We start from the raw sequence: 72,089 nt of genomic DNA, 5'->3' as shown, positions 1-72,089 counted from the left end.
CAACAAAGATCTGACTCCACTAATCCCATTTTCCAGCGCTTGGCCCATAGCCCTGGAGGCTATGGCAACGCAAGTGAATATTTAAATACTTCTTACATGTTACAAGAGTTTCTGACTCAACCACCCTTTCAGGCAGAGTTCCAGATTCCTACCACCTTCTGGGTGGAAAAAATTCTCAACTCGCCTCTTAGCTTTCTACCTCTTACTTTAAATCTATGGCCCCTGGTTATTGACCCCTCTACTAATGGCAAAAGTGCCTTCCTATCCACCCTATCTTTGTCCCTCATAATCTTATACACCTCTATCAGGTCCCCTCTCAACCTTCACTGCTCCAAGGAAAACAACCCCAGCCTATCCAATCTTTCCTCCTAGCTCAGATCCTCCAACCCAGGCAGCATCCTGGTAAATCTCCTCTGCACTCTCTTCAGTGCAATCACATTCTTCCTATAATGTGGTGACCAGAACTGCACACAGTACTCCAGTTGTGGCCTAACCAGTGTTTTATACAGTTCCAGCATAACCTCCCTGCTCTTGTATTCTATGCCTCAGCTAATAAAGGCAAGTATCCCATATGCCTTCTTAACCACCTCATCTACCTGCCCTGCTACCTTCAGGGATCTATGGATATGTACACCAAGGTCCCTCTGATCTTCAGTACTTTCCAGGGTCCTACCATTCATAGTGTAATCCCTTCCTTGTTTGCCCTCCCCAAGTGGATTACCTCATACTTTTCCGAGTTTAATTCCATTTGTCACTGCTCTGCCCACCTGACCAGTCCATTGATATCCTCCTGCGGCTTATGGCTATCCTGCTCACTATTTACCACCCTACCAATTTTCGTGTCATCTGCGAACTTCTTGATCATACCCCCTACATTTAAATCCAAATCATTTATGTACACCACAAACAGCAAGGACCCCAGCACCGAGCCCTGCGGAACCCCACTGGAAACAGACTTCCAGTCACAGAAACATCCTTCTACCATCATCCTCTGCTTCCTGCCTCTCAGCCAATTTTGGATCCAACATGCCACTTTGCCTTGGATCCCATAGGGTCTTACTTTCTTGACCAGTCTGCCATGAGGGACCTTGTCAAAAGCTTTGCTAAAGTCCATGTGGACCACATCAAATGCATTACCCTCATCAATACTCCTGGTTCTGTCCTCGAAATTATTTAATCAAATTTGTCAAACACGACCTTCCCTTAACAAATCCATGCTGACTATCCCTGATCTCTCCAAGTGCAGATATATCCTGTCCCTCAGAATTCTTTCTCGTAACTTCCACACCACCGAGGTTAGACTGACTGGCCTGTAATTTCCTGGTCTATCCCTTCCTCCCTTTTTTAATCATGCGACAATGTTACAGTCCTTCAGGCCTCTGGCACCTCACCTGTGGCCAGAGAGGATTTGAAAATTACTAGCAGGGCCCCTTATATCTCCTCCCTTGCCTCCCTCAACAACCTGGGATACAAATCATCTGGACCTGTGAATTTATCCACTTTTAAGGCCGCTAAACCTGCAAGTATCTCCTCTCTCTGTTAATTTCCTCTAATATTTCACAGTCCTCCACCCTGATGTCTATATCTACATCGTCCTTTTCCATTGTGAAGGCTGATGCAAAGTATTCATTGAGGACTGTACCCATGTCTTCCGGGTCCACACACAGATTACCTCTATGGTCCCTAATTGGACTGACTCTAGTTATTCTCTTGCTCTTTATATATTTTTTAAAATGCCTTTGGGTTTTCCTTTATTCTACCCACCAATGCTTTCTCATGCACTCTCTTAGCTTTCCTAATTTCCTTTTTAAGTTCCCCTCTGCACTTTTTATACCTCTCTAAGGACTCTGCCATTTTCAGCCATAAGCTTCTCTTTTTTTCTTAATCCTAACCTTTATGTCCCTTAACATCCAGGGTTCCCTGCACTTGTTCCCTCCTTTGTTTTTACAGGAATATATTTGTCCTGTACTCTCGCTATTTCCTCTTTGAATGCCTCCCACTGCTCTGACACAGTTTTATCTGCAAGTAGCTGCTCCCAGTCCACTTCAGCCAAATTGCATCTCATCTTAATAAAATTTGCCTTTCCCCAGTTTAGAACTTTTATTCCCGGCCCAACCTTATCCTTTTTCATAACAATCCTAAATCTAACTGAGTTATGGTCACTATCTCCAAAATGCTCCCCTACTGATACGCCTTCCACCTTCCCGGGCTCATTTCCGAATATTAGGTCTAGAACTGCCCCCTCCCTTGTTGGGCTTTCTACGTACTGGCTAAAAAAGTTCTCCTGGATGCAATTTAAGAATTTTGCTCCCTCCTTACCTTGCACACTAAAACTATCCCAGTTAATATTTGGGTAGTTAAAATCTGCTACTATTACTGCCCTATTATTCTTACACTTCTCTGAAATTTGATTACATATTTGATCTTCTATCTCTCCCTGACTGTTTGGGGGCCTATAGTACACACCCAACAGTGTGTTTGCCCCTTTGTGTTTTTTACTTCTACCCATATGGCTTCATTTGATGATCCTTCCAAGATATCATCCTTCCTCACTGCAATAATTGATTCCTTGATCGATATTGCAACCCCCCCTCCTCTTCTCTCCCCCTCTCGATCTCATCTGAATGCTCTATAACCAGGAATGTTGAGCCACCAATCCTGTCCTTTTAACCAAGTCTCAGTCATAGCTATGTCATATTCCCACATGCCTATCTGTGCCCTCAAGCTCCTTGCATTAAAATATATTCCATTTAGCCTTGCTAAACTCACTTCTTTCTTATCCAGCCTATGTTTCCTCTGCCTTCCAGACTCACTTACTAGCATTTTAACTTCTAATTCCATCTCAGCTTCTCTCCCCTCTGAACTCCTTTTCAGGATCCCGTCCCCCTGCCAATTTAATTTAAATCTGCCCCAACAGCATTAGCAAACTTCCCCACGAGAATGTTGGTCCCGTTCCTGTTCAGATGTAACCCGTCCAACTTGTACAGGTCCCAACTCCCCCAGAAATGGTCCCAATGCCCCAGAATCTAAAGCCCTCCCTCCTGCACCATTTCTCCAGCCACGCATTCATTTGCTCTATCCTGTTCCTATAAGCTACCTTTGAAGTTCCACTTTTCAATTTCCTACCTAACTCCCTAAAGTCTGCTTGCAGGACCTCATTTCTCTTTCGTCCTATGTCATTGGTCCCAACATGGTCCACGACCTCTGGCGGTTCACCCTCCCCGTTCAGAATGTCCTGCAGCTGTTCCGTAACATCCTTGATCCTGGCACCCGGGAGGCAACAAACCATCCTGGAGTCATGTCTACGGCCGCAGCTGTGCCTGTCTACTCCCCTCACTAACGAACCCCCTACCACTATTGCCTTTCCACACTTCTTCCTCCCTGAAATAAAGATTAATACAGGTGTCAGAGAATTCAAATGGAAAACACAACATTAATTCTGGAAAAGACCATAAAAGCATCTTCCTTAATAGTGTTTCCGATTGTCAAAAGGAAAAAGCCAGAAAGCCCATACTATTGGAGAAGAGCTGATACTCCCAGTTGTTTAGCAATGTGCAAAGTGTTGGTGAGTAAAGACACGGCACAAATGTTGAAGATCATCCCACTTTCAGATGACACAGCTTGTGAAAGAATCGAGAAACTTTCAAGAGATATAAAATGCCAATTACCGTAAAGGCTTTGTGAATGTGAACAGTTTGCAATTCAGCTCAATAAGACAGCTGACGTTGGTAGTAAAGCACAATCTTTCGTTTACCGTCGCCATGTTTGGCTGGGGGCGTTTTTAGAAGATTTCTTTTTGTCAGGTGTGATCAGAACAAACACCTGGTGCAGAAATATTCCAGTTACTGGATAATTTAATGGAAAGAGAATCGCTTGAGGGGGAGAACAATGTTTCTGTTCTCAAGACAGTGCTGTCGTTATGGCAGACAATAGGTGTGGTACTGTTGCAAACATAAGAGGTATAAGCCCAAAGGTAATTATGACACATTTTAAAGAACTTGTTGATGATAATATAAACAATGGAACCTGAATTGTAACTATGTTAAATGTACTTGTGACAGCAGTGAATTGTATGACGTTCAGAACTGTGAATTAATACAAAAACAGAATTACCTGGAAAAACTCAGCAGGTCTGGCAGCATCGGTGGAGAAGAAATCAGTTAACGTTTCGAGTCTTCATGACCCTTCGGCAGAACTGAGTATAGTTAGGAGAAAGGAGAAATATAAACTAGTCTAAGGTGGGGGGGCGGGGGGAGAGAGAAGTTGAGGGTGTGGTGATTGTGGAGATAAGCAAGCAGTGATAGGAGCAGATAATCAAAAGATGTCACAGATGTTCTCCAAAATGCCCTCTTATCACTGTGAATTAATGCCTGTTTGTAAAGCTGCTTCAGAAGTGGATGCAGGATATGGAAAATTGTTTCAAACTGCAGTACATTGGTTATTTCATGGCAGATTCGGAGAAAGAGTTTTTGAGCTCCATAAAGAGCTGCTGGATTTTCTATCTGTGCACAATCTGCATTAGCTGAAATAAAAACAGAAAGTGCTGGAAAAACTCAACAGATCTGGCAGCATCTGTGGAGAGAGAAACAGTTAAGTTTTTGAGTCCAATGTGACTTCTTCGGAACTTGATACTGAAACCCCTTTAACCAATTACAGATAATGAAACTTGAATCTCTTGCTGACATTGTTTAACCTGTTAAATCTAAGGATACAAGGGGGCAATGCAACCATAGGCAAAGTGAGTGACAAGACCGCAACATTTAGGGGAAAACAGAGATTTGGAAATAGGGTCGCCAACTGTAATAAAATATATTCCTGGAGGTTTCATCAAATGACATGCCCCTGGGCTCCCGCCATTAATTGGCCAACACATCCATACTTGTGATGTGTGGCCTTCCTACATCAATTGGAAAGCAAAAAGACTCATTACCCAATTTAATGACTATCAGCCAAACTGCCATTTTTCCCATTTTCAATATTTTTATATCTTGTCAAGAGAAATGTTCAAAGAAAATGACAATTTTTTTTAAATGAACGTGTGATTTTTCTCCAGGGTTGCACACAGCAGTGTCCTGGAAATTGATCCTCAATTCCTGGAGACTCCAGGCCAATCCTGGAGGGTTGGTAACCCTACTTGAAAAACTAGATTGAGCAACAGAGTTTCTAGATGGAAACAGAATGACAGGTGAGTTTGTGAAAGGGTTTTTACTCATCCTACAACATTGGAAGAGTATTTCAATATCTATTTTGAAAATATATATTGAAAAGTACGTTTGGGTTCAGGATCCATTTTCAATATTTGCTGCATGATACATGAAAAAACAGAAAAGGAGCTGGTTGAGCTGGACTTGTGACCGCTCACTAAAAATTACGTTTCAGGAACAAACACCTTGCCAGTTCTGGCCATCTGTTGCTGCATAATTTCCAGAATTGGCAAAAAGACATGAAAAGTGTTGCTACCTTTCCCTACAACAACAACTTATATTTATATAGTGCTTTTAACATAATGAAACCTCCAGAGTGCTTCACAAGATCATCATAAAACAAAGTATTGGACGGAGCCACATAAGGAGATATCTGTCAAATGACCAAAAGCTTGGTGAAAGGGGTAGGTTTTAAGGAGTGTCTTAAAGAAGGAAAGAGAGGTGGTGGGTGTAGCGATGCAATTCCAGAGCTTGGGGCCTAGGCAACTGAAGGCGCAGCCAGCAATGATGGAGCAATTATAATTGGAACGCGGAAGATGCCAGAATTAGATGAATGCAGATATCTCAGAGGGTTGTGGGGTTGGAGGAGATCAGAGAGATGGGGGGAGAGGAGGTGCGAGGCTGTGGAGGGATTTGAAAACAAGGATGAGAATTTTTAATCGAGGTGTTGTTTAAGTAGGGTCTGTGTAGGTCAGCGAGCACAGGGGTGATAGGAGAACGGGACTTGCTGCAAATTGAGACACGGGCAGCAGAGTTTTGGATGACCTCAAGTTTATGGAGGGTAAAATGTTGGCAATCAGCCAGGAGTGCATTGGAATGGCCGAGTCTAGAGGTAATGAAGGCCTGGATGAGGGTTTCAGCAGCAAATGAGGGACCAAGTCTGGTGTTACAGAGGTGGAAATAGGAGGTCTTAGTGACAACACAAATATGAAGTCAGAGGCTCACCTTGGGATCAAATGTAACAGCAAGATTGCAAAGAAACTGGCTTAACCTCAGACTGTAGCCAAGGAGGAACAGAGTTCGGAGTTTGGACCCAAAAAATGACTTCATTCTTCCCAGTATTTAATTGGAGGACATTTCTGCATTTCCAGTGCTCGATTTTGGAAAAGCTGATTTTGGATAATTTAACAAAGTGGAGTCATTGAGAGAGATGGTGGTGAGGTAGAGCTGGGTGTTGTCAGAGTACATATGAAAACTAATGCTGTTCCTTCAGGTGATGTTGCCAAGGGGCAGCATGTAAATGAGAAATAGGAGAGGCCAAGGATAGATCCTTGGGGGACACCAGAGGTAACAGTGCAGGAGCAGGAAGGGAAGCCATTGTAGGTGATTCTCTGGTTATGTTTAGATGAGAATGGAACCAGGTGAGAGCGGTCCAATGGGAGGATGGTGGAGAGGCATTGGAGGAGGATGGTGTGGTCAATGTGCCAAGGCTGCAGACAGGACAAGGAGGGAAAGTTTACCTTTGTCACAGACACATAGGATGTCCTTTGTGACTTTGCTAAAAGCCATTTCAGTGATGTGGAAGCAATGGAAATGTGATTGGAGGGATTGAAACATAGCGTTCTAGGAAAGATGGGAATGGATTTTGGAAGCAATAACATTTTCAAGGACTTAGGGAAGAGGAAAGGGAGGTTGGAGATGAGACGATAGTTTGCAAAGACTGGGGTCAAGGGTTGTTTTTTTTTGAGGAAAGGAGCAATGACAGCAGATTTAAAGGAGACAGGGACAGCACCTGAACAAAGAGAACCCAACAACATACCTTTGTGAAATGTCATTTTCTGCTATGGTAGTGAAAAGACCAACTACAGGTCCTGTCTTGAAGTGGAGAATAATTAACAGGTGTCATTATCAAACATCACCCATGGATAGACAAGCTGTACAGTGAGAGGCAGGCACTCACCAATCTCTAAATAAATGCCTGTTTTCTTAAAAGCATTATCAACACACTCCTTACATGCAGTATTCTATACTTTTAGAATTTAGATGGGGAGTAGGCGGATCAGTGATTATAAATTAATTTGAAAACCAAAAAGGTTCGCGAGCCACTGCACAATTGTTTAAAATTCAGGTACCACCAAACATGAAACTACTCTTATAGCATAGAATAATTCAAGTTCTGTTATTGATTCTTTTTCGTAAAGTTAAACCAACACAAACTAGACCATTTTGACAGTGGGTATGAAAAGCTGGCATTCCTGGGCATGTCGTATTGTTTATAAGGGTATTTGTACGTGCTCCAATAGTGGACGGCACATCCACGGCATTTCTCTGGAAATTTATTTTGCATTTGCAGTGTTTATGTGCGACTATTAAGTTATAGGCTGTTAAAATATTTGCCTCACTACACTACACGACCTACTTTTTCCATCCAGGCTACTTTGCTGTGCTTCCACCCTGAGGGGAATCCAGACTCTCAATAGAAACAGCTGTGCTGAACAGGAATGCTGCGAAGTTTGCAGACTGCTTGGATTAATAGTTTCTGTTGTGACTATTCTTTATCACACATTGTCAGTTTTAATCAAAAGCAAAATATTGCAGATGCTGTATATCAAAATTTAAAACCTGACAGTTTTAATGCTCTGGCCAAGGTTAGGATGAATTTAAGTCTGGCAGAAACGCAAACTGAAGCTGCAGGGAGATGGAGCCTGGAGCTGCATTAATTGCAGAGATGTCATCATTGGAATTCATACAGTACATATTTAGCAACTTTATTGCAGACACTATAGCATAGGGAGCAAGGTTACTACAGTGATTATGCTATTGGGAGCACTATTATTCTTGTCTTTCTCTCTTCCTAGCTCTCACAATCTCTTGTGTCTCACTCATCTCTGTCCCTCTCCTCTCTCTTCTAGCTCTCTTTTCTACGTCTGTCTCTCTAGCTGTATTCTGGTTTTATCTTTCACTCTGATATTACTCTTCCTTTATTGTCTTTCTGCATTCCTACAATGTTTCCTACATTACAACAGTGACTACATTTCAAAAGTACTTCATTGCCTGTAAAGCGCTTTGGGATATCTTGAGGTTGTGAATTGTGCTGTATAAATGCAAGTCTTTATTTTTACTGTGGAGCCTTTTTAATAGAAAAACTGTGGTTATCAAACCAAACTGCCATGTTTGCATCATGGTCCAAGAAGCAGAATGGAAATAAGAACACTCCCTCAGGGCTTTGTGTTTGTGTCTGTATTTGTGTGAGTTGGCATTGTTCTAGTCCTTGGGTTGTTTAAAATGTTTATTTTTGAAATTGTTTTTCCTGATTGAACGAGAATACAGGGTGTGGATATAACTCTTCCTTAAATCTCTAGTAATGTGCTGCCAACTGGCTTTGAAGTTGTGTATGATAGCAAGCATCAGATATCAGCGTGGACTGAGTAATTTGTTCTGTCAAACAATTTTGAGCCAAAAGGGAATACAATTATAATCGAGCACCCATGTACGAGAACAGGTGAGCTGCATGGAGAGGCATCTGCCACACAACACAACCTCTGGAATGGAGCCAAGTGAGAAGTAGAATACAAGCAAACATGCTGATGGTGGTTGTGGACTTGGATATTTAGATAGTTACATAACAGCAAAGGAACAGGGGAGGAGGTGAGACACAGCAGGGCTGAGAGATGGAGGCGGAGTGGAGTGACACAAAGTGGAGGTCATTACAGCCTTGGTTCAAACATGGACAAAAGAGGTGAGGTGAGAGTGACTGCCCTTGACATCAAGGCAGCATTTGACTGAGTGTGGCATCAAGGAGCACTAGCAAAACTGGAGTCAATGAGAATCGGGGAAAATACTCCACTGGTTGGAGTCATACCTAGCACAAAGGGAAATAGCTATTGTTGTTGGTGGTCAATCGTCTCAGTCTTGGATACACAGCTTCAGGAGTTCCTCAGGGTAGTGTACTAGGCACAGCCATCTTCAGCTGCTTCATCAATGACCTTCCATCCCTCATAAGGTCAAAAGTGGGGATGTTCGCTGATGATTGCACAATGTTCAGTACTATTCACGACTCCTCAGATACTGAAGCAGTCAATGTCCAAAGGCAGCAAGACCTGGACGATATCCAAGCTTGGGCTGAAAAGTGACAAGCAACATTCGCGCCACACAAGTGCCAGGCAATGACCATCTCCAACAAGAGAGAATCTAACCATCGCCCCTTGTCATTCAATGGCATTACCATCACTTAATCCTCCACTATCAATGTCCTGGGGGATACGATTAACCAGAAACTGAACTGGAATAGCCGTATAAATACTGTGGCTACAAGAGCAGGTCAGAGGCTAGTCACCTCCTGACTGCCCAAAGCCTGTCCACCATCTACAAAGCACAAGTCAGGAGATGGAATACTCCCCAATTGCCTGGATGAGTGCAGCTCCCACAACACTGAAGAAACTTGACACCATCCAGGACAAAGCAGCCCGCTTGATTGGCACCACATCCACAAACATTCTCTCCGTCCACCACCGACGCACAGTAGCAGCAGTGTGTACCATCTACAAGATACACTGCAGGAACTCACTGAGGGTCCTTATACAGCACCTTCCAAACCCACGACCACTACCATGTAGAAGGACAAGGGCAGCAGATACATGACAACCACCTGGAAGTTCCCCTCCAAGCCACTCACCATCCTGACTTGGAAATATATCGCCATTCCTTCACTGTCGCTGGGTCAAAATCCTGGAACTCCCTCCCTAACAGCACTGTGGGTGTACCTACACCACAGGGACTACAGTGGTTCAAGAAGGCAGCTCACCATCACCTTCTCAAGGGCAATTAGGGATGGGCAATAAATGCTGGCCCAGCCAGCGAAGCCCACATCCCATGAATGAATTAAAAAAAGGCAAGATGGGAGGGTAAGACAGGAGAGAGTTTAGTGACAGGGAAGGGGGTGGGACAGGTGAGGGGTGAGAGACAGTGGGGTGAGACAGGGTGGAAGGTGAGACAAGAGGGGAGTCAGACAGGCACAACTAAAGTAAGTTGAGAAGTAAATATCAATTGTCCTACATCAAGTTGAAAATATTGTACCTCATCAAACATCCTCAATTACATTTTCTCATCCTAGAATTCCTCCCAAGAATCATACAATTTTTATGACAAGATGATAATTAGTTTATTCTGTGGCATAATGTTCCTTTTAGAATTCTACATATATACAATATCAGCACCATTGGCTTTACAATCTGTAAGACATATTCATCCATTGCCATACGGTGAGAGGATATTGCCTTCAAAGTCAAATGTAGCACAATCCCTCTGCATCTAGCGTTCACAGCTCAGAACCTTTATCGTAACAAAACTAACATGTGAAAATATACATTCAAGAGTAGGTGTACATGATTGGGTGAGAGAAAGCTTTTGACAAAATTTTGACTGAGGGGCATAGATAGGGTAGACAGGACGGAACTTTTCCCCTTGGTGGAGGGATCAATAATCAGGGGGCAGAGGTTTAAGGTAAGGAGCAGGAGGTTTAGATCGGATGTGAGGAAGAATTTTTTCACCCAGAGAGTGGTGAGAGTCTGGAACTCACTGTCTGAAAGAGTGGCAGAGGCAGAAACCCTCATAACATTGAAGAAGTATTTGGATGTGCACTTGCAATGTCATGGCATACAAGGCTATGGGTCTCGTGCTGGAAAATGGGATTAGAATAGTTAGGTACTTGTTTGACCCGTGCAGACTCGATGGGCCAAAGGGCCTTTTTCTGTGCTGTAGACCTCTATGACTGCAACTAATAAGGTAAAATTCAAAGTGATGTTAACCTTATGGTGGGAGTTAATGAGCCAGGCTAGCACTGGCAGCTGGTACTGTTGGTATGTTGAAATCAAGGGCCTCTGAATTCCACAGGGATTTTACTGGTCTCCCACTGTAACTTCAACAGACAAGCATAACTTCCAAGGGAATGGGGGTATAGGCCATACCTGGTCTCTGCCATTTCTGCAAGCTTTTTGTTTTATTCATTCACAGGATGTGGACGTCATTGGCTAGGCCAGCATTTATTGCCCATCCCTAATTGCTCTGGAGAAGGTGGTGGTGAGCTGCCTTCTTGAACCGCTGCAGTCCATGTGGTGTAGGTACACCAACAGTACTGTTAGGGAGGGAGTTCCAGGATTTTGACCCAGAGTCAGTGAAGGAACGGCGATATATATTTCCAAGTCAGGATGGTGAGTGACTTGGAGGGGAACTTCCAGGTGGTGGTATTCCCATCTATCTGCTGCCCCTTGTTCTTCTAGATGGTAGTGGTCGTGGGTTTGGAAAGTTCTGCCTAGGTATCCTTGGAGAGTTTCTGCAGTGCATCTTGTAGATGGTACACACTGCTGCTTCTGTGCGTTGGTGGCAGAGGGAGTAAATGTTTGTGTAAGGGGTGCCAATCAAGCGGGCTGCTTTGTCCTGGATGGTGTCAAGCTTCTTGAGTGTTGTGGGAGCTGCATTCATCCAGGCAAGTGGGGAGTATTACATCACATTCCTGACTTGTGCCTTGTAGATGGTGGACAGGCTTTGGGGAGTCAGGAGGTGAGTTACTCGCCACAGGATTCCCAGCCTCTGACCTACTTTTGTAGCCACAGTATTTTTATGGCTAGTCCAATTCAGTTTCTGGTCAATGTTAACCCCCAGGATGTTGATAGTGGGGGATTCAGTGATGGTAATGCCATTGAATGTCAAGGGGTGATTATAAGATTCTCTCTTGTTGGAGACTGTCATTGCCTGACACTTTTGTGGCATGAATGTTACTTGCCACTTGTCAGCCCAAGCCTGGATATTGTCCAGGTCTTTCTGCATTTGGACATGGACTGCTTCAGTATCTGAGGATTCGCAAATGGTGCTGAACATTGTGCAATCATCAGTGAACATCCCCACTTCTGACCATATGATGGAAGGAAAGTCATTGATGAAGCAGCTGAAGATGGTTGGGCTGAGGACACTACCCTGAGGAACTCCTGCAGTGATGTCCTGCAGCTGAGATGACTGACCTCCAACAACCACAACCATCTTCCTTTGTGCTAGGTATGACTCGAACCAGTGGAGAGTTTTCCCCGATTCCCATTGACTCCAGTTTTGTTAGGGCCCCTTGATGCCACACTCAGTCAAATGCTGCCTTGATGTCAAGGGCAGTCACTCTCACCTCACCTCTGGAGTTCAGCTCTTTTGTCCATGTTTGGACCAAGGCTGTAATGAGGTCAGGAGCTGAGTGGCTCTGGTAGAACCCAGACTGAGCAGCAGTCAGAGGCAAAATCTTAGTCCATCATATGCCAAGCGAAAGGCTGCAAATTCCTTGTCCTGCTGCGTCAGAGCTGGCCGGCACAACAGATGAAATGTGGGCATATAGATGCCTGGCCAATGATGCATATGGGCCTCACAAGTAGACTCCAGACTGGACCGCAAACGTGGTCTAATCAGAGCAGTGTTGGGGTCTAGGGAGTTCCCTGGGCAACCTATCCTCCCTTACAAGGGGATGGGGTAATGGAATTTCTGCTAGCAAATGGTAGCCAGTGTCCCATGGGTGAATTCTCCTGTTGGCCTCATACATGAGATACCTTCCCACTGACCCCACAACTGCTGTCAATCAGTATGCGAGGGCACTGACGGACACAGTTCCAATATAGCCACTGGAATTGATGCCCATGGAATTTCAAGGCCATGATATTATTGTGATGCTTTGACTTGGAGGCAGCAGGGGAAGAGATGACGGAATACTGTGCTGTCATTCCGGTTTTGCCTTTAGCATCAGCTATGTCCCCTTTTCCCCACTGATATACAACCTAGAATTGCCCCTGATGTATTCTGTCCCACAGTGATTGATTGTGGCTTTGTGTTAGGACACTTTTAAGAACAAATTTGCCACTTTATTGAGAGTTGGCAAATAGCATTTGCTTTGGAATAAAGGTGGTGCTGCTTTGAAATACTGCTGCACCTTGGAGTCAACAAGACAATCTCTGCTTTCACAACTTCAAGATGCATGAATATGTCTTACTGTGGAGATCTGATAGGACAATTCCGTCCCTGTATGACAGATTAGGATTACCAACCACACCACACTGAGGCCAGCAGTAACATCCTTGAAAAGTGTGAGTGCAATGGATCTCAGAGCTATGGCAGTAATCTAGTTTGCAAATACTTTATGAGTCTCCCCTAATCTATCTCTGTTTAGAAACTCTACCTTGGAGAAAAGTTACTTGCAGGGTTGGAATCAGATTTGAGGTGATGCTGAAGTATTTCACATTTTGACAGCTTCCTTTGATTGCAATGTTATCCTTTTCTTACCCAAAGAGTTACCCCTACAATTAATGTACAAAGACAGATGTCAGGTATGTCAGTAAACAGTACGTATAAATATGATGTCCACAGGATACCCAGACATTCATGACAACATCTCTGATCCCTTTATGGGTGTGTTCCACACAGAGTGTTAGGCTTAAACTCATTGTCTGTCCTGCGCAGAATCCATTTGAAAATAATTTTATGGAAGGTGTTGCGAAATTCTTGAATCTTGTAGGCATAGATGATGGGATTCCCAACAGAGTTTGCATGAGACAGAACGATGGCAGCATTCATGATACGCGAGTTCATGGTTTTGAAATATTGTGGGTGAAAATGATTAATGCAGTTGAGGATGTGAAGTGGAAGCCAGCAGAAAGCGAAGAACCCAACAATGATGGACAGTGATTTTGCAACTCTTACTTGATTCTGTAAGTACGTCCGGGAAGTGTCAGAATTTACAGAATTCAGCTCAATCTTTCGTAGCTGCTTTCGAGCAACAGTGAAGATTTTTACATAAATGCCCAACATGATCAGCAGTGGTGTCAGGACGCAGCCCAGAAAGTTGAAGTAAACCATATATTTCATATTGACCACGTTCAGAAAGAGACATATCACTGAGCAGTTCAAGGGGCCAGAGATGTTCGCCGACTGTGTGCAATTCATCAGCACCTCATCATTCCTCTGATTCCAGCCAAAAAACGGAGTCAAACCAATCACAAAGGACAGGATCCAGAAGACCGCTATAATCAGCCTGGCACGTCTCCCAGTTATCAGCCCCTTATATCTGTGTGAGCGAGAAAAAATACAGTCAGGAAACAGATAGTAACACCTATTGTCTTCAAGCAGTTCCTGTCGTTTGCCATTGGGATATGCAACGTGTTTTCCCAAGATTACTTTCTTTTTAACCTGCTATAAATGGAAATAAGTGGGAATGGGTATTGGGTAGATGAGTCACTCATCCCAAGGAGAACAAACTGATAAAATGTTTCAATTCTTGTCAAATTCTAAACACCTGAAATACAGGAATGCACAAGACCAGAACTCACCAATCAGCCCACCCACCAGTTCAAAAACAGAATAGAATTCTCTACATATCCTTCAATTGTTTTTCATGTCAAATGCCTTACTAACTGAATATTGAGTTGTTCCCGATGAGGTTCACTAGATGGTGAAATGGTACGGAGAAATAGCCAATGAAATTTATTGGTAATACCTGGAAAGTGATGAAACGTGGAAGGAACAAAAAAGACTGGAACTACAAATTAAACAATTGAAATGTCTCTTCCTGTACCTAATCAGGCCATACCTTGTTTGTGCACACTTCTCCCCCTCTTCTAGTTTTGTCTCTATCTCAACTTGCAAATCATTGATCTACAATATAGTAAAGATCCCTGTACTAATCCTTGGAGTTCTCCATTAGGCACATCCTACCTGTACACCGTGGCCCATTTGTACAGCCACCTTCTGCTCCCTTTCTGCAGACAGTTTCCAATCCTCAATAGCCGTACACCTGCACTCTTTTACTTATGTGTTAGCCTTCTATGCAGCATGGTATCAAAATCTGGCTAAAGTTGCCTCTTTCATGAGCTCTGAGTTCGGAAGTTTCATGAGTTCGGAAAGAATCCCAACGGGGTTGTCCATCTTGATCCTCTGCAATGCTAACCTGGACTGGTGACTCCATTCATAGCTCAACTCTCTACAGAACAGCCACCAACAATTCACCCAACACAGGTGTCAGGTTCACTAGTCAGGACAGCCCTTTGCCTGTTGTTTTTAAAAGATAGATCTTACTGTCTTTTCTCTTTAATCCTTTGGTACAACTCCTGATTCTAATGATTCTGTAAAGTTCCCTCCGAAATGTGGCTAATCACCTATTTCTGTAAGAACTGCAATGTGCAAACAGTGGGGTCCAGGCACTGGATCCACTTTTACTTCCTTCATTTCCATCCCTTCCCAGTAATTCCCATTTTCCTTAACAATTCCTGGAAACTCTATGCTCATGTTAGGGAGAGTTAGTGACCTTTTCCAAAGAAATTCTTCTGGCATTCTAACATTTCTAGATAGGAAGCTAGTTATTTGTCCACTAAGCACTTTGTGACATCCTGAGGTTGTGAAAGATGCTATATAAATGTAAATCTTCTTTTCTTATTTTCTTTCTATTAATGGAACTTGACCTTTAGCAAGAAGGGGCATGGTTCAAGCATGGAGACACAAGATGACCATGGATAGTGCAGGCCAGTCAGCCCACCCAAAAGAACCGAGAGTCCCCTCATTGCATCATTGTTGTTCCTCAAACAATTCCAGAGTTTCTACCTCCATTACTCAGTGAGGAAGTTCATTCCACTCTTTGTCTTAAGAAAAATTCACCAATATCAGTTTTAGGTTTACCTTCTACCAATGTGCATATATATTCCTCTCCGAGTTTCACAACTTAACTTAATACATTTGACTTTTCCACCATATTTTCTATAATATAACCCTCCATAAACTCACCCTTCAGATGCTGCAGGTTGAAAAGCTCAAGTTTCTTTACTCTTTCCAATTGTCACACCTAACATTATGGGGAGGCAATGGCGCAGTGGTATTGTCACTGGACTAGTAACCCAGAGACCCAGGGTAATGCTCAGTGTTAGAATCTGCCACAGCAGATGGTGGAATTTAAATTCAATAAAACTCTGGGATTAATGATCATGGTCATCTAACGATTGTTGTAAAAACCCATCCGGTTCACTAATGTCCTTTAGGGAGGAAAATCTGACGTCCTTATCTGGTCTGGCCTACATGTGACTCCAGATCCACGGCAATGTGGTTGACTCTGAAATGGCCTAGCAAACCAATCAGTTGTAACAAACGCTACAAAGTCTCAAAAAGGAATGAAACCAGATGGACCACCCGGCATCAACCCATGCACCGGAACAACAATGGCAATCTCAGCCCTGTCGACCTGCAAAGTCCTCCTTACTAACATCTGGAGATGTCTCACAGACTAGTCAAGCAACAGCCTGACATAGTCATCCTCACAAAATCATACCTTACAGATATCACCATCACTGTCCCACCTGCAACACAGGCCCAGCAGAGGTGGCGGCACAGTGGTATACAGTCGGGAGGGAGCTGCCCTTGGAGTCCTCAACATCGGCTCCGGACCCCATGAAGTCTCATTGCATCAGGTCAAACATGGGCAAGGAAATCTCCTGCTGATTACCACATACCGCTCTCCCTCAGCTGATGAGTCAGTGCTCCTCCATGTTGAACATCACTTGGAGGAAGCACTGAGGGTGGAAAGGGCACAAGGTGTACTCTCAGTGGGGAACTTCAATGTCCATCACCAAGAGTGACTCGGTAGTGCCACTACTGACTGAGCTGGCCGAATCCTAAATGACATAGCTGCTAGACTGGGTCTGTGGCAAGTGGTGAGGGAACCAACAAGAGGAAAAAACATACTTGACCTTACCCTCACCAACCTACCTGCCGTGAAGCATCTGCCCATGACAGTATCAGCTGGGGTGAACACCCTACAGTCCTTGTGGAGAAAAGGTTCTGTCTTCGCATTGAGGATACCCTCCATCAAGTTGTTTGGCACTACCACCATGCTAAATGGGATAGATTCGAACAGATCAAGCAACTCAAGACTCGGCATCCATGAGGCACTGTGGGCCATCAGCAGCAGCAGAATTGTACTCAAACACAATCTATAACCTCATGGCCTGGCATATCCCACACTCTACCATTACCATTAAGTCAGGGGCTCAACCCTAGTTTAATGAAGAGTGCAGGAGGGCATGCCAGGAGCAGCACCAGGCATACCTAAAAATGAGGTGTCAACTTGGTGAAGCTATAACACAGGATTACTTGTGTGCCAAACAGCATAAGCAGCAAGTGATAGACAGGGCTAATCAATCCTACAACCAACGGATCAGATCTAAGCTCTGCAGTCCTGCCACATCTAGTCGTGAATGGTGGTGGACAATTAAACAACTCACTGGAGGAGGGAGCTCCACAAATATTCCCATCCTCAATGATGGGGGAGCCCAGCACATCAGTGCAAAAGATAAGTCTGAAGCATTTGCTACAATCTTCAGCTTGAGGTGCTGACTGGATTATCCATCTTGGCCTCCTCCAGAGGTCCTCAGATTCACAGATGTCAATCTTCAGCCAATTTGATTCACTCCACGTGATACCAAGAAGCGTCTGCAGGCACTGGATGATACAGAGGCTATGGGCTCTGACAATATTCCAGCAATAGTACTGAAGACTTGTGCTCTAGAACTTGCCGCGCCCCTAGCCAAGCTGTTGCAGTACAGCTACAATGCTGGCATCTACCCGGCTATATGGAAAATTGCCCAGGTATGTCCTGTACATGAAAAGCAGGATAAATCCAAGCCTGCCAATCAGCCTACTTTCAATCATCAGTAAAGTAATGGAAAAAGTCATCGACAGTGCTATCAAGTGGCACTTGCTTAGAAATAACCTGCTCACTGATGCTCAGTTTGGGTTCCGCCAGGGCCACTCAGCTCCTGACCTCATTACAGCCTTGGTTCAACATGGACGAAAGAGCTGAACTCCCGAGGTGTGGTGAGAATGACTGCCCTTGACATCAAGGCCGCATTTAACCAAGTGTGGCATCAAGGAGCCCTAGCAAAACTGGAGTCAATGGGAATCAGGGAGAAAACTCTCCGCTGGTTGGAGTCATACCTAGCGCAAAGGAAATTGGTTGTGGTTGTTGGAGGTCAGTCACCTCACCTACAGGTCATCGCTGCAGGAGTTCCTCAGGGTAGTGTCCTAGGCCCAACCAACTTCAGCTGCTTCATCAATGGCCTCCCTTCTATCATAAGGTCAGAAATAGGGATGTTCACTGATAATTGCACAATGTTCAACACCATTTGCAACTCCTTAGATACTGAAGCAGTCCATGTCCAAATGCAGCAAGACTTGGACAATATCCAGGCTTGGGCTGACAAGTGGCAAGTAACATTCATGCCACACAAGTGTCAGGCAATGACCATCTCCAACAAGAGAGAATCCAACCATCGCCCCTTGACATTCAATGGCATTACCCTCACTGAATCCCCCACTATCAACATCCTGAGGGTTACCATTGACCAAAAACTGAACTGGACTAGCCATATAAATACTATGGTTACAAGAGCAGGTCAGAGGCTGGGAATTCTGCAATGAGTAACCCACCCCCTGACTCCTCAAAACCTGTCCATCATCTACAAGGCACAAGTCAGGAGTGTGATTGAATGCTGTCCCCTTGCCTGTATAAGTGCAGCTCCCACAACACTCAAGAAGCTTGATACCATCCAGGACAAAGCAGCCTGCTGATTGGCACCACATCCACAAACATTCACTCCCTCTACCACTGATGTACAGTGGCAGCAGTATGTACCATCTACAAGGTGCGCTGCAGGAATTCACCAAGGCTCCTTCGACAGCGTCTTCCAAACCCACGACCACTACCATTCAGAAGGACAAGGGCAGTAGATACATGGGAACACCGCCACCTGGAAGTTCTCCTCCAAGTCAATCACCATCCTGACTTGGAAATATATCACCGTTCCTTCACTTTTGCTGTGTTAAAATCTTGGAACTCCCTTCCTAACAGCACTGTGGGTGTGCTTACACCACATGAACTTCAGCAGTTCTAGAAGGCAGCTCACTACCACCTTCTCAAGAGCAATTATAGATGGGCAATAAATGCTGGCCCAGTGAGCGAAACCCACATCCCATGAATGAATAAAAAAAACCAGCCTTATGGATCTTCTCACTGTTGTCTCTTGGGCTTACTGTCTTCACTGTCTCTTGACACCAGAACTGGACACATTACATAAGGTGCTCTGTACAATTTCACTGTGGCTTCGTCGGACTCACATTCTGCTGCTTTTGCTATAAAATTGAATGTTTTTGGCATTGCTCCTGCTCCGCATTGTTTAGACTTGTTGAGCATCGAATCTACTAAGATTCCTCAGTCTGCTTCAACTTTGCCCTTAGCTATTTAGCACCAATCATGGTGGTTGTGGTTCATCCATTTTTCCTTCCTATGTGCAGCATTAAGTTTCATCCCTCATTAATCTCCTCCGATACATATTTGCCCATTCATGTTATAATTTCTAAGCTGCCTTCTTCAATTCTGCTACCCACCTCTTTGGTGTCATTTGACTAGTTTGCATTGAGTTTCTGAGTTCAAATTGTTGAAAAGCTCAAGTTTCTTCAGCCTTTCCAAGTGTTACACACCTAACATTACGTACCAGTGTTATGACCACAGCAGATATTAATTGCTGAGCAAACCAAATCCCAGAGGGAAACTTGATTTACAGGCCATACCTTTTTCTTGTATTCTGAAAACAAGAAGAAAATGCACTGATCTCAGCAGCAAGAAGTCCAGTAACAATATTGGTATTTTAAAAATTAAAAGTGATAGTTTATTATCAAGAAGAAAAGAAAACTTAAACAGACAAGGTTGCAGTTACACAGTTAAAATTAGTCTTACAAACTATCCCCTCAAAAGACTCCCTACTTGGTCAGAACCACAGGTAAACATCTTCCAGGCAACACACCCTTACAGATGTTTAACTATAAAATCCAGTAATATTACCCAAGGCATACTTTAATAAATGTAGCTTTAATAAAGGCCTACCACACGACCTCTTAAACTCTCTTCCACCCTGCTATAGAAATCCAAGACTTCAGAGCAAGACTGCTTTTTGCAGCCCAAGACTTTTCCGGCTTGACTGGATGGCTGATTCAAACTGCATCTTCTCCCAGCCTAGAGCTGCTTCCAGGAGATCTTCCTCACATAGTCAACAGCCAACCCCTAAGCTCTCCGCAATAACTATAAAATACCTTTTCCCCCTTTCATCTCAGGTCCATTATTCGCACACCTCTTTGACACTTAAACCCTTCCAAAAATAAAATCTTTTGTGTTTCTATTTTGTCTCTGCTTTGCGGTCAAAAATATGTAATGTACCCTCTTGTGTTTACCTATGGAGCTCCTACAAGATGCAAACATGTTTCTTGTTACCTCTGATTTCCAAACAAACTCTCAAGTTATCTAAAAATGCAAATGTTAGATCCAAAATATTTACTTGTACCCCAAACCCACCTTAATACCTCATTACAAATGCACACTTAATGTCTCTATCCTTTCATGTCTTAAACCTCCCAAACAACCTGTCTCTAGTAACTTTTCCCCAGCTTAATCAAATCATTTACACACACACAGACACATAGTCTTCTTCACAGAATAACACAATATTCCCCCAAAATATTTTTAAAAGCATCCATTCTCACACCAGCCTTATTGTAATAAATTAGAAACAGTGATGATTTTGAAACTTGGGAAACCCCACTCAGTGTTCCCCTACCCCTAATATAACTCCTGTATCAGGTATCCATAGTTTGGACAATTTCTGGTGAATTCTACAACTTCACATCTCTTTGTGAAAAGTTTCTCTTGCACTCTGTCCTAAATGTCTTACATTTACTCTGACATGCTCTTACTCTGTAATCTCAATCACCAGGAATAGTCTGTTTCAATCTACTCTGCCCCATCCCTTCATAATTTTAGACATCTCCATCAAGTCACACCTAATCTCCTTTGTTATAAACAAAGCAATGCCAATTTGTCAAGTCTTTTTTTTAAATTTGTGTTTGCCTCACTATCTTTCCTGTAATCTGGAGCCCAAAACTGCACATAGATTCACATTACATTTCAACTTTTACATTCTAAACCTTTTGCCATAAAACCTATTATTCCTTTCAAATTCTTTCCTTGAGAATGTGGAACTTGCAACCAATGGTGTAGCTGAGGAAATTTGTATAGATCCATTTATGAGGAAGCTTGTTAAAGAAAAAGGAATAAAAGATTATGCTGATAGGGTGGGAGGAGGCTCATGTGGAGCATAACATTGGCATAGGCCATCTGCTATAGATTCTATGTGATACCGTTAGTTTCCTTTATGGTCTTATTCACATGAGGTGCTGCTTCCAATATCTGGTGAACCCAATCCTGAATCATCTACTCTTCATATCACCCAATTTTCCTCCATTCAGCGTATAACTATTACTTTACTCATTATTGTTCCTTCCATTTATCACCTGTAAAGTTGGACACTACTCCCTCTAACCCATAGGGTTATGTGATTTATCATGTATCTCTACAACTTTGAGCTTTAACAATAGCCTATAGTGTGAAACTTTGTTGAATGCCATCTGCAGGTCTCTGTTGCTGATTATAGAGTTTCCACAGTTCACTTGGGTTGTCACTGCCTCAAAGTAGACTGGTCATGCACTTCTCCCTCATCTCAAACTATTCTGACCGTTGTTTATAGAATTACTGTTCTCAAATTTACTTTTGATAATCGATTCCATTATTTAACATAGAGGAGAGAGATGAGCAAGTCACTTAGTACCATTCCCCCACCTGTAACCCTGCACATTCTTCCTTTTCAGATAACAATCTAATTCCTTTTTGAATGCTTCAGTTGAACTTGCCTCCACCACACTCTCAGGCAGTGCATTCTAAATCCTAACCACTCGCTGTGTGAAAGTTTTTCCTCATGTTGCTTTTGCTTCCTTTACCAATTACTTATTCTACCAAATTCTATAGATTCTGGAATGGTTCCTGCAGATTGGAAGGTAGCAAATATTTAAGAAAGTGGGGGGAGAGAGAAAACAGGGAACTACAGACCTGTTAGTCTGAAAGGGATTTGAGTAAATGAGTAAGGGAGGATATACGTGCCATAGAGGGAGTGCAACGAAGGTTCACCAGACTAATCCCTGGGATGGTGGGTTTGTTCTGTGAGGAAAGGTTGAGGAGACTGGGCCTGTATTCTCTAGACTTTAGAAGAATGAGAGGTGATCTTACTGAAAATTCTTACAGGACTCGACATGGTAGATGCAGGAAGGATGTTTCCCCTGGCTAGAGGGTCTAGAACCAGGGAACACAGTCTCAGAATAAGTTGTAAACAATTTAGGACTGGGATGACGAGGAATTTCTTCACTCAGAGGGTGGTGAACCTTTGGAATTCTCTAACCCAGAGGGCTGTGGAGGCTCAGTCACTGAGTATGTTCAAAGCAGAGGCTGATAGATTTCCAGATACCAATGACATCAAGGAATACGGCGATAGTGCGGGAAGATCACGTTGACATAGAAGATCAGCCATGATCTAAATGGTGCAGCAGGCTTGAGGGGCTAAAAGGCCCACTCCTGCTCCTACGTTCCTACTTTAAATTAGTGCCCTTTCGTTCTCGATCCTTTCACGAGTGGGAGCACTTTCTCACTATCTAATCTGTCCACACTCATGATTTTGAATATCTCATTAAAATCATCTCTCAGCCTTCTTTTCTCTGTGAGGAAAACAGGCTTAACTTCTCCAATCTATCTTCATAACTATCTTCATATCTCCTTCCTCAGCCCTGGAACCACTCTCGTGAAGCTTTTCTACACGCTCTGCAGTGCCTTCACATCCTTCCTAAAGTATGGTGCCCAGAACTCAGCACAATGCTTTAGCTGAGGCTGAACTAGGCCCTATACAAGTTCAAAATACATCCTTGCTCTTATACTCTATGCCCCTATTAATAAAGTCTAGGGCCAGGATTTTCCCCTCGGCGATTTGGGGGCAGGGCCCGATTGCTGAGGGGAAAATGACGCGGGATGATGTCGGGAGGAATCCCTGTCGTCATCCCGGGCCATTTAAATTTTTAGGAAGGTGGGCGGACAGCGAAATCAGCTGTCTGCCTGCCGACCTGTCAATGGCCAATTAAGGCCATTGAGAGGCTAGTTAAGATAATTAAAGACCTGCCCATCCAAGCTTAAGGCTGGCGGGCAGGCCAGGAGCCCCAGCGGGCTCCAGATTATTCATGAAACTTCATCCACTGGCGGGATGAAGTTTCATGTCCGTGTTTTAAAAATGTAATAAATTTTATGTGTTTATTATTAACATGTCCCGTCTCGTGTGACATTGTCACATGAGGGGGACATGTTAATAATTTTAATATTTATCTATTTTTCGACTTTACTTACCTCTCACGAATCTCCCTGAGACAGGACTTTGCCTTAGGGAGCAGTGTGCTCTTTCGCGCACATGCACGAAAGAGCACACCTTGACAGATGGGGATTCCCTCCACCCCCCGCACAGGAAGTGTATAGTGCTTCCTGTCGGGCAGGCCGCTGGGTGGGCCTTAATTGGCCCGCCCACTCAAAATGGCGGCGGGCCCCGTTTCGGTGGCGGGGGTCGGCTGTCCGCCCGCCGCCGAGCCAGTGGGGCCCGCACGCCAACCGAGGGGAAAATTCTGCCCTAGAATACTGTATGCAAGTCAGGAATGTGATGGAATACTCCCCACTTGCCTGGATGAGTGCAGCTCCCATAACACTCAAGAAGCTTGGCACCGTCCAGGACAAAGCAGTCCACTTGATTGGCACCACATCCACAAACATTCACTCCCTCCACCACCGACACACAGTAGCAGCAGTGTGTACCATCTACAGGATGCACTGCAGGAATTCACCAAGACTCCTTAGATGGCACCTTCCAAACCCACAACCACTACCATCTAGAAGGACAAGGGCAGCAGACACATGGGAACACCACCACCTGGAAGTACCCCTCCAAGCCACTCACCATCCTGACTTGGAAATGTATCGCCATTCCTTCACTGTCACTGGGTCAAAATCCTGGAACTCCCTCCCTAACAGCACTGTGGGTGTACCTACACCACATGGGCTGCAGTGGTTCAAGAAGGCAGCTCACCGCCACCTTCTCAAGGGCAACTAGGGATGGGCAATAAATGCTGGCCCAGCCAGCGAAGCCCACATCCCATGAATGAGTTAAAAAGCAATGCTTTATTCATTCTCAACCTGTCCTGCCACTTTCAATGACTTATGCACATATACACCCAGGTCTCTCTGCTCCTGCACCCCCTTTAGAATTGTATCCTTTATTCTATGTTGTTTCTCTATGTTCCTCCTACAAAAATGAATCACTTCACATTTCTCTGCGTTGAACTTCATCTGCCACCTGTCTGCTGTTTGGAATCATATCTTTAAAGACTGAAATTTTCTTTTACAAAATGGAAAGACTTGGTATGATCTGGACATTTGGATGCTGACCAGGGATTTTATTTAAAAAGGTCATAAGTTCGCCTTGGAACTATCAACAAGCATGCCTCTTGCAAGAAATTACCTGACCTTTGTGGTATTTGAGGAAGATATTGTTGTTTGTTTTGAAAAGCGATCACTTTAGTTGATGGGAAAAAATACTGAAGAAAAGTGAAGATTGGTAATTTTCTGGAAATCACATGGCAGAAAGAAAATAAACTTAAGTTGTGAAACTGCTGGTTTTGAAGGCAGTCTTGTTGGGGAACAAGATGAGGAAGGAAAGCTGCCCTAACTGGCTCTCTCTCTCTCTACCTTGCTAAAAATTGTGTATGGCTATCAGCCTGTAGCCAGAAAACCCTCATCTGACTGCAACCGGTCTGTATTTGGACTCACAAAGCTGAGACCGGTTGGTGAGAACTTCCAGATGTCCACCAGGACCAGCAGCACATGAGGGAACTCCAAGTCAACAGCGTTGAGACCCTGCAGACTTTATCCTTCATTTTATAACACCCATCCTCCAAAGTCCATCTCTGCAGAGGGACTCTATGGCCAGGATTTTCTGTTTGGTGTGCGAGGGTGGGCCCTGCACACTAACACATAAAATGGCACGCGGTGACATCGGGTGTGCGTCCTGACGTCACCGCGTGTCATTCCGATCTTTCCTTCGGCGGGCGTGCACCGGAGTCGGCTGTGCACCCACTGAACTGTCAAAGGCATGTTAAGGCCATTAATAAACTAATTAAGCAATTTGGCAGGGCTGCCCGTCCAACCTTAAGGTTGACGGGTAGGCAAAGAGCCCAGGCGGCCTTCGCATTTTTCATGAAACCTCATCCACGGGCGGGATGAGGTTTCATGAAGGGTTTATTAAATTAATATTTATTAAACATTTGATAAACATGTCCCAGCTCATGTGACACTGTCACATGAGGGGACATGTGTAAATGATTTTTAATTTTTTTTTATTGGGAAGTTTCAAATTCAACTTAATCTCCCTGAGGTAGCTCCGTGCCTCGGGGAGGTTGCTGCACTCTTCTGCGCACATGCGCGAAAGAGCGCAGGCCCCGACTTTCCCTCCTCCCCCCGCCCGCACAAGTAGTGCTGAGTGCTACCAGGCATACGTCACGCTGGGCGGGCCTTAATTTGCCCACTCATGTAAAATGGCGGCGCGCAGCTGATCGCGGGCGGTGATCGTCTCTGCGCCCACTCCAGCTCCCAACCGACTGGGAGAAAATTCTTCTCCCATCTGTTTGCCCTTTGCTTGTCTGTGTGTGTGTGCTGGGGGAACTCTTCAGGAAGAGATAGATAGTTATACTTCCTGGTTACATTTGTGTTAACCAGTACTCACGACATGTTAAAAAGAAGCTTTGTTTTATAACAGACAATTGTTCTGAGTTTATTGGAAGAAGCCTGGTTGAAGGCTCTTTCGTTCTGGGCACCAGTCGGGGAAATAGATGATTGGCTAGTTTGGTGAGAAAATGAAACTTTTAAATTAATGGTGTAGCCTGTGGAGTAGTGGGGCTGGATCATACGCGCACTCCTCCCATCCCAGTCGTAACACTGCCCATTCCACCAACTTGTCTATGTCTTTTTGAAGTTCTACACTGTCTTCCTCACAGTTCACAATGATGCCAATTTTCAGATCACCCACTTTCTTTGAAATTGTGCCCTCTACACCAAGGTCTGGGTCATTAATATATATCAGGAAAAGCAAGGGTCCCAACACTGACCCCTGGGGAGCTCAACTACAAACCTTCCTCCAGCCTGAAAACCATCCATTAACCATTACTCTCTGCTTCCTATCACTCAGCCAATTCTGTATCCATGTTGCTACTGTCCCTTTTATTTCGTGAGCTATAACTTTGCTCACAAGTCTGTTGTGTGGCACTGTATCAAATGCTTTTGGAAGGCCATGTACACCACAAGCATCACCCTCATCAACTGTCTCTGTCACCTCTCCAAAAAACTCCAGCAAGTTAGTTAGACATGATTTTCCCTTAAGGAATCCATGCTGGCTTTCCTTAATTAACCTGCATTTGTCCATGTGACTATTAATTTTGTCCCAAATTATTGTTTCTAGAAGTTTCCCTACCACCAAAGTTAAACTGACTGGCCTGTAATTGCTGGTCTTATCTTTATACCCATTTTTGAACAAGGGTGTAACGTTTGCAATTCTCCAGTCCTCTGGCACCATCGCTGAGTCTAACAAAGACTGAAAAATTGTGGCCAGATCCTCTGCAATTTCCACCCTTACTTCCCTTAGTATCATTGGATGCAACTCATCTGGCATGGACTTCCATTGGATTGCTCCATGATTCCGCTTGGCAAAGTGGTTTGCTGTTGCCTTCTGCAGATTCTGGCTGACCAGGAAACTCTCTCACTCTTACCGCCTGCCATCAGATGTATTGGAAGGATTTACAGGCTGGTAATCAACCTGTTTGACCACGTTATGAATGTACCTTCTGTGGACATCAACTCCTGAAGTGAGATTTGAACCCAGGGCTTCCAAACAAGAGGTAGGGACACTATTACTGTGCCTCAAAACCTCCGGCCTATCCCAGGCCTCCTCCTTAACAATTTTAAACACTTCTAGTGCCTGAAGTATGGATCTGTAGTTGTCTCTTTAATATGGCACTTTAACAGCCTATCACCTGATAACAGAAATGAAACATGCTCACTCTCAGATCTGGATGATGAGCAGCTTCTCAAGGTTCTCACATTCGCTGAAAGTATTAATAATGTGAACAAAGACCCTCATCTAATTTTTAGATGTGGCTGAATATTCTCCACATTGGGCAACCATGTCTAACAAAGCACCTTCAGGTTCTGGATTAGATACAGAGTAAAGCTCCTTCTATACTGTCTCCATCAAACACTCCCAGGACAGGTACAGCACGGGGTTAGATACAGAGCAAAGCTCCCTCTACACTGTCCCCATCAAACACTCCCAGGACAGGTACAGCACGGGGTTAGATACAGAGCAAAGCTCCCTCTACACTGTCCCCATCAAACACTCCCAGGACAGGTACAGCATGGGGTTAGATACAGAGTAAAGCTCCCTCTACACTGTCCCCATCAAACACTCCCAGGGCAGGTACAGCACGGGGTTAGATACAGAATAAGACTGTGACTAACAGTTTTGCTAATGACTAACTTTTGGAAGACAAGTCCTTCTTCCTGCAGACAAAGTCCAGCAGGGTTTTGGTGCCAGAAAATTTTGAGTAAGCCAAACAGATTTTGTGCTGAAGGGAAGGAGCAACACAAGGCTGGAACTATAATATGGCTCCGGGGCAGGGTAGGTGGCAAATAGAGCAAAAGATCTTTTTGAGATTTACATTGGTCAGTAGGGGGTAAGTGAGATAAAATCACACTATGCAATACTAATAATGAACCTATTAGTGTTAAAAGTAAATGGCTGTTACCTTGGTGAAAATAATATTCATACATTCAGGATTAATATCACAAAGTGTGAATTCAACCTGAAAATGTCATAAGTTCAATGAAGAGTGCAGGAGGACATACCAGGAGCAGCAGTAAACATTACTAAAGATGAGGTGTCAACCTGATAAAGCTGCAACACTGGACTACTTCCGTGCCAAACAGTGGCAGCAGCAAGTGATAGACAGAGCAAAGTGATCCCACAACCAACAGGTCAGATATAAACCCTGCAATTCTGCCACATCCAGTCACAAATGGTGGTGGACAATGAAACAACTAACAGTTTAAGGCAGGAATGTGAAGTTGAAGTTAAAATTAGATTAGCCATAATCTTACTGAATGGCAAAAAAGGTTCTGAGGGCTGAGTGGCCTACTCCTGCTCCTAATTCGTATGTTCGTAATAGGAGGAGGAGGAGGCTCCACAAATATCCCCATCCTCAATGATGGAGGAACCCAGTGCATCAGTGAAAAAGATAAGGCTGAAGTGTTCGCTACAACCTTCAGCCAGAAGTGCTGGGTGGATGATCCATCTCGGCCTCCTCCAGAGGTCCCCAGCATCACAGATGCCAGTCTTAAGCCAATTTGATTCACTCCATGTGATATCAAGAAACAGCTGAAGGCACTGGATAGTGCAAAGGCTATGGGCCCTGACAATATTCCGGCAATAGCACAGAAGACTTGAGATCCAGAATTTGCTGCGCCCCTAGCCAAGCTGTTCCAGTACAGCTACAACACTGGCATATACCCAGCAATGTGCAAAACTGCCCAGGTATGTCCTGTACACAAAAAGCAGAACGAATCCAACCTGGCCAGTTACCGCTCCATCAAGTCTACTCTCAATCGTTAGTAAAGTGATGGACGGAGTCATCAACAGTGCTATCAAGCGGCACTTAATTAGCAATAACCTGCTCACTGACACTCAATTTGAGTTCTGCCAGGGTCACTCAGCTCCTGACCTCATTGGTTCAAACATGGACAAAAGAGCTGAACTCCCAAGGTGAGGTAGGAGTGACTGCCCTTGACATCAAGGCAGCATTTGACTGAGTGTGGCATCAAGGAGCCCTAAAAAAACTGGAGCCAATGGGAATCAGGGGGAAAACTCTCCATTGATTGAAGTCATACCTAGCACAAAGGAAGATGGTTGTGGTTGTTGGAGGTCAGTCATCTCAGCTCCAGGACATCACTGCAGGAGTTCCTCAGGGTAGTGCCCTCGGCCCAACCATCTTCAGCTGCTTCATCAATGACCTTCCTTCCGTCATAACGTCAGAAGTGGGGATGTTCGCTGATGATTGCACAATGTTCAGCACCATTCACAACTCCTCAGATACTGAAGCAGTCAATGTCCAAATGCAGCAAGACCTGTGCAGTATTTCTTTTTATTCATTCATGGGATGTGGGCTTCACTGAGTTGCCTTTGACAACTGAGTGGCTTGCTAGGCCATTTCAGAGGGCATTTAAGAGTCAACCACGTTGCTGTGGGTCTGGAGTCACATGTGGGCCAGACCAGGAAAACAGCAGATTTCCTTCCCTAAAGGACATTAGTGAAGATGGGTTTTTACAACAATCGACAATGGTTTCATGGTCATCATTAGACTCTTAACTCCAGCTTTTTAATAAATTCAAATTCCACCAGCCGCAAGATTCGAACCCAGGTCCCCAGAGCATTAGCCTGGGTCTCTGGTTTACTAGTCCAGTGACAATACCACTACACCATTGAACATAAGAACATAAGAAATAGGTACAGGAGTAGACCATTCGGCCCCTCAAGCCTGCTCCACCATTCAATAAGATCATGGCTGATCTTCTTGTGTTTTGATTTCCACATTCCCATCTAACCCCAATAACCTTTGATTCCCTTGCCTAACAAGAATCGATCTACCTCTGCCTTAAAAATATTCAATGACCCCCACCTCCACCACCTTCTGAGGCAGAGAGTTCCAAAGTCAGTAAGAATATTGCCTCCCCATTTAGGACTGGACTGATATGTGGCACGAATGTTACTTGCCACATAAGTACCAGACAATGGCCATCTCCAACAAGAGAGAATCTAACCATCTCCCCTTCACATTCAACGGCATTACCATTGCTGAAGCCCCCACTATCAACATCCTGGGGGTTACCATTGACTAGAAACTGAAGTGGACTAGCCATATAAATACTGTGGCTACAAAAGCAGGTCAGAGGCTAGGAATCCTGTGACAAGTAACTCACCTCCTGACTCCCCAAAGCCTGTCCACCATCTACAAGACATAAGTCAGGAGTGTGATGGAATACTGCCCAATTGCCTGGATGAGTGCAGCTCCAACAACACTCAAGGAGCTCAACACCATCCAGGAGAAAGCAGCCTGCTTGATTGGCACCCCATCCACCACCATAAACATTCATTCACTGCAGCACAGCAGCAGCAATGTGTACCATATACAAGATGCACTGCAGCATCTTGCCAAGGCTCCTTCACCAGCACCTTTCAAACCTGCAAGCTCTGCTATCTAGAAGGACAAGGGCAGCAGGTAGATGGGAACACAACCACCTGTAAGTTCCCCTCCAAGTCACTCACCATCCTGACTTGGAAATATATCGCCGTTCCTTCACTGTCACTGGGTCAAAATCCTGGAACTCCCTTCCTATTTGCACTGTGGGTGTACCTACCCCACATAGACTGCAGCAGTTCAAGAAGGCAGCTCACCACCACCTTCTCAAGGGCAACTAGGGATGGGCAATAAATGCTGGCCCAGCCAGTGAAGCCCACATCCCATGAACGAATAAATAAAAAACAAATTGCAGTGGACTAGTCTAGAAAAGGATAAGAGTTTTAGGAAAAAGTAGTTCATCAACTAATTGAAAATATCTGAACTTATATTTACAATTTCTGCAGTCTTCTGTAACTAACTGTGCATTATGCTTTAGCAGGAGATCTTTTTAATTTAAATGTCAGTTTTGTGAGATCAGCAATCAGGACATCTTTAATCATTGCAAACAGGAAAACCTGCAAACTATATTTCTATAAAACATGCAGAAATTCAAACAGGACTTTTTTCCTGAAATGTTTGAACTATTATTCAATCACAAATGAAATGACATCTCTCGGGAAAGCCTCTGTTGTGCAGCACTGACTTGACATTGTTCTAATTCTCAACATCCTTCTCTGAATTAACCAAGGGAAGGTTACGCACAAAATCTGCTTCCAACTAGTTTTTAGTCCAGGCAGTGAGCTTGCTGTCACCATGGTTTACCTCTCACCTGGTGGTATTGATCCTACTTGGGGCAGTTCACAAGGAACAGGAGTCACTAACCAGCTCACTCTTCATCACTGTCAGCATATTGTTCACCTGTGAGAACCTTATCTGAATCTGAATCTGATTTTAGCCTCATCGAGCCCCTCACACATAATTGCTGCATTGTGATCACTATCAGGAGCCCTGGCTAACTCTTCCCCTGCCTTGGCACATAGGGTTTGAGTTTTATTTTCAGATTCACAATGTTCATCTGGCGTAACCTACTCACTAAGCACAGAGCTGAGACTGAGACAGAAATCACGTGCGTAGCTTGGATCACTTCTCATGCTGCATTACAAGAACATACAGTGCAGAAACAATGACATTCGGTCTAACTAATCTATGCTTATGTTTGTATTCCAGCTCCAGGTAAACCCTGCGACTTATTCTGATTTGTGACATGTCTTTGGAAAGGTTCCCAAAGTGTTTCCAGTTTCCTTGTTTCCAATCTTTCAACTCAAACCTACGCCTGGAGCATTTTATTAATTCTCTCAGGAAGTCCACACATCCTCACTCTGACCTGAAGTCACTCTACAACCTGTCTAAACCGGATCTGCATCAGGCTCCAAGTCTTGCTCCTAGAATCTTTTTTAAAAAGGAGAGAACTTTTAAAACACGTTGCTTGACATGGCACAATATTGACGTTTGTTCTTGACCAGTGGTAACCCAGTGGCTCCTTTAACTGGCGAAAGAGGTGCAGCTCTATTTTTTAAAATTTCCTGCATCATGAACCCAAGAGTATTTCTGCTTTAGTCATGGAATGGTAGCAGCTCAGGAGGCTACCAGTGGGCCTGTCATGTCCATCCCAGCTCTCTGCAAGAGCTAACCAGCTCGTACAACTCTGATGCCTTTTCTCCATGGTCCGACAATTAATTTTTCTTAGATAATTATCCAATTCTGTTTTGAAAGCCACAATTGAACCTGCCTCCAACACACTCAGGCAGTGCATTCCACAACCTGACCACCCACCGCGTAAAAATGTTTTTTCCCATGTCGGGGTTGATTCTTTTGCCAATAACCTTAAGTATCCTCTGCTACATGAGCATTCCAAGGTGAACAGTTTCTCTCTAGTTACTTTGTCCAGACCCATGATTTAGAATAGTTCTATTGAATCTCCTTTCTAAAGCCTTTTTTAAATTCAGTCATGGGGTGTGGGCATCGCTGGCTAGGCCAGCATTTATTGCCCATCCCTAATTGTCCTTGAGAAGGTGGTGGTGAGCTGCCTTCTTGAACCACTGCAGCCCATGTGGTGTAGGTACACCCACAGTGCTGTTAGGGAGGGACAGTGAAGGAATGGCGATATATTTCCAAGTCAGGCTGATGAGTGACTTGGAGGGGAATTTCCAGGTAGTGGTGTTCCCATCTATCTGCTGCCCTTGTCCTTCTAGATGATAGAGGTCGTGGGTTTGGAAGGTGCTGTATAAGGAGCCTTGGAGAGTTTCTGCAGTGCACCTTGTAGATAGGACATACTGCTGCTACTGTGCGTCCTTTGCAAGGGCAATTTGGGATGGGCAAAAATGACACCCACATCCCATGAAAGAATAACAAAACCTAATCATCTCTGTTACCATAAGCTGTTCTATCAGGTACAGAACACTAATTACACAATGATACCGGAATGCTGCTAAGCTTTGAACTTTGAGCACGAAGTTTAATGATTGAACCCAACAAATATATATGTTAGATTTGAAAGCCATTCAGAGATATAGGAAACTAGATAACTGAAGGTACTTACAGTGCATTTATCCAGCTGTTTACAATCACGGACTGGTGCAGTGTATGCTCTCGGTGCACAGCATCTTGCATACACTGCTTAGCTCAAGCCTCACTTTGCCTGCCCATGATTGAGCTCTGTTGCACAAGTTAATATTGAATTGTTTTGCGAGCACAGTAGGAATATTATTGCCCTCTAAACATTAAAATCAATGTAAGGTACATTTAAAAGATGCCCTGAGGTTGAAGGGTTTGATGGCTCAGTGCAGTTGTACTTGATCAGTGCATGCTCAAGATGTTTGAGACTGCCTCCACTGTGGATATCACAGTGCCTTTCTCTAGAAAATCAGCCAGAGTTATATAAAAGCACCTTTGACAAAAGCTTCCCAACCTATTTCCAGTAGGCTCTTGCTCAGACATGACCCAGCAAGTTCAATGCAAAGCGTCATTTGACAGTTCTAATCAGTTTTAATTCATTTGTATTTAACTCCGAAGGGCATGCTCTCAATACAGATTAAAAAGACATTAATAGTTTGGAATGTGATGGTGGGCACTCCCACTTGGTGATCTTTCTAATCCCATAGCAGCAGCAGCAACTCAATGGACATTGCAAGGAACATTGTGCAGTATCAGCACTGTATGTAGTTTGCTATAAGATGGTGGTTGTAACTACCACAGTAAATATTTGAGCTGAATTAGTCAATGAGCATTCTCATAGTTATGTTAAGATGGTCCAATGCTTCCCAGAAGGATATCAGTATTTGCCCCAATATATAAATTGGCCTTGAGAAGCTCAAGAATTGTAACCATTATTGAATGAAAAAGCGATCATCAGAGCTCCACTCATTCACAATCACCACATTCACCATTTGCATCAATTTATTGTTTCAGATCAGAGCAGTTATTTAGCTGAATTTCTCTTGGCATAAAACCACAGCCCTTTTCTTCATCTGCTGCACCAAATTCCTGATCAGACTTCAGGGATGAGACAGTGTCTCAGATCAGTGTCCTGATGGTATCTTCACTGAAAGACTGCCTTCCTTTGGAATGAGTTGTAATGAATCTCATTCTCACAATAGATCCTACATGGAGCCCCTCACTCAGCCCACAGAGACCAACAGAGTTAGTTCATAGACTAGACGTTTGAGCCCATCTGCTTCCCCTTGATTAACTTCTGCAACTTTTTCTTGAGAATTCCTTTAGTTTGTTTTCAAATGTTGCAGTTATTCCCAGAGAGTGTATCAGATGTTACCTGACACAGATCACCTCAAAAAGCAGCTCTTGGAAAACTTGCTCTGACACAATGCAACATCTGTATCCCAGGTTTTTAAAAAAAATCATTCGTGGGTGTCGCTGGCTGGGCCAGCAATTATTGCCCATCCCTAATTGCACTTGAGAAGGTGGTGGTGAGCTGCCTTCTCAAACCGCTGCAGTCCATGTCGAGTAGGTACACCCACCCAGTCATAGAGTCATAGAGGTCCACAGCACAGAAAAAGGCCCCTTCGGCCCATCGAGTCTGTGCCGGTCAAACAAGTACCGAACTATTCTAATCCCATTTTCCAGCATTAAGACCATAGCCTTGTATGCCATGGCATCGCAAGTGCACATCCAAATATTTCTTAAATGTTATGAGGGTTTCTGCCTCTATCATCTTTTCAGGCAGTGAGTTCCAGATTCCCACCACCCTCAAGGTGAAAAAATTCTTCCTCACATCCCCTCTAAAGCTCCTGCCCCTTACCTTAAATCTATGCCCCCTGGTTATTAATCCTTCCACCAAGGGAAAAAGTTCCTTCCTGTTTACCCTATCTATGCCCCTCACAATTTTATACACCTCAATCATGTCCCCCCTGAATCTCCTCTACTCCAAGGAAAATAACCCCAGTCTATCCAATCTCTCCTCATAGCTAAAACTCCCCAGCCCAGGCAACACCCTGGTAAATCTCCTCATGCACTCTCTCTAGTGCAATCACATCCTTCCTATAATGCGGATTCCAGAACTGCATGCAATACTCTAGCTGTGGCCCAACCAGCGTTTTATACAGTTCTAGCATAACCTCCTTGCTCTTATATTCTATGCCTCGGCTAATAAAGGCAAGTATCCCATATGCCTTCTTAACCACCTTATCTACCTGTCCCGCTACCTTAAGGGACCGGTGGACATGCACACCAAGGTCCCTCTGATCCTCAGTACTTCCCAGGTTCCTACCATCCATCGTGTATTCCCGTGCCTTGTTTGTTCTGCCCAAGTGCATCACCTCACACTTATCCGGATTAAATTCCATTTGCCACTGATAGCCCATCTGGCCAGCCCGTCTATATCCTCCTGTAATCTAAGGCTATGCTCCTCACTATTTACCACCCCACCGATTTTCGTGTCATCTGTGATTAACCGATTCACCCTCCTACATTCAAGTGTAAATCGTTTATATATACCACAAACAGCAAGGGACTCAACACTGATCCCTGTGGAACCCCACTGGACACAGGCATCCAGTCACAAAAACGTCCTTTGACCATCACCCTCTGCTTCCTGCCACTCAGCCAATTCTGGATCTGATTTGCCAAATTGCCTTGGATCCCATGGGTTCTTATCTTCGCTATCAGTCTCCAATGTGGGACCTTATCAAAAGCCTTGCTGAAGTCCAAATAGAGGCATTGCCCTCATCTACACACCTGGTCACCTCTTCGAAAAATTCAATCAAATTGGTCAGACATGACCTCCCCTTAACAAAACCATGCTGACTGTCCTTGATTAATCCCTGCCCCTCCAAGTGTAGATTAATTCTGTCCCTCAGAATTGCTTCCAGTAGTTTCCCCACCACTGAGGTTAGACTGACTGGCCTGTAGTTCCCTGGTTTATCACTTCCTCTCTTCTTGAATAACGGTACCACATTGGCTGTCCTCCAGTCCTCTGGCTCCTCTCCTGTGGCCAGGGAGGTATTGAAAATTATTGCCAGCACCCCTGCTATCTCCTCCCTTGCCTCACTCAACAGCCTGGAATACATTTCATCCGGGCCTGGAGATTTATCTATTTTTAAGCCTACCAGACCACTTAGAACCTCCTCCCTTTCTAAGTTAATTTCTTTAATTATATCACAGTCCTTCTGCCTGATTTCCAAACCCATGTTGTCCCTCTCACTTGTGAACACCAACGCAAAGTATTCATTTAGAACCCTACCTACATCTTCCAGCTCCACACACAAATTACCACAATGGTCCTTAATGGGACCTACTCTTTCCCTAGTTATCCTCTTACTCTTAATGTACTTGTAAAATAACTTTGGATTTTCCTTTATTTTACCTGCCAATGCTTTTTCATGCCCCTTTTTACTCTCCTAATTTCCTTTTTAAGTTCCCCCCTACACATTCTCTACTCCTCCAGGGCTTCCACTGTTTTGAGCCTTCGGTATCTGCCATAAGCCTCCCACCCCCACCCCCCCCCCAACCCTTTACGCTTTATCCAATCCTGTATATCCCTCGACATCCAGGGTTCCCTGGATTTGTTGGTCCCACCCTTTGTCTTTACTGGAATATGTTGGCCCTGTACTCTCCCTATTTCCTTCTTGAATGAGTCCCACTGCTCTGACGAAGATTTACTTAAAAGTAGCTGCTCCCAGTCCACTCTGGCCAAATCATATCTGATCTTATTAAAATCGGCCTTCCCCCAATTTAGAGCTCTGATTTCTGGCCCATTCTTGTCCTTTTCCATAATAACCTTGAATCTAACAGAGTTATGATCATTATCTGCAAAACGCTCCCCCACTGGTACCTTTACCGCTTGCTCGGCTTCATTCCCTAAAATTAAGTCCAGGACCGCCCCCTCTCTTGTACGACTTTCTACGTACTGGCTTAAAAAGCTCTCCTGGATGCATTTTAAGAATTCAGCTCCTTCTAAACCTATCACACTATGACTAACCCAGTTAATGTTGGGGAAGTTGAAATCCCCCACTATTACTACCCTATTATTTTTGCACTTCTCTGAAATTTGCCTATATATCTGCTCTTCTATTTCTCCCTGACTGTTTGGGGGCCTATAGTACACTCCCAGCAATGTGATTGCTCCTTTTTAGTTTTTAAGTTCTACCCATATGGCTTCATTTGAGGAACCTTCTAAGATGTCATCCCTCCTTACTGCTGTAATTAATTCCTTGATCAATATTGCGATATCCCCTCCTCTTTTTACCTCCTTCCCTGTCTCGCCTGAAGACCCTATATCTTGGAATATTGAGCTGCCAATCCTGCTCCTCTCTCAACCATGTCTCTGTGACAGCAATGACATCATACTTCCATGTGTTAATTTGTGCCCTCAACTCATCTGCCCTAGTCACCAGACTCCTTGTATTAAAATAAATACCATCCAACCTTGCCAACTTCCCTTGTGCCTTAACTGGCCTATAATTTTATGCCTTCCAGACTCACTTGCTCTCTTCTAATTTTGGCTGTGCATCTCCTCCTGCTGAACCTCCTCTCAGGATCCCACCCCCCTGCCAAGTTAATTTAAACCCTCCCCAACAGCACTAGCAAACCTCCCTGCAAGGATGTTGGTCCCATTCCGGTTCAGGTGCAACCCGTCTGCCTTGTACAGGCCCCACCACCCCCAGAAACGGTCCCAATGTCCTAGAAATCTAAAGCCCTCCCTCCTGCACCACCTCTCCAGCCACACATTCATCTGGACTAACCTCCTACTTCTATACTGACTAGCGTGTGGCACTGAAAGGAATCCAGAGACTTGTCCAGAGTCCTGTTTTTTAATCTGCTTCCTAACTCCCTAAATTCTGCTTGCAGGACCTCATCCCTCTTTCTACCTATGTCGTAGGTACCAACATGTACCGTGACCTCTGTCTGTTTGCCCTCCCCCTTTAGAATCCCCTGCAGCCTCAGTGATATTCTTGACCCTGGCACCAGGGAGGGTCCATCCTGGAGCCACGTCTACGGCCGCAGAAACACCTGTCTGTTCCCCTTACTATCGAGTCTCCTACCACTGTTGCTCTTCCCCTCTTTTTCCTCCCCCTCTGTGCAGCTGAGCCACTCACAGTGCCATAAGCGTAGCTGCTCTCCCCAGAGGAACCGTCACTCTCACCGTTTTCCAACACAGAAAAATGGTTCTCGAGCGAGATGCACCCTGGGGATTTCCTGGGTACCTTCCTGACACCTTTCTTCTGACTGATGGTCATCCATTCCCTCTCTGTCCACACTTCCGTAAGCTGTGGGGTGACTATGTCTAAAAACGTGCTATCCACGAAACTCTCAGCCTCGTGGATGTACCTCAGTGCCTCCAGCTGCCGCTCAAGCTCCGAAACTCGGAGCTCAAGTATCTGCAGCTGGTGGCACTTCCTGCACACATGGTCGGTCAGAGCGCAAGGAGCGTCTAGGACTTCCCACATGTTGCAGGCGGTACATAACACAGGACCGAGCTGCGCTGCCATGCCTCTAGTTGAAAATAAACCCTTACTTTAAGTTAAATACAGTTAAAAAAAACATAAAATTATTTATATAATTTAAATAAAAACTAGAACTTTTACCTATCCTTAGCTCAATCTATTTTAAACTGGTGAAAAACTGGAGAAAAACACTTACCCGCTACTCACCAATCAGTTCTCACCTTTGTGCTGACATCACTTTTTGAAGCTTCCCTGCACTCACCCTGGTTCTGATCTCTCCACCGTTCTCTCGCGCTGTCTTGTGATGTCACTCTTCGGCTGGCAGGGAGGGAGTTCCAGGATTTTGACCCAGCGACAGTGAAGGAACGGCGATATATTTCCAAGTCAGGATGGTGAGTGACTTGGAGGGGAACTTCCAGGTGGTGCTGTTCCCATCTATCTGCTCCCCTTGTCCTTCTAGATGGTAGTGGTCGTGGGCTTGGGAGGTGCTGTCTAAGGAGCCTTGGTGAATTCTTGCAGTGCATCTTGTAGATGGTACACACTGCTGCTACTGTGCGACAGTGGTGGAGAGAGCGAATGTTTGTGGATGTGGTGCCAATCAGGTGGGCTGCTTTGTCCTGGATGGTGTAAAGCTTCTTGAGTGTTGTTGGAGCTGCACTCATCCAGGCAAGTGGAGAGTATTCCGTCACACTCCTGAATTGTGCCTTGTAGATAGTGGACAGGCTTTGGGAAGTCAGGAGGTGGGTTACTTGTCGCAGGATTCCTAGCCTCTGACCTGCTGTTGTAGCCATTGTATTTATATGGCTAGTCCAGTTCAGCTTCTGGTCAATGGTAACCCCAGGATGTTAATAGTGGGGGATTCAGTGATGGTAATGCCATTGAATGTCATGGGGAGATGGTTAGATTCTCTCTTGTTGGAGATGGACATAGCCTGGCACTTGTGTGGTATTAATGTTACTTGCCACTTGTCAGCCCAAGCCTGGATATTGTCCAGGTCTTGCTGCATTTGGACATCTGAGGAGTCACAAATGGTGTTGAACATTGTGCAATCATCAGCGAACATCCCCACTGCTCACCTAATGATGGAGGGAAGGTCATTGATGAAGTAGCTGAAGATGGTTGGGCCCAGAACACTAGCATGAGGAACTCCTGCAGAGATGTCCTGGGCCGAGAGGATTGGCCTCAACCATTTTCCTTTGTGTTAGGTATGACTCCATCCAGTGGAGAGTTTTGCCTGATTGCCATTGACTCCAGTTTTGCTAGGGCCTCTTGATGTCACACTCGGTGAAATGCTGCCTTGATGTCAAGGGCAGTCACTCTCACCTCACCTTGGGAGTTCAGCTCTAATATCCATATTTGGACCGAGGCTGTAATGAGGTCAGGGATTGAGTGGCCCTGGCAGAGCATCAGTGAGCAGGTTTAAGCTGAGTAAGTGGTGCTTGATAGCACTATGTTACATGCAGGAGAGAGGCAGGAAAACTGTACTTATTTCCTGTCACCAACTGTCCATAAGCAGAAGGTGTTTTGAATTATTTTTAAGGCATGCTGTGGCATTTTCCCAAACCCTGTGTTTTATACGTTCCAATTTACTAATAATTTGTAGCGAACGCGTATTATGATTAACTCAGAAGATCATTGCACATTCAAAACCCAGGAAAGGAATATTCGCAACTTCCCACTCCACTACACAGCCAACAATTGCTCCCCACCCGGCCCCTGCAACACACACACACACACACACACACACACACACACAGTAAGAGGAGGGCAGAAAAAGGAGTTTTACAACTATGGACAGTAACTGTACAAGAACCATCAAAATGAATATTAGTTCACGTGATTTCCAGAGTCTAAGAAGTCAGGACTGCAGAGCTTAGGTCTGATCCGTTAGTTGTGGAATCGCGTAGCTCTGTCTATCACTTGCGGTTTATGCTGCTTTCTTTACTCTTTCATGGAATGTGGGTGTTGCTGGCAAAACCAGCATTTGATGCCCATCCCAAATTGCCCCTCGAACTGAGAGGATTGTTAGGCCATTTCAGAGGGCAGTTAAGAGTCAACAACATTACTGTGGATCTGGAGTCACATGTAGGCCAGACCAGGTAAGGACAGCAGATTTCCTTCCCTAAAGGGACACTAGTGAACCAGATGGGTTTTTACAATATAATAAAAACAGAAAATGCTGGTAAAACTCAACAGGTCTGACAGCATCTGTGGAGAGAGTTAACGTTTTGAGTCCATACGACTCTTCTTCAGAGCTAAAGCTCAGATTTCCAGCATCCGCAGTATTTTGCTTTTATCTCTGTGGTTTTACAAAAATCAATGATAGTTTCATGGTCACCATTACTGAGACTAGCTTTCAATTCCAGGTTTTACTAATTGAATTTAAATTCCACCAGTTGCTCTGGTGAGATTTGAACCCATGTCCTGAGAGCATTAGTGTGTGCCTCTGGATTTTTAGTCCAGTAACACTGCCACCATGCCACAACCTCCCCAGTTTAACATGCAAGTAATCGTGAGTTATAGCCTGACCAGGTTGACACCTCATTTTTAGGTATGCCTGGTGCTGCTCCTGGCATGTCCCCCTGCACTCTTCGTTGAAACAGGGTTTATCCTCTGGCTGGATGGTAATGGTAGAGTGGGGGATATGCTGGGTATTGAGGTTACAGATTATGTTCGAGTACAATTCTGCTGCTGCTGATGGCCCACAGCGCCTCATGGACAACCAGTTTTGAGTTGGTTGATCTGTTCTGAATCGCTTTCATGTAGCATGGTGGTAGCGCCCCAAGATGGAGAGTGGCCTCAATGTGAGATGGGGACTTTGACTCCATAAGGACTGTGCTGTGGTCACTCCTATCAATGCTCTGTCATGGACAGATGCATCTGCAACAGGTATTTTAATGAAGATGAGATCTGGTAGGTTTTTCCTTCCTATTGGTTTCCTCGCAATCTGCCACAGGCCCAGTCTGGCAGCAATGTGCTTTAGGATTGGGCCAGCTGGGTCAGTATTGGTGACTGTGGGAGGGATCTGTCTTCCAGAAATGGGGAGGTGTATTGTCAGTCTTCCGGTGTCAGTGGGTGGAGGGGGTTGGGTTGGCGGGAGGGCAGTGGCGTGGAGTGTGTGTGGTGGGGGGGGGCCAGGTGCCCGTAAAATTCGATGCCTTTGAGGGAAGAGAGAAACTAGAGAGATCATGGGGTAATTTCCCATTCCCAGCAACTTCCCATTCCCATTAACATCCAACTAAGATTCAAAATAAAAGTGGAAAATGTAATCACATGCGGCTTCCATGAGGCTCAGGTGAAGGCAGGAGCTTGTAGTGGTCGAGAAGGCTGTAGTGGCCAAGGAGGCTTAGTGGCCGAGGAGGCTGTAGTGGCCGAGGAGGCTGGGCTGGGCCGAGGAGACCAGGCTGGGTCGAGGAGGCCAGGCTGGGCCGAGGAGGCCGGGCTGGGCCGAGGAGGCCGGGCTGGCTCGAGGTGGCCGGGCTGGGTCGAGGAGGCCGGGCTGGGTCGAGGAGGCCGGGCTGGGCCGAGGAGGCCGGGCTGGGCCGAGGAGGCTGGGCCGAGGAGGCTGGGCTGGGCCGAGGAGGCCGGGCTGGGTCGAGGAGGCTGGGCTGGGTCGAGGAGGCAGGGCCGAGAAGGCTGGGCTGGGCCAAGGAGGCTGTGCTGGGTCGAGGAGGCTGGGCCGAGGAGGCTGGGTTGGGCCGAGGAGGCCGGGCTGGGCCGAGGAGGCCGGGCTCAGTCAAGGAGGCTGGGCCAAGGAGGCCGGGCTGGGTCGAGGAGGCCGGGCTGGGTCGAGGAGGCCGGGCTGGGCCGAGGAGGCCGGGCTGGGCCGAGGAGGCCGGGCTGGGCCGAGGAGGCCGGGCTGGGCCGGGCTGGGCCGAGGAGGCCGGGCTGGGCCGAGGAGGCCAGGCTGGGTCGAGGAGGCTGTAGTGGCCGAGCAGATTCTCGTTGAATCTATTGCTCCTGACTGTCAGCAGTCGAGTTCCACTTCATCAAATTTTTCTGTGGATTTTTTGATGTTTTACACATTTGAGGAGCGATTTCATTTCCACAGTGAAACTTCTTCTGGGTAAATAAAGTACAATAAAGCTGAAAACTTGTAACTCTTTCCCACCCCATCTCCCCCCCCCCACCGCCCCGAACTGATACTGGTGGGAAGGCCCCATTGCTGCAAACACAAAGGAACGAATACGTCATTTCCAGGTGCCAGAATCTGTCACTGCTGAGTTTCTCTGTACCTTGAAGTTATTTCTCTAAAGCTAATCACACTTCTCTTTTGTTAAAACAAAAGCAGAGAGATATATAAAAAAAGAACAGGAAATAACACTGCACTAAAATAATCTGAGTGGAAACAGGCACATTATCGGCAATGAACGTCAGTTTGCAAACTGATTGATTTTCAGTTAACTGAATACATCTGACAATTGCACAAATCACCAAAGAAAAGTCTCTGAACCAAACTGCAGTGCACGTTCTTCCCTTGTAAAGTCACATCCCAATTCCCTGAGTTTATGTCCTTCCCGGTTAGGGAATCTAATATGTTGAAGTCACTAAAGCAACAAATTATCCAGATGTACTGATAATCTTTTAGCTACTTTTTGCAGTTCGGACTGCAATGCCATTAGGGTACTGAGTGATCTGGGACCAAATGGAAAGAGGAGCAGCCCCCCAGTGACAGCTGACACTCCAGACCTTGTCAATGAGCCAGTTGTGACAGCCTTCCGTCTCGTAAAATGGTGGTTTGCGCAGTGGCGGTCAACTCTGTGTTAACCATCACCTGGTGTGGCTCAGGAACCCCATTCTGGCATGGTAGCCTCTGTCACATTTGCTGCAGAGGAAGACAGTGGGTTGAGAAGGTGCACAATTCACCGGCCTCTGTTTATCTGGGCTGTCTTCTCGGCCGGCTAAGCTTTTCATTTCACCGCCCCTTCCAATGTCCTTCCAAACATTCAGTCTCCAGAAGTCACGGCCGTCAGTGACTGCCTCCAGTTGTCAGTGTCAACATCTACCATCTTCATATCTCACCTGCAGTGAGACAAGCCAGTGGTCAGTGATCAACACTGCAGGCTACCTGGCTGGAATATTGGTTTCCTGATTAAATGGAAATCTAATGAGATTAGAATCTCCCATTGCAGGGCCTGTTATATCAGAACCAGAGAGCCTCTATGCCTCCCTCAAAATGAAGATAGTGACTATTTGCTCATTAGATAAGCACAGGTTTGAGATCTTGCTGAATAAGTAGCAGAATTCACTCAGGCCACACTGAACAATACAATTTGTGCCTGCACCGTCACTGTCCTGACTATAGGATGGGTGCAGCATAACCCCATTGAATAATATTTCAGCAGTCCGAGATGAATAGTTTGAATAGCTGCTTGATACAAAATAGTATGTTTATGAATCCAATCACACGGATTGCCTCCCAACAGCTGTTTCCTTCTCAGCTATACAACAGTCTTCAACAAGGTAGAACTAGGACCAGAGAACTTGAGATGCATGGGTTTTAGTGATCTAGATGCCTCAAGTCCAATGTCACCAACTAGGCCTAATCTTCGTCAACTGCTTAATCCAAGTGCTCCTGTGAGGGCCTTTAGTAAAGAGCTGTGTGCAAAGACTGGGATGAGTTACCAGATCCATGGTTCTTCCAGCTGGATAGAGCACTGCAGAAACTCTCACCATATTTCCTGAAATGGGTTCAATTTCAGATTTCCAAGCTGCCTGGCTTTGGGCAGATGCCTGCTCCACAATTTAAATAATGGTTAATGTTCTGTGACTGTCAGGATATTATGACAATTTTCAATCGGCAGGACGACAGATACAGGCTCCACCATCACCGCTTGTTCAGGAGCGATTCCAAGACACTCTGAGTCCAAACCTCTGGGTGTGAATCTACCAGGCACTGCGAACCACAGTGCTGGAAATTGTAGCTCCAGCGGCAACCCTCCCTCCCCTATTCCAAGACATCACTGGCTGCCATAGAACAGAAGCTCCTGGCTCAGTGATGGAACCCCTTGAAGTTGGGGAACAGCCAGGGCTCTGAGCATGGGGGGTAAACAGAGAGCTAGAGTGCAGTGAGATGCTGAGTGGGAATGAGAGAGAGTGAACAAGACCAGAGCACAGGAGAATTGAAGCTGAAGCTGAATAGAGGGTGACTGGTCAGAAAGAGGGGCAGTGAGGGAAAGGGAGAAGAGACTGGGGTGGGGTGGGGTGGGTGGGGAAGAGGGAGAGGTGACTGGAGGTCGGGGGAAACAGGACTGGGGAGACGGGAGAGGAAGGCAAGTCAGAAATCAGGGACAGGGAGACAGGACTGGGGGTCAGAGATTAGGGGTGAGGGAGACAGAGAGGATGGTTAAAGGGAGATTGGACGGTGGAGGGGGGGGTTCAGAGTGGGGAAGACAGGAGGCAGGATGGAAGGTCAGGGGAGAGAGGGAGACAAGGCTGGGGTCAGGGTCAGGGGTTGGATGACGGGTAGGGAAAGAGGGAGACTGTGGTGGGGGTTAGGGGAGGAGAGTGGGGAATGGGAGCTCAGGCAAGGCTGTGAAGAAATAGGAGTGTGGAGGATATGCAAAGACATGGTGAGTGAGAGCAGCCCCGAGACAGGAGCAAGTGAAAGCTGAGCAATTTACTGTGGGTCATTGGTGAAAACTTATTTCCACTTGTGTGCCAGTGGGGAACTAGGGATGATGACTGAGGAGGACTGGAAGAACCAAACAGAAAATGAATAGGTAGGTTCTTGAACTGACGGCTATTAGATCGTTGGGATGCCTCACTACATGTGGCTATGAAGCAGTAACTAAAACATAATTTAAAAGAGAAATTGGAGTTCCGCCCACCTCTGCTTTCCTCTCTGTCTTCACCCTTTCACTTCCCTCTCAATTCCCTGAACCTTTGACTCAACAGCTGTTAGTGTAAAACCACAGCCGAGATACTGCAATGATCTGCTCTTTAGTCGTCAACGTTAGGGTATATCAGGCAAGTCAGTTTGGAAATTATTCATCAACTTGAGTTCTGACAGACTTGGTTTCCAATTATTTACTTGAAATCTGTGTTGTATTTTCATTCCCTCTCTCAGAATCCAATCTTTTGATTACCTGCAACAGCTCTCATTTCCTCTCTTGCAATTCCTCTTGTCTCTCTCTTTAACTCCCTCTCCTCATTCTTTCTCTCCGCCCCTCTTTTCCCACATCAGGATTCTTGTCTTTTCTCCTTATTCTATCTTGTTACGGCATGAATTTATTTCCCTCCTCTGTCTCGATCACTTTCTGTCTTGTCTCTGTTTCTATCCAGGATGTCACTCTGGATTCTAACTCTAGTGACATAAGCATACAGTGCTGGATACGATAGTGTATTGGTTCTGTGACTGGACTAATAATCCAGAGAATGTGAATTCTTGGTAGTTTATGAATTTGAATTCAGTTTTTTAAAAAAATGTGGCCAAGCAAATCATGCTTCCATCAAACCCTTCCAGCATTAAATACCAGCCGTGGCAGCAACACTCATATCTTGAGAATGAAGTTTGGAAGATGCTATGAACTGGCTCCTGGAATCGTCATTCCCCAGGTCAGCAGGAGCAGGAGTTGGAGCAGGGAGGGTTCACACCTAAACCTATACAGGGAAGACTTGTTTTGTTAATTGCTCTCGGTATCTGCACTTAGTAGGACAGTTTTGTTTTTTCCTTTCTTTCATGAGATGTGAGTGTTGCTGGCAAGACCAGTATTTGTTGCCTGTCCCTAATTGCCATTGAGAAAGTGGTGGCAAGAGGGCTCATTTGACACCGCCTTCCAAACCTGTAATCGCTACAACCTAGAAAGATAAAGGCAGCATACGTATGAGAACAGCACTCACAAAGGGCGGTAGTTTGCATTCATCAGACTGGAAGGAAGGAAGGAAGAGGAGAGACCTGAGATGGGGAAAGAGAAAGAACATGTTCCTCTCCAAGTCACTCACCATCCTGACTTGGAAATATATCACCGTTCCTTCACTGTCGCTGGGTCATAATCCTGGAACTCCCTCCCTAACAGCACTGTGGGTGTACCTACACCACATGGACTGCAGCGGTTCAAGAAGGCAGCTCACCACCACCTTCTCAAGGATTACTAGGGGTGGGAAATAAATGCTGGCCCAGCCAGTGTAACCCACATTCCCTGAATGAATAAATAAAACCAAGCTGCTGTTTATCCACTGTTGCTGGAAACTGTGTGACAATCAATCCCCAAACACCCTCCAATTTTACACCTCTCTCCCTCTGAGGGAGTGTCCATGTTTCTCTCATCCTCCGCACAATGTGGTTGCAATTGTAAACGATGGGTGCAATCATCCCAGATTTGCCCTAAGTGCGGTAGCGGGCGGGAAAAAGGACGTTTTGCCTGCTGGCCACAATGGCGGCTTTTCACACCGTATCATCCCAATCCCGCCTCATTAATCATGCAATCCCTGGGAATACATTGTTTCCATGGTGGGCGGGCTCTCATTCACCCGCCACGTCATCACCTCCCCGCTTCATCACGCTGGGCGCCATCTTTAAAGTGCAGCCGTGCGCACACCTCTCAGTGCTTCCAGCCCAGGACTGCTACACAGAAGACAAGAAGACTGCAGCCCCCCCAGTTTAATGACACGGCCCTCAAGCATCTTTGGATGCACTGGAGGCTGCCGTGATTTCCCCTACCCCTGCTCTGGCCACAGGAAGGGCAGCAACATCACCAATCCGGCATGGGAGGCGGTGGCAGTGGTGGTCAGTGCCAATGCCCTGCAAAAGAGGACAGCCACCCAGTGCCACAAGAGGATGAATGATCTCCTCCGTTCCGCCAGGGTAAGTCGCTCTTCTCATCACTCGCAACTCACACACTCACAAACCCATCACACACCCACAGGGCCCTCACTCACTGCCAGTGCAAGGGACATCACCATTCACTCTCTCACACTCACCGTCACTGTCCTCATCCTGTCCATGGGACCACTCACTACCCACATATACCAGGCATACTTATCATCTCGCCTGGCAGACATCCTTCTTACACTCTCTCCATCCCTAAGGCAAGCTGGCACACAACAGGAGGGAGAGGTCGCAGACTGGCAGAGGAATGTCTGAAATCAAGTTCCTCACGAACTTTGAAAACAGAGCCATCCAGCTGGCTGGTGATGACCGGGACCGGTCCTGTGCTGATGGTGAGGTTGGCACTGCTCTACCAAGTGAGGATCCAGCAGTGCAACATCCATCAGACAACCTGTGAGTGATGTGTCCTGTTTCACAGCCCACTGCCATGCACTAATTATCTCCCCTTGCTTTCACAGGCACATCTTCCAAACAGCAGACAGAGTCCATGACCCAGAGCCTCCAATCAAGCCCTGAAGAAACCTCTGAAGAGGAATCTGAAGGCACCCTCCCTGAAACCCCGTCACAGCGCTCACCCACACCTCCCACCAGCACAGAGACACGCCTCGGTGGGACCTAGCTTTAGAGTAGCCTCGGGATCACAATCTGGTGAGCACATCGCACTGTCTGATCCACAGCAGGCGGAGGCAGGGATTTCCCAGGTCCCCGGCACTCGGAGGACTGCTGGAGGCCAGAACGTTGCTGAGTCTGAGTCAGATGACGAGCCTCTGGACTCGGTCATATCACAGTTTCTGGAGCTGCAAAGGTAAGCTCGGGAACATCAGGAAGGGATGTCCGCTGCACTCCTCAGATTGCAATGCATGATGGAGGAGTCTGTCCACCTTCACTCTGAGGTGATAGTGCCGGCCTTGCAATGCACTGAGGTCAACACTGGCAGGATGGCGGTCACCATAGAGACCTTAGTCCAGGACGTCGTCCCTGCACTGCTGCACAGGCTTAACTCCATCGCTGATGCCATAATTGGCCTCCAACAGTGTGTACGCAAGAGGGGTGCCAGGCAGCTCAATCTCACTCCAGCTTCCACTTCTCCACAATGAGTCGGCCTGGGGCCCCCGGGCACCCATAGGGTGGAGGATCAGCAGGTGCACACCCAGGGCCATCCACCCAGGTGACTCCGGGAGTGTCTGGCCCATCCGAAACCCCTCTTCCTGTGACCTCAGCAGCTCCAGCTCCACAGGCTGAGAAGAGTGCCGCTGCCACACAGCAGGACCCCGAAAGCAGGCCGGGGTCCTCCAGGCCTCGGCCCGCCAGAGGACGCCCGCCAAGGTCATCACAGACAGGGCATCGCAGTCAGCAGGCTGCCTCCACCTCCTCTGTGGATAGGAAAATTAAGATGTCGTTGCACAGCCTGGGCATGGGTGTTAATCACTTGTACATAATGTTCTCTATTGTAAATAAACTCCCAAGAATGCCACCCTGCCTATGGCTCCTTGTTCTGATGAGCAGACGTCCTCCTCATTGGAGGAGATGTCCAGCTCCTCCATCTCCTCCTCAGCCAGCATCTCTCCCTGTTGCAGTGCCAGGTTGTGAAGGGCACAGCAAGTGATGACGATGTGTGACACCCTCTGTGGACTGTATTGCAGGGCTCCACCAGACCGGTCTCTCATTTTCAGCATCTCGATGGTCTGCTCCACCAAGGTGTGAGTTTCAGCATGTGCCTCGCTGTACCTTCACTCTGCTGCAGTCTGAGGCCACTGCATCAGCCACGGCCTCTGTGGGTAGCCCTTATCCACGAGGAGCCAATCCTGCAGCCTCTGTGGACCCTGGAAGATGTCAGGGATCTGAGACCGACTGAGAATGTAGGAGTTGTGGACACTCCCCGGGAATCGTGCGCAGACCTGCAGGATGCATTTGTGGTGGTTGCACACCAGCTGCACATTCAGGAATGGAAGCCCTTGCGGTTGACATAGTTGATCGCTTGTTGCCATGGAGATCTGAGCGCCATGTGAGTGCAATCAATGGCACCCTGCACCTGTGGGAAACCCTAGATCTGGGCAAATCCCAGCGCTCTTGCATCCTGGCTCTCTTGGTCCCGGGCGAAATGCACAAAGTTGTGTGCCCTCGCAAAGGTGGCATCTGTGACCTCATGGTTGCACTTGTGTGTGGTGGCTTGTGATATCCCACAGAGGTCACCTGTGGAGCCCTAAAAGGAGCCACTGGTGTAAAAATTGAGCGCCGTTGTCACTTTCACAGCCACTGGCAGTGGATGCCCTCCATGTCCCTGTGGCACCAAATCCTGCAGCAGCTGGCAGATGTGACCGACCAGTTCCCTAGATATGCGCAGTCTTCGGCGACACTGGTTCTCAGTCATCTGCTGGAGTGATAGGCGGCGTCTATAGACCCTGGGTCTAGCTAGGCGCCAACCAGCGACGGCTTGCTGTGGCTCTTCAGCAGCGTGTGCAGGAGCCCCAGCTGCCCCTTCTTCCTGAGGGTGCCGCTCCCTCTCTCTGCCCTGCTTGGCGCCTCCATTGATCTCTTCTCCTTCATCTCCGCTCTCTGTAAGCCATGAGGCAGACAGCTAGTTCACCTGGCTCCATGCTCCTGATGTGCTCCTGAGATACCCCTCCTGCAGGGTGAAAGAAAGAGAAGTGTGGGTTAGCATGGGTCTTCTAAGAACCTCTCTTAGTTAAAGGCCCCTTAACGCATCCCAGAGAGTACTGGCCACCATTTGGATGGCCAGAGTTTAGTGCGCTGCATGGCTGCCTGAAACCCCACCTTCCTCTGCCCCATTCCACCTGACCGATTGGCGGCAGCTTTGCCCATTGAGCTGCATGTTGTGCTCTCAGCTCAGGCACAGGCATTCTCCTAACCCACACTGCAAAGCTGCACTGTTAGATTGAACCATGGGGGAGACTGGTCCAAACCGGGATGATGACATTGCAAGGGGCTGTAAGCGCCTCCACCAGTGACTGCTCCATGGCCAACTTTTGCAAGGAGATTGTACAAAGTGCCCAGTCATACAATTGTTCCGCAGTCCACTAAAACACTCATTAGTTTGCAGTTTGTGCCCGAGGGGTGAAAAGCTCTGGGGCACTTGGTGGCACTTTCAGGCCTCTACGTTGCTTGAGTGGGCAGTTAAGCTAGAGGCCCGACTCCAAGCATGTCAATGTAGCTGCACCTGAACTGTATCAGCTGTGGAGGAATGTTCACTTTATACAAGGTTTCCTTAATGTGTGGCCGCTTCCCTTCACCCTACACCGCACGTGCTTTGCACTACAATCAACCGCAGGGCAGCCCTTGCCCGGGCATCACACTGCCAGCCAGTGGGAAAAGGCGACTTGCCTGTGCCCTCACCTGAATGCACGGTGCCTCTTCCTTGAAGTCAAACAGGCGACCCTCACGAGCGCTGCACAACGTCACGGTGCACTCACCTCCGAGTCCCCCTGAAGTATAGCTCGCCAGGTGCTCGCCTTTTCAATGCTGTTGTGAAACACGACAGTGCGCAACCACATTGATGTGCTCGGGTGATCCAGTGTTGGGGGGTATAATTCCAGTGAACTGGGCTTATAATGATATGCAGATGTATTACAATGAAGTTCCCGACGTCCAACGCAGTGGGAAGCGCTGCCCGCCATTGACAGGCAGAGTGGACAATTGCAAACTGGTTTCACAACAATTTTTTGCCTTCTTGCCATATTGTCCGCTCATGCTGTCAAACACGCCCAACACCAACGGGCACGGAAAATTCCTCCCAATGTTACAATCAGTCCTGTTCTTATGTTCAGTCCCACACGGAATTCAGCCTTTTTAACCCAAGGACTCTCTCGTGCATCAATAAAGTTAACTCCCCTGACTGGCTACAGAAATTGAAGTGTAACTAGCCTCAGCAAAGTTACAGGCTGTCCTGGAACTGAGTGATGCACTGTGTGTACTCTGCGAAATTACCCTACCCAACAACAAACTTGCAGTTTTAGCCAGTGCTGTAACTCCCACCTTTACTTTCGCTGCCTTGCTCCCTCCTCTCCTCCCTCCATCATAACCACAATGCACAGTGACTGACCTTTCTATCTTCAGAATATATATACTTCTCTCAACTAGTCTCACTGGGAGAGTGCCTGGAACTTGATAATATGTCGCTTGATGAGTGCACAGTCTGAACACAGCTCTGGGAATGAACTAGGATTCACTACAGTTAACCTGACACAGTGACTGAAGCCGAAACTGTTCTCACAGAAAACCCGAGGATGCCCTGCACCTGCTGACTCTCAGCATCTTCTCTATAAATGTTTACTTCCAGTGTTCCCATGGCAACAAAATAATGAGAAATGCAATGTCTATATTTAAAAAGAAAAAGAGTAAATAAAGTGAGTGTGGGTCCTCCACCAAGTGAGTCGAGGGAATTAATAATGGGAAATAAGGAAATGGTGGAAGCAATGGCGTAGTGGTATTGTCACTGGGCTAGTAATCCAGAGACCCAGGGTAATGCTTTGGGGACCTGGGTTCGAATCCCACAATGGTAGATGGTGGGAATTTGAATTCAATAAACATCTGGAATTAGGAGTCTGATCATAACCATGAAACCAGTGTTGATTGTTGTAAAAACACATCTGGTTCACTAATGTCCTTTAGGGAAGGAAATCTGCTGTCCTTACCTGGTCTGGCCTACATGTGACTGCAGACCCACAGCAATGTGGTTGACTCTTGAATGCCCTCTGAAATGGCCTAGTAAGCCACTCAGTTGCATTGACCTAGGCACTGGAAATGACAATGGCAAACCCAACCCTGCAAAGTCCTCCTTGCTAACATCTGGGGGCTGGTGCCAAAAAGGAGAGGAGGAACCTGGAACAGGCAGTCAGCAGCACCTAGGGGAGAATGTGAGAGGAGGACTCTGAGCCAGGCAGTCTGCAGCACCTAGCACCTAACTTCACAGGAGAAACATAAATTCATTGGTTGGTGAGAAACTGCTGTTAGGAAGTGTCATCAAGTAGCTGAGAATTAGAAAAACACATTCTTTTTAAAAGAGGGGGCTACTTACATTTAAGTAAGAAACACAAGCAATAGGGAAATAAAGTTAAGTCAAGGCCAGGTAAAATAAAGTTACATAAGTAAATCAAAATAAAGTAAAGTTAACGCAAGGAAAGTAAATTGAAGCCGTGACCAAGCGCAGGACAGCTTGGTCGTGTGGAATGCATGTCCTGTAACGTGGGAAGTTGTGCACGCTACCATTGTTCTAGATGACCACATGTGCAGGAAGTATCACCAGCTGCAGAAACTTGAGCACCGGTTTTCGGAGCTCGAGCAGTGGCTGGAGTCACTGTGGTGCATCCTTGAGGATGAGCGCCACATGGATAGCACGTTCAGAGAGGTGGTCACACTGCAGCTTAGGAGCCTGGAGGCAGAAAGAGAATGGGTGACTGCCAGGCAGTCCAAGAAAATTAGGCAGGTAGTGCAAGAATCCCGAGGTCCCGCTCACCAATTGGCTTTCCGTTTTGGATACTGGTGAGGGCGTTGGTTCCTCGGAGGAGTGCAGTCAGAGCCAAGTTTGTGGCACCACAGGCAGCTCTGCTGTACGGTGGGGGGGGGGATGCAGGGAAGGAGGGGAAGAGCGGTAATAATAGGGGATTTGTTAATTAGGGGAACAGACAGGAGTTTCTGTGCCTGTAGACATGATTCCAAGATGGTATGTTGCCTCCTTGGCGCCAGGGTCAAGGATGTCACGGAGCAGCTGCAGGGCATTCTTCTGGGAGAGGGGGATCAGCCAGAGGTCGTGGTCCACCTTGATACCAATGACTTAGGTAGGAATGGGGATTTCAGGGAACTAGGAAGGAGATTGAAAAGCAGGACCTGTAAAGCAGTAATCTCAGGATTACTCCCAGTTCCACGTGCAAGCGAGTATAGAAATAGGAGAATTGAGTGAATAAATGTGGCTGGAAAGCTGATGTAGGAGAGAGTGCATCAGATTTCTGGGGCATTGAGACCGGTTCTGGGGAAGGTGGGACCTGTACAAAATGGATGGTCTACACCTGAACAGGACTGGGACGAATACCCTCGCAGGGAGATTTGCTTGTGCTGTTGGGGTAGAGTTTAAACTAGATTGGCAGTGGGGTGGGAACCTGAGGGCAAATTCAGAGCAGGGAACAGGAGATGGAGAATCAGTGACTCTGAAAGACAGAAGCAACACAGATTGAATAGTGTACAGCACAGGAATTTGGCAGTGTTAAAAGGCATATATGTAAATGCCAGGAACATAGTAAATAAAGCTGATGAGCTGAGGGCACAGATAGACACGTGGCAGTATGATATCACCGCTATTATGGAAACTTGGCTTAAGGAGGGACAAAAATGGCAGTTCAACATCCCTGGATATATAATTTTCAGGCAGGATAGAGAGGGGATAAAAAAGGTGGGGCTGTGGCATTATTGGTTAAAGAATCAATTACAGCGTTGAGGAAGGATGATATACTAAATGAAGCATCAAATGAGGCCATATGGGTTGAGCTCAGAAATAAAAAAGGGGCAGCCATACTACTAGGAATGTACTATAGACTCCCAAATAGTGGAAGGGAGTTACAAGAGCAAATATGTAGACAGATTTCTGAGTGCGAAAACAATAGGGCAGTAATCATTGGGGACTTCAACTACCCAAATATCAATTGGGATACAAACAGTGTAAAGGGCACAGAGGATGCAAAATTCTTGAACTGTATTCAAAAGAACTTTTTTAGTCAGCACGTAACAGGCCCAACTAACTTAATAAAGTTTTTTGAGGCAGTAACAAGGAGGATTGATGAGGGTAGTGCAGTGGATATTGTCTACATGGGTTTTAGTAAGGCACTTGACAAGGTCCCACGGCAGACTGGTCAGGAATATGAGGTCTCATGGGATACAGGGGAAGGTGGCAGGTTGGATCCAAAATTGGCTCAGTGACAGGAAACACAGGATAATGGTCGATGGATGTTTTTGGTTTGGATGGATGGATGCGAATGGAAAACGGTTTCCAGTGGGGTTCCACAGGACTCAGTGTTGGGGCCTTTGCTGTTTGTTGTATATATTAATGATTTAGACTTAAATGTGGGAGGTATGGTTGGGAAATTTGCAGATGACACAAAAATTGGCTGTATAGTTGATAATAAAGAGGATAGTTGTCGACTTAAGAATGGTATCAATGGTTTGGATGAGTGGGCGGAGAAATGGCAAATGGAATTCAATCTGGAAAAATGTGAGGTGATGCATTTGGGGAGGGCAAACAAAGCAAGGGAATACTCAATAAACGGGAAGTTATTGAGAAGAGTTGAGGAAGTGAGAGACCTTGGAGTGCATGTCCACAGGTCCTTGAAGGTGGCAGGACAGGTGGTCAAGAAAGCATATGGAATGCTTTCCTTTATTGGATGAGGTATAGAATACAAGAGCAGGGATGTAATGATGGAACTGTATAAAATGCTGGTTAGGCCACAGCTGGAGTTTTGTTTACAGTTCTGGTCACCACATTACAGGAAGGACAGAATTGCTCTGGAGAGAGTATAGAGGAGATTTACAAGAATGTTGCCAGGACTTGGAAATTGCAGCTATGAACAGAGGAGGCTGAGGGGTGACCTAATTGAGGTGCACAAAATTATGAGGGGCCCTGATAGGGTAGACAGGAAAGACTTGTTCCCCCTAGCTGAGGGGTCAATTACCAGGGGGCATAGATTTAAGGTGATTGGTAGAAGGATTAGAGGGGACATGAGGAAAATCTTTTTCTCCCAGAGGGTGGTGGGCATCTGGGATTCACTGCCTAAGTTGGTGGTTGAGGCTGAAACACTCAACTCATTTAAAAGGTACCTGGATCTGCATCTGAAGTGCTGTAACCTGCAAGGCTACGGACCAGGGGTTGGAAAATGGGATTAAAATGAGCGGCTAGTTTCTTTTTCATCTTTTTCTGGCCGACACAGACACGATGGGCTTATTGGCCTCTTTCTGCACCGTAACTTTTCTATGGTTCTATAGGAGAGCTGTCTCACAGACTAGTCAAGCAACAGCCTGACATAGTCATCCACACAGAATCATACCTCACAGATAATGTCCCAGACACCGCCTTCACCATCCCTGGGTATGTCCAGTCCCACCGGCAGGACAGGCCAGCAGAGGTGGTGACACAGTGGGATACAGTCGGGAGGGAGTTGCCCTGGGAGTCCTCAACATCAACTCTGGACCCCATGAAGTCTCATGGCATCAAGTCAAACATGGGCAAGGAAACCTCCTTGATTACTACATACTGCCCTCCCTCAGCTGATGAACCAGTTGATAAATCAGTACTCCTGCATGTTGAACACCACTTGGAGGAAGCACTGAGGGTGGCAAGGGCACAGAATGTACTCTGGGTGGGGGACTTCAATGTCCATCACCAAGAGTGGCTCAGTAGCACTGCTACTAACCAAGTTGGCTGAGTCCTAAATGACATAGCTGCTAGACCTGATCTGCGGCAGGTGGTAAGGGAACCAATAAGAGGGAAAAACATACTTGACCTCATCCTCACCAACCTGCCTGCCACAGATGCATCTGTCCTTGACAATATCAGAAGGAGTGACCAACGCAAAATCCTTGTGGAGACGAAAACCCATTGAGGATACCCTCCATCGCGTTGTGTGGCACTACCACCATGCTAATTGGGATAGATTTCAAACGGATCTGACAGCTCAAACTGGGCATCCATGAGGCACTGTGGGCCATCAGCAGCAGCAGAATTGTACTCGAGCACAATCTGTAACCTCATGGCCCAGCATATCCTCCACTCTACCATTACCACCAAGCAAGGGATCAACCCTGGTTCAATGAAGAGTGCAGAAGGACATGCCAGGAGCAGCACCAGGTATACCTAAAAATGAGGTGTCAACCTGGTGAAGCTATAACACAGGACTACTTGCGTGCCAAACAACATAAGCAGCAAGTGATAGACCGAGCTAAGCAATTCCACAACCAATGGATCAGATCTAAGCTCTGCAGTTCTGCCACATCCAGTCATGAATGGTGGTGGATAATTAAACAACTCACTGGAGGAGGAGGCTCCACAAATATCCCCATCCTCAATGATGGAAGAGCCCAGAACATCAGCACAAAAGATAAGGCTGAAGCATTTGCAACAATCTTCAGCCAGAAGTGCCGAGTGGATGATCCATCTTGGCCTCTTCCAGAGGTCCCCAGCATCACAGATGCCAGTCTTCAGCCAATTCGATTCACTCCATGTGATATCAAGAAATGGCTGAAGGCACTGGATACTGAAAAGGCTATGGGCCCTGACAATATTCTGGCAATAGTACTGAAGACTTGTGCTCCAGAATTTGCAGGGCTCCTAGCCAAGCTGTTCCAGTACAGCTACAACACTGGCATCTATCCAGCTATGTGGAAAATTGCCCAGGTATGTCCTGTACACAAAAAGCAGGACAAATCCAACCCAGCCAATTACTGCCCCATCAGTCTTCTCTCGATCATCAGGTAAAGTAATTGAAGGGTTCATCAACAGTGCTATCAAGCGGCAGTTGCTTAGCAATAACCTGCTCATCGATGCTCAGTTTGGGTTCCGCCAGGGTCACACAGTTCCTGACCTTATTACAGCCTTGGTTCAAACATGGACAAAAGTGCTGAACTCACGAGGTGAGGTGAGAGTGACTGCCCTTGACATCAAGGCTGCATTTGACCCAGTGTGACATCAAGGAGCCCCAGCAAAACTGGAGTCAATGGGAATCGGGGAACACTCTCCGCTGGTTGGCATCATACCTAGCACAAAGGAGATGGTTGTGGTTGTTGGAGGTCAGTCATCTCAGCTCCAGGACATCACCTCAGGGTAGTGTTCTAGGCCCAAGCATCTTCAGCTGCTTCACCAATGACCTTCCTTCCAACATAAAGACAGAAGTGGGGATGTTCGCTGATGATTGCACAATGTTCAGCACCATTCACAGAATCACACAGTGCAAAAGAGGCGCTTCAGCCCATCGCGTCTGCACCGACACGTGAGAAACACCTGACCTACCTACCTAATCCCATTTACCAGCACTTGGCCCATAGCCTTGAATGTTATGATGTGCCAAGTGCTCATCCAGGTACTTTTTAAAGGATGTGAGGCAACCTGCCTCCACCACCCTCCCAGGCAGTGCATTCCAGACCGTCACCACCCTCTGGGTAAAAAGGTTTTTCCTCACTTCCCCCCTAAACCTCCTGCCCCTCACTTTGAATTTACGTCCCCTCGTGACTGACCCTTCAACTAAGGGGAACAGCTGCTCCCTATCCACCCTGTCCATGCCCCTCATAATCTTGTACACCTCAATCAGGTCACCCCTCAGTCTTCTCTGCTCCAATGAAAACAACCCAAGTCTATCCAACCTCTTTTCATAACTTAAATGTTTCATCCCAGGCAACATCCTGGTGAATCTCCTCTGCACACCCTCCAGTGCGACTACTCAGATACTGAAGCAGTCCATGTCAATATGCAGCAAGACCTGGACAATATCCAGACTTGGGCTGACAAGTGGCAAGTAACATTCACGCCACACAAGTGTCAGGCAATGACCATGTCCAACGAAAGAGAATCTAAACATCGCTCCGTGACATTCAATGGCATTACCATCACTGAATCCCCCACTATCAACATCCTGGGGGTTACTCCTTAGACAGCACCTTCCAAACCCACAACCACTACCATCTAGAAAGACAAGGGCAGCAAATACATGGAAACACCACCACCTGGAAGTTCCCCTCCAAGCCACTCACCATCCTGACTAGGAAATATATCACCGTTCCTTCACTGTCGCTGGGTCAAACTCCTGGTACTCCCTCCCTAACAGCACTGTGGGTGTACCTACACCACATGGACTGCAGCAGTTCAAGAAGGCAGCTCACCACCACCTTCTCAAGGGCAATTAGGAATGGGCAATGAATGCTGGCCTAGCCAGCGATGCCCACATCTTTTAAGTGCATGAAAGAAAAATGAACAGATTGTTTGTGTCTGTCTTCACTATAGAAGACACAAATAACATCCTAGAAGTAGTTGTAAATAAAGAGGTGAAAGGGAGGGAGAAACTACAAACAATTACAATCACCCGGGAAAGGGGACTGAGAGAATTATTGGAACTAAAAGATCCCCAGGATCTGATGGACTTCACCCTAGGGTCTTAAAATAAGTGGCTGCTGAGATAGTAGATGCATTGGTTATAATCTTCCAAAATTCCTTGGATTCTGGTACGGTCCCATCAGATTGGAAAATAGCAAATCTAATTCCTCTATTCAAGAAAGGAGGGAGACAAAAAGCAGGAAACTACAGCCCAGTTAGCCTAACATCTGTTACAGGGAAATTGCTAGAATGTATTATTGAGGATATGGCAGAGCACTTAAAAAATCTTAATGCAATCAGGCACCGTCAATATGGTTTTGTAAAAGGGAAATCATGTTTGACTAATTTATTAGAGTTCTTTAAGGAAGTAACAAGAAATGTGGATAAAGGGGAACCTGTAGATGTGATGTACTTGGATTTCCAAAAGGCATTTGATAAGGTGCCACATCAAAGGCTACTAAACAAAATAAGAGCTTGTGGTGTAGGGGGTAACATATTAACACGGATAAAGGATTGGTTAGCTAACAGGAAGCAGAGAGTAGGGATAAAAGGATCTTTTTCAGGATAACAAGCTGTATCTAGTGGAGTGCCACAGGGACTAGTGCTGGAGCCTTAGCGATTTGCAGTATATATCAATGACTTGGATGAAGAGACTGAATGTATAGTAGCTAACTTTGCTGCTGACACAAAGATAGGTAAGAGAGTAAGTTGTGGGGAAGACATAAAGAGTATACAAAGGGATTTTGACAGGTTAAGTGAGTGGGCAAAAATTTTATAGATAGAGTATAAAGTGGGAAAATATTAACTTGTCCATTTTGGCAGGAAGAATAAAAAAAAAGCATATTATTTAAATGGAGAGAGATTGCAGAAACCTGAGATACAGAGAGTTCTGGGTGTCCTGGTACATGAATCACAACAGGTTAGTACACAGGTACAGCAAGTGATGAGGAAGAGAAATGGAATGTTGTCATTTATCCCAAGGGGAATGGAATATAAAAGTTGGGAAGTTTTGCTACAGCTGTACAGGGCCTTACTTAGATCACACCTGGAGCACTGTGTACAGTTTTGGTCTCCTTACTAAAGAAAGGATATAATTGCATTAGAAACAGTTCAGAGAAAGTTTACTTTAACGATGCCTGGGATGAAGGGGAGATTATCTTACGGGGAAAGGTTGGCCAGGCTGGGTCTGTATCCACTGGAGTTTAGAACAATGAGTGGTGATCTTATTGAAACATATAAGATCCTGAGAGGACTTGACAGGGTTGCAGAGAGGATGTCTCCCCTTGTGGGAGAGACTAGAACTAGGGAACATAGTTTAAAAATAAGGGATCTCCCACTTAAGATGAAGATGAGAACTTTTTTCTCTCAGGGTTGTTAGTCTGTGGACTTCTCTGCCCCAGAGAGGAGTGGGGATTGGGTCATTGAATACTTTTAAGGCTGAGTTAGATAGACTCTTGACTGACAAGGGAGTCAAAGGGTTACAGGGGGTAGACAGGAAAGTAGAGTTGAGGCCACAATCAGATCAGCCATGATCTTATCAACTGAAGGAGAACGCTAGAGGGGTTGAATGGCCTACTCCTCCTCATTCATATGTTTAAATATTTGTATTGTTGAATATTTTAAAGCGAAAATAAAAACAAATAGGAGTCAGCTTCCAAAAAAGTGAAAGGCAAACTGACGGTGGCGGAGGTTGGTGACGGTGAGGGGGTGCGGTAAGGGTTTTAGTGACGGTGAGGGGGGCAGTGACGGTGTTCGTGACGCTGAGGGGCCGGTGAGGGTGTTGGTGATGGTGAGGGGGGCAGTGATGGTGTTGGTGACAGTGAGGGGGATGGTGAGGGTGTTGGTAATGGTGAGGGGGCGGTGAGGGTGTTGGTGGCGGTGAGGGGAGCGATGAGGGTGCTGGTGATAGCGAAGGGAGCGGTGAGGGTGTTGGTGATGGTGAGGGGGGCAGTGACGGTGTTGGTGAGGGTGTTGGTGACAGTGAGGGGGGCAGTGACGGTGTTGGTGACAGTGAGAGGGGCAGTGACGGTGTTCATGACAGTGAGGGGGCAGTGACGGTGATGGTGAAGGGGCGGTGAGGGTGTTGGTAATGGTGAGGGGGCAGTGAGGGTGTTGGTGACGGTGAGGGGGGCGGTGACGGTGTTGGTGACGGTGAGGGGGGCGGTGACGGTGTTGGTGAGGGGGCAGTGAGGGTGTTGGTGACCATGAGGGGGCAGTGACGGTGTTGGTGACAGTGAGGGGGGCAGTGACGGTGTTGGTGACAGTGAGGGGGCAGTGACGGTGTTGGTGACAGTGAGGGGGCAGTGAGGGTGTTGGTGACAATGAGGGGGACAGGGACGGTGTTGGTGACAGTGAGGGGGACAGGGACGGTGTTGGTGACAGTGAGGGGGACAGGGACGGTGTTGGTGACAGTGAGGGGGGCAGTGACGGTGTTGGTGAGGGGGCAGTCAGGGTGTTGGTGACAATGAGGGGGGCAGTGATGGTGTTGATGACAGTGAGGGGGACAGGGACGGTGTTGGTGACAGTGAGGGGGACAGGGACGGTGTTGGTGACAGTGAGGGGGCGGTGACGGTGTTGGTGAGGGGGCAGTGAGGGTGTTGGTGACAATGAGGGGGGCAGTGACGGTGTTGGTGACAGTGAGGGGGGCAGTGACGGTGTTCGTGACAGTGCGGGGGCGATGAGGGTGTTGGTGAGGGGGCAGTGAGGGTGTTGGTGACAATGAGGGGGGCAGTGACGGTGTTGGTGACAGTGAGGGTGTTGGTGACAGTGAGGGGGGCAGTGACGGTGTTGGTGACAGTGAGGGGGGCAGCGACGGTGTTGGTAACAGTGAGGGGGGCAGTGACGGTGTTGGTGAGGGGGCGCTGAGGGTGTTGGTGACAATGAGGGGGGCAGTGACGGTGTTGGTGACAGTGAGGGTGTTGGTGACAGTGTTGGTGACAGTGAGGGTGTTGGTGACAGTGAGGGGGACAGGGACGGTGTTGGTGACAGTGAGGGGGGCGGTGACGGTGTTGGTGAGGGGGCAGTGAGGGTGTTGGTGACAATGAGGGGGCAGTGACGGTGTTGGTGACAGTGAGGGGGGCAGTGAGGGTGTTGGTGACAATGAGGGGGCAGTGACGGTGTTGGTGACAGTGAGGGGGCAGTGACGGTGTTGGTGACAGTGAGGGGGCAGTGAGGGTGTTGGTGACAATGAGGGGGACAGGGACGGTGTTGGTGACAGTGAGGGGGACAGGGACGGTGTTGGTGACAGTGAGGGGGACAGGGACGGTGTTGGTGACAGTGAGGGGGGCAGTGACGGTGTTGGTGAGGGGGCAGTCAGGGTGTTGGTGACAATGAGGGGGGCAGTGATGGTGTTGGTGACAGTGAGGGGGACAGGGACGGTGTTGGTGACAGTGAGTGGGACAGGGACGGTGTTGGTGACAGTGAGGGGGCGGTGACGGTGTTGGTGAGGGGGCAGTGAGGGTGTTGGTGACAATGAGGGGGGCAGTGACGGTGTTGGTGACAGTGAGGGGGGCAGTGACAGTGTTCGTGACAGTGCGGGGGCAATGAGGGTGTTGGTGAGGGGGCAGTGAGGGTGTTGGTGACAATGAGGGGGGCAGTGACGGTGTTGGTGACAGTGAGGGTGTTGGTGACAGTGAGGGGGGCAGTGACGGTGTTGGTGACAGTGAGGGGGGCAGTGACGGTGTTGGTGAGGGGGCGCTGAGGATGTTGGTGACAATGAGGGGGGCAGTGACGGTGTTGGTGACAGTGAGGGTGTTGGTGACAGTGTTGGTGACAGTGAGGGCATTGGTGACAGTGAGGGGGACAGGGACGGTGTTGGTGACAGTGAGGGGGGGCGGTGACGGTGTTGGTGAGGGGGCAGTGAAGGTGTTGGTGACAATGAGGGGGCAGTGACGGTGTTGGTGACAGTGAGGGGGGCAGTGACGGTGTTAGTGACGGTGAGGGGGACAGTGACGGTGTTGGTGACAGTGAGGGGGGCAGTAACGGTGTTAGTGACGGTGAGGGGGACAGTGACGGTGCTGGTGACAGTGAGGGGGGCAGTGACGGTGTTGGTGAGGGGGCGGTGAGGGTGTTGGTGACAATGAGGGGGGCAGTGACAGTGTTGGTGAGGGGGCAGTGAGGGTGTTGGTGACAATGAGGGGGCAGTGACGGTGTTGGTGACAGTGAGGGGGACAGGGACGGTGTTGGTGACAGTGAGGGGGCGGTGACGGTGTTGGTGAGGGGGCAGTGAGGGTGTTGGTGACAATGAGGGGGGCAGTGACGGTGTTGGTGACAGTGAGGGGGGCAGTGACAGTGTTCGTGACAGTGAGGGGGCGATGAGGGTGTTGGTGACAGTGAGGGGGGCAGTGACGGTGATGGTGAGGGGGCGATGAGGGTGTTGGTAATGGTGTGGGGGCGGTGAGGGTGTTGGTGACAGTGAGGGGGGCAGTGACGGTGATTGTGAGGGGGCGATGAGGGTGTTGGTAATGGTGAGGAGGGCGGTGACGGTGTTGGTGAGAGGGGCAGTGACGGTGTTGGTGACGGTGAGGGGGGCAGTGACTGTGTTGATGGCAGTGAGGGGGGCAATGAGAGTGTTGGTGAGGGGGCGATGAGGGTGTTGATGACGGGGGCAGTGACAGTGTTGGTGACAGTGAGGGGGGCAGTGACGGCGTTGGTGAGGGGCGGTGAGGGTGTTGGTGACGGTGAGGGGAGCGGTGACGGTGTTTGTGATGGTGAGGGTGTTGCTGACAGTGAGAGGGTCATTGGGGGTTTTGCTGAAGGTGAGGGTGTTGGTGACGATGAGGGTGTTGGTGACGGTGAGGGTGTTGGTGACGGTGAGGGTGTTGGTGACGGTGAGGGTGTTGGTGACAGTGAGGGTGATGGTGTTGGTACAGGGGGGGGCGGTGAGATGAGAGGGTCAGTGAGGGGGAGGATGATGTTAAGGGTTGCTGACAGTGAGGGTGCTGGCAGGGTTTCCAACTGTGATTAAATATATTCCTGGAGGCTTCATCACCAGGACCTGCTCCAATGCCCCAGCCACTCATCGGCCAATACATCCATCCTTGTAACGCACTGCCTTCCTACGTCAATTGGAATGCAAGAAGACTCATTACCCAATTAGATAATGCTTGACTGTTGGCCCAACAGCCTTGTTTTTTCCCCATTTTCAAAATTTTTATATCTGGTAAAGAGAAATGTTCAAAGAGAAATGACAAAAAAAACCCAAACTATTTTAATATCCTGATGATTTTTCTCCAGGGTTGCTCACAGCAGTGTCCTGGAGATTGATCTTCAATTCCTGGAGACTCCAGGCCAATCCTAGGGTTGGCAACCTCCTGTGAGGGTGAGAGTGAGAGTGAGAGTGAGATAGAGAAAGTGAGATAGTGAGAGTGAGAGTGAGAGTGAGTGAGAGTGAGAGTGAGAGTGAGAGTGAGAGTGAGAGTGAGAGTGAGAGCGAAAGAGCGAGAGAGCGAGAGAGCGAGAGAGCGAGAGAGTGAGAGTGAGGGTGACGGTGAGGGTAACGGTGAGGGTGACGGTGAGGGTGAGGGTGACGGTGAGGGTGACGGTGAGAGTGAGGGTGAGGGTGACGGTGACAGTGAGGGTGGCAGTGAGGTTGACGGTGAGGGTGAGGATGACGGTGAGGGTGAGGATGACGGTGAGGGTGAGGATGACGGTGAGGGTGAGGGTGACGGTGACAGTGAGGGTGGCAGTGAGGTTGACGGTGAGGGTGAGGATGACGGTGAGGGTGAGGATGACGGTGACGGTGATGGTGAGGACGATGTTGTCCCCCTTGCCGTAGGAAGTTACCTGGGCCCCTGAAACGCTCCTGTTTAAGTATCGGGTGAATACAGCAATTTGTATCACTTGAGGTAACCTCACTGCTGTACTAATTACGTTTTTATGTATAGCTTTTGATTTACTGTGACAGTCCCCAGCTCCACACCCTGTCCAAATGTTTCCAATCCATTTGGGAAATACACCAATTTCTTCTGTTACAGGCTTTTTCTGCTTACCAGAAATGTTATCCTTAACACTTTAGAAATGGCAGATTCCTACTCTGATAAATACATGTCCGTCCACAGGGAACACCATTCTCCTGTTTTCTTTCCCCAAGTTTCTATTCTCGACCCATAGCTAGTCATTTTACTGGGTGCAATTTTGGGCTCCATTATAGAAAGGACATTAAAGACACGGAGCATGGACAGTGTGGATTCACCAGGACGATGTCAGGGATGGGGAGCCATAGCCATGAAAAACTATCCCCACTGGGCCAGGGAATACTGTTTACTTCTTTCTCCACTGATCTCCTGGCATATCCCCCACAGAATTCTACCCTGATGCTTCCACTGCAGGCAAAAAAACTAGAGCAACTGAAGGTAGCAAAGTACTGACCTTCCGCTAATGATTTAGGGAGTCAATAACAGAGCCATAGACACTAAAAAAATTATAGATTCCAATACTGTGTCCAATCAACGCTCTCATCGGAGGGTATTAAGATTTCAAATTGACTCAGTTTTCCATGTTAGGGAGGGAAATATCACTTCTATCCTCTATAGGTGGACTGGCTTCTGATGGTAAGGGTGCAAAACAAAAGCAACAATTGGCCCCAAGTCTACAATTAGTCGTAAATTTTGAACAAGATGATGTGTACTTTCCATACGCACTTCCACATCTGCAACACTGGAGCTCACGAGCAGGCAGCTAATGACTGGGACACAGCCAGGAAAAAGCACTGGACTGAGAAAGAATGGAGCATACTGAAATATTAGTGTGACAGAACACTCAGGAAACCATCCCCTAGTCTGAAATAGACCATACAGCTAACCTGCAGATTCTACATTATGTCGTTTCTTCTCCAACTGGTGGGCTTCAGTTGATCACGGTTTATCAGCACCATCATTCTCTCTCTTATTCCTTATTCATCATTTACATTAGTGACTGACAGCTACATTCATTAACACTTCCTATATTATGATAATGAGCACCCTTCAAAAGTACTTCACTATCTGTAAAGCACTTTGGGACATCCAGGGGCTGTCAAAGACAATACAGAAATAGAACTTTTCTCTCTCTTAGTTCAATATCCTCAATAAACTCACCTCCTCCCTCTCATTGTGCACTGGCTAATGTGCACTGGCTCAATCCCGACATCTTTAGACTATTTGCGCCCTTTGATGGGCTAATGGAAGTTTTATTTCAATCTCGACATGTTGGAGACTTTGACAGTTTTGGGTCCACACCATAGGATGTTGAGGCCATAGAGAGGATACAATGCAGATTGACTAGGATGCTGCTTGATATGAGGAAATATAAGGAATCACAAGATGGCCCATTTAGCCCATTGTGTCTGTGCTAGTTGTCTGAAGGAGCAATTTACTTAGTGCCACTCCCCCACCTTCTCCCTCTAGCCCTGCACATTCTTCTTTTTCCGATAATAGTCCAATGCCCTCTTGAATTCCTCGATGGAACCTGTCTCCACCACACTCTTAGGCTGTGCATTCCAGACCCTAACCACTCGCTGCATAAAAACATTTTCCTCATGTCGCCATTGCTTCTTTTGCCAATTACCTTATATCTGTGCCCTCTGGTTCTTGATCCTTCCACCAATGGGAACAGTTTCTCCCCATCTACTCTGTTCAGACCCCTCATGATTTTTAATACCTCTATCAAATCTCCTCCCAACCTTCTCTCCTCTAAGGAAAACAGTCCCAGCTTCTCCAATCTACCCATGTAACTGAAGTTTCTCATCCCTGGAACCATTCTCGTGAATTTTTTCTGCACCCTCTCCAATGCCTTCATATCCTTCCTAAAGTGCAGTGCCCAGAACTGAACAATACTCCAGTTGAGGCTGAACCAATGTTTATACAGGTTTTATATACTTCCTTGCTTTTATACTCATTGCTCCTATTAATAAAGCCTAGGATACTTGTCTGCTTTATTAACCGCTTTCTCAACCAGTCTTGCCACCTTCAATGATTTCTGCAAATGTACAGCCAGGACCCTCTGCTCCACACCCACTTTCGAATTGTACCCTTTATTTTATATTGTCTGTCCATGTTCTTTCTACCAAAATGAATCACTTCACACTTCTCCACATTAAATTTCACCTGCCACATGTTTGCTCATTCCACCAACTTGTCCATGTCCTCTTGAAGTGCTACACTGTCATCCTAACAGTTCACAATACTTCCAAGTTTCATATCATCCACAAACTTTGAAATTGTGCCCTGTGCACCAAGGTCTAGGTCATTAATATATATCAGGAAAAGCAAGTGTCCAAATACCGACCCCTGGGGAACGCCACAAACCTTCCTCCAGCCCGAAAAATATCCATTGACCATTACTCTCTGTTTCCTATTACTCAGCCAATTTCACATCCATGTTGCTACTGTCCCTTTTATTCCATGAGCATTAACTTTGGTCACAGGTTCATTGTGCGGCAGTTTATCAAATGCCTTTTGAAAGTCCATGTATACCACATTAACAGCATTGTCCTCATTAACCCTTTCCGTTACCTCTTCAAAAAAACTCCAGCAGGTTAGTTAAACATGATGTGCCCTTAACAAACCCATGCTGGCTGTCCCTAATTAACCAGTATTTGCCCAAGTGGTTGTTAATTTTGACCAGAATTATTGTTTCTAGAAGCTTCCCCACCACCGAGGTTAAACTGACAGGCCTGTAGTTGCTGGGCTTATCTTTACACCCTTTTTTGAACAAGGGTGTAACATTTGCAATTCTCCATTCCTCTGGCACCACCCCTGTATCGAGGGAGGATTGGAAAACTATGGCCAGTGCCTCCACAATTTCCACTCTCACTCCCCTCAGTTTCCTTGGATGCATCTTATCTGGTCCTGGTGCCTTATCATCTTTAAGCACAGACAGTCTATCCAATACATCCTCCTGATCAATTTTAAACCCTTCAAGTGTCTCAACTACCCACTTTTTCACCATAACCTGGGCAGTATCTTCTTCCTTGATAAAGACAGATGCAAAGTATTCATTTAATGCCTCAGCCATGCTACCTGCCTCCATGCGTAAATCCCCTAATCCTCCTTATACCACCCTTTCACCATGTATATGCCTATAGAAGACTTTAGATTCCCTTTTATGTTAGTTGCCAGGCTCTTCTCATACTCTCTTTGCTTTATTTGCTTTTTCAATTCCCCTCTGAACCTTCTATATTCAATCTGGTTCTTGTATTATCCACCTGACATCTTTCATAAGCACACTTTTTCTTCTTCCAACCTAATCTCTATCTCTTTTGTCATCCAGGGAGCTCTGGATTTGTTTTCACTACCTTTTCCCGTCGTGGGAATATACCTTGACTGTGCCTGAACTCTCTATTCTTTAAAAGGTAACCCATTGTTCATTTACAGTCTTGCCTGCCAACCTTCAATTTATCTGGATCAGACCTATTTTTACCCCTTTGAAGTTGGGTTTCCCCCAGTTAATTATCCTTATTCTGGATTGTTCCTTGTCCTTTTCCACAGCCAACCAAACCTTATACAATGATCCCTGACTGACATTTGATCCATTTCGCTCACCTCATTCCCAAAAAACAGGTCTGGTAATGCCTCCTTTCTCATTGGACTGAACACATACTGTTGTAGAAAATTCTCCTGAAATTCTGGGAACTCTTGCCCTCTCTGTCCTTTACACCACTACTATCCCAGCCTATATTTGGATAATTAAAGTCCTCCATTACAACTACTCTATACTTTCTGCACCCCTCTGTAATTTCCTTGCAGGTTTATTCCTCTACATCCTTCCCACTTTCCCACATGAATTTGAAGGAAAACATCAACATGCCAGGCAGCATCTGTGGAGAGTGAAACAAAGTTAACCTTTCAGGTCTATGACATTCATATGATGAAAGGTCACAGTCTTGAAACATTAACTCTGTTTCTCCCTCTATAGATGCTGCCTGACTTGCTAAGTATTTCTGCATTTTTGTTTTTATTTCAGATTTCCAGCATCCTCAGTTCTTTCCTCTTGAAATATTGAGGTTGTTTTTATTATAAGCACGGAAAATTCCAGAGTGAATTGATAATTAAAATTATGAAGGGATAAGGCAGGATTTATAGGAAGAGACTGGCTGTAATGTTTAAGAGATATTGACTGAAGGGACATAGATATAAGATTAACTAAATGAGAGCTGTGAGGCTGTGAAATGCACTACCAGAGTTGGTGATTGAAGCAGAAGCCCTGTCAGCATTTAAGAGCTTAGAATGTTGCTGAAGGAAAGTGGAATAAATAGACAGGAACAGAGCAGAACTGGGATCAAAATATGCTCATGAAGAGAAGAAACACCGACAGGGGCTGGGGTAAGTTTTTTTTTAATTCTTTGATGGGCTGTGGGTGTCGCTGGCAAGGCCAGCATTTGTTGCCCATCCCTAACTGCCCTTGAACTAAGTGGCTTGCTAGGCCATTTCAGAGGGCAGTTAAGAGTCAACCACATTGCTGTGGGTCTGGAGTCACACATAGTCTACCTCAAATAGAACTCCACATTGCCTCTTTTGCTAAGTCTGCCTGCATTAAACTTGCTTTCTTCATTTTTGTCAAAGAAGCCATTGCTCTCTCAACAAGGGTTATGAATCCCAAATCAATTTCAGATTTCAATAGTGCTCCTATCTCTGGGGGTGAGGCTCCTTTACATTCCTCAACAGAACAGAAGAGAAGACTCGTCATATACAGATTGAAAAGGGACAGAAAAAGGAGGCAAATGACAAATATAATGTTCACAATTCAGCAGAAAAACAGAAAATGGAAAGTACAGAGGAGATGTAAAAAAGGGACTAAGGACAAAGAGAGAGTATGAGAATAGATCAGCAGCTAGTCTAGATTAAATAATAAAAGGGTAGTCAAAAGAAGACTAGGGATGATTCGTGATCAAACAAGAGGTATCCTTGTGAAGGCAGAAGGCATGGTTGAGATACTTAATGAGTACTTTGTATCTGTCTTTGCTGGTGAAGAGAATGCAACTGATTTTAAGGTAAAGGAGACTGCAGTAGTATTGGATGGGATAAATAATAGATCAAGAGGAAGTACTTAAAAACTTGACAGTCCTCAAAATGGAAAAATCACCCGGTCTGGACGGGACTCATCCTAGGATACTGAGGGAAGTAAGGGTGTATATTGCGGTGTCTTTGGTTGCAATCGTTCAGTCATCCTTGGATATGGGAGAGGTCCCAGAAGACTGCAAACACTATGCACCAAAAGGGGAAGAGGGATAAACTTGGTAGCTATAGGCCAGTTAGCCTAATGTCAGTGGTGGGCTAACTTTTAGAGACAATAATCTGGGATAAAATTAAGTGAAAGCACAGATTTGTTAAAGACAAATTGTGTTTGATTAACATGATTGGGTTATTTCATGAATAATGGAGAATGTGGTTGAGGGGTAGTGGGGCTGATGCATATGGAGTTTCAAGGCATTTGACAAAGTATCACATAATAAATTTGTTAGCAAAATTAAGGCCTGTAGGATCAAAGGGATCATGGCAGCATGCATAGAATGTTGTTTCAAGGACAGAAAGCAGACAGTGAGGATGAATGGCTGATTTTCAGATTGGAGCGAAGTACACGGTGCTATCCCTAGGGGTCAGTGTTGGGGCCAATCCTTCTTTTGACATATTAATGACTTGGACATGGGTACGCAGTGTATAATTTCAAAGATTGTAGAATACACACAATTTGGAAGTAATGTGAAGTGGGTAGACAAATGACATTTAATGCAGAGAAGTGCGAATTGATACATTTTAGGAGACAAATAAGGAGGCAATATAAACTAAAAGGTACAATTGTAAAGGAGGTGCAGGAACAGAGAAACCTGGGGCTATATGTATACAAATAATTGAAGGTGACAGGGCAGCTTGGGAAGGCTGTTAAAAAAAAGCAAATGCGATCCTTCACTTTATTAACAGAAGAATAGAGGACAAAAGCAACAGAGTTAATGCTAAACCTTTATAAAACACTGGTTAGGCATCAACTGAAGTACTGTGTCCAATTCTGGCATCACACTTTAGGAAGGATGTCAAGGCCTTGGAGAGGGTGTGGAAGAGAGTTACTAGAATGAGTGGCAAGATTGGAGAAGCTGGATTGTTCTCCTCAGAGCAGAGATTTGACAGAGGTGTTGAAAATTGTTAATGCTTTGATAGAGTAAATAAAGAGAAACCGTTTCCAGTGGCGGGAGGATTGGAAACCAGAGGACACAGACTTAAGATGATTGGCAAAAGAACCAGAGAGGAGAAAGGAGTTTTTTTTTTTTACACAGCAAGTTGTTGTGATCTGGAATGTGTTTTCTGAATCACACAGAATCACAGAATTGTTACAATGCAGAAGGAGGCCATTCGGCCCATTGTGTCTGCACCGACTCTCCAAATGACCAACTCACCTGGTGACATTCTTCCACTTTCTGCCCGTAACCCTGCACATTCTTCCTTTTCAGATAACATTCTAATTCCCTTTTGAATGCTTCAGTTGAACCTGCCCCCACCACACCCTCAGGCTGTGCATTCCAGACCCTAACCACTCGCTGCATGAAAAGGTTTTTTTCTAGTGTTGCTATTTCTTCTTTTGCCAATTACTTTAAAATCTGCGCCCGCTCATTCTCCATCCGTTGACGAGTGGGATCAGCTTCTCCCTATCTACTCTGTCCAGACCCCTCATGATTTTGAATAGCTCTATTAAATCTCCTCTCAGCCGCCTTTTTTTTCCGAAGGAAAACAGTCCTAACTTCTCCAATCTACCTTTATAACTGAAGTTCCTCATCCCAGGAAACATTCTGGTGTATCTGTTCTGGATTCTCTCCAATGCCTTCACAACCTTCCTAAAGTTCAGCACCCAGAACTGAACACAATACTCCAGCTGAGGTCGAACTAGTGTCCTAAATAAGTTCAACATAATCTTCTTGCTCTTGTACTCTGTGCCGGATCTGTCCCGGGTGTTAGTGCAGACTGTCCTGTTATAGTTCCTCTCCCAACACACACTGCTTTTAACCCGTTCCTACCTGAGGTGGATGCTGACTGACAGGTACCTGTCGATTGCTACAGCCAGGAGGCTGAAGATTGAGCTCTGGGTCAGGACCAGGACGAAGCAAACTAGGAAGAGGCAGCCGTGGAAGCCGGTGTTCATCCCGATGCTGATGAGGATGGCGAAGGGGATGGCGAAAGCTCCGACCGCGATGTCAGCCACAGCCAGAGAGACCAGGAAATAGTTAGTGGTGGTCTTCAGGTTCTTGTTGGTAGACACAGCCCAGCAAACCAGCACATTGCCCAGGATGGCGAGCACAGCAATCAGCAGCTCCAGGGTGATATAAAGCGGGTTAATCTCCATATCCCAGCTCAGCGCTCACTGTCCCCGCAGCCAGAGGCGGCCATCGGGACACCGGACCCGGCACCCGGAGTCCCAGTGAAGAGCTGGAAACTCAGCCCGGCTGCCCCCTCCCTCCCTCCCCCTCACCTCCCCTCCTCTCCCCCTCACCTCCCCTCCTCTCCCCCTCCCTCCTTTCTCTCCCCCTCTCCTCTCCTCCTCCCTCCTTTCTCTCCCCCTCTCCCCCTCCCTCCTTTCTCTCCCCCTCCCTCCTTTCTCTCCCCCTCTCCTCTCCCCCGCCCTCCTTTCTCTCCCCCTCTCCCCCTCCCTCCTTTCTCTCCCCCTCTCCTCTCCTCCTCCCTCCTTTCTCTCCCCCTCCCTCCTTTCTCTCCCCCTCCCTCCTTTCTCTCCCCCTCTCCTCTCCTCCTCTCCCCCTCCCTCCTTTCTCTCCCCCTCCCTCCCCTCCTCTCCCCCTCACCTCTCCTCCTCTCCCCCTCCCTCCTCTCCTCTCCCCCTCCCTCCTTTCTCTCCCCCTCTCC

The 72,089-nt window shown here is 46.5% G+C and overlaps 1 protein-coding gene across 1 annotated transcript; it reads right to left on the bottom strand.

Annotated features, from left to right (window-relative positions):
• Positions 1-13,033: 13,033 nt before the first annotated feature.
• On the bottom strand, positions 13,034-71,637 carry adora2b (adenosine A2b receptor). The gene is made up of 2 exons (XM_078548377.1): positions 71,249-71,637; positions 13,034-14,232 (listed from the first exon to the last, which is right to left on the bottom strand). Exons 1-2 carry the CDS (start codon positions 71,572-71,574, stop codon positions 13,572-13,574), a joined length of 987 nt encoding a protein of 328 aa, XP_078404503.1. The 5' UTR covers positions 71,575-71,637; the 3' UTR covers positions 13,034-13,571.
• Between the last annotated feature and the right edge of the window lie 452 nt (positions 71,638-72,089).

The sequence above is a fragment of the Cetorhinus maximus genome, chromosome 9, assembly GCF_964194155.1.
Source record: "Cetorhinus maximus chromosome 9, sCetMax3.hap1.1, whole genome shotgun sequence".
NCBI classification, from domain to species: Eukaryota; Metazoa; Chordata; class Chondrichthyes; order Lamniformes; family Cetorhinidae; genus Cetorhinus; species Cetorhinus maximus.
This window is presented reverse-complemented; position numbering and strand designations above follow the sequence as displayed.

Excerpts from the sequence above, each read along its gene's own strand:
- adora2b (XM_078548377.1), bottom strand. The coding sequence starts at position 71,574 with ATGGAGATTAACCCGCTTTATATCACCCTGGAGCTGCTGATTGCTGTG. Across the intron at positions 14,233-71,248 it reads TCAGTCAGCATCCACCTCAG|ATATAAGGGGCTGATAACTG; the intron begins GTAGGAACGGGT and ends TCGCTCACACAG.